Source organism: Urtica dioica, chromosome 1 (assembly GCF_054948205.1).
Source record: "Urtica dioica subsp. dioica isolate 48M chromosome 1, U.dioica_male_clone48M_v1_H2, whole genome shotgun sequence".
In the NCBI taxonomy this organism is placed as follows: Eukaryota; Viridiplantae; Streptophyta; class Magnoliopsida; order Rosales; family Urticaceae; genus Urtica; species Urtica dioica.
In genome coordinates this window covers 22,655,681-22,727,769 of record NC_142756.1, presented here as the reverse complement: position 1 = coordinate 22,727,769, position 72,089 = coordinate 22,655,681, and the positions used below count along the sequence as shown (strand labels likewise).

At 39.1% G+C, this 72,089-nt stretch overlaps 4 protein-coding genes across 5 annotated transcripts; 2 read left to right on the top strand and 2 right to left on the bottom strand.

The window, feature by feature from the left end:
* Window positions 1–28,533: 28,533 nt before the first annotated feature.
* On the bottom strand, window positions 28,534–29,055 carry LOC149407800 (uncharacterized). The gene has a single exon (XM_089622145.1). It carries the CDS (start codon window positions 29,053–29,055, stop codon window positions 28,534–28,536), a length of 522 nt encoding a protein of 173 aa, XP_089478271.1.
* Window positions 29,056–33,281: 4,226 nt separating this feature from the next.
* Window positions 33,282–44,309, bottom strand: HYP1 (hyperosmolality-gated Ca2+ permeable channel 2.3). 2 transcript variants are annotated; one of them, XM_089615477.1, is made up of 10 exons: window positions 43,659–44,309; window positions 43,432–43,584; window positions 43,269–43,332; window positions 42,968–43,177; window positions 37,324–37,509; window positions 35,676–35,977; window positions 34,839–35,115; window positions 34,227–34,502; window positions 33,699–33,932; window positions 33,282–33,617 (listed from the first exon to the last, which is right to left on the bottom strand). In XM_089615477.1, the coding sequence occupies exons 1-10, from the start codon at window positions 43,940–43,942 to the stop codon at window positions 33,456–33,458; spliced, it is 2,148 nt and encodes a 715-aa protein (XP_089471603.1). In that variant the 5' UTR covers window positions 43,943–44,309; the 3' UTR covers window positions 33,282–33,455. The 2 variants fall into 2 exon arrangements, with proteins under 2 accessions (XP_089471603.1, XP_089471610.1); XM_089615484.1 differs by having other exon boundaries at window positions 35,676–35,974.
* A 2,446-nt stretch (window positions 44,310–46,755) lies between these two features.
* Window positions 46,756–48,132, top strand: LOC149407798 (uncharacterized). The gene is made up of 3 exons (XM_089622139.1): window positions 46,756–46,966; window positions 47,049–47,366; window positions 47,462–48,132. The coding sequence occupies exons 1-3, from the start codon at window positions 46,756–46,758 to the stop codon at window positions 48,130–48,132; spliced, it is 1,200 nt and encodes a 399-aa protein (XP_089478265.1).
* Window positions 48,133–63,361: 15,229 nt separating this feature from the next.
* On the top strand, window positions 63,362–64,871 carry VTI13 (vesicle transport V-snare 13). The gene is made up of 6 exons (XM_089615464.1): window positions 63,362–63,498; window positions 63,612–63,726; window positions 63,909–63,967; window positions 64,060–64,248; window positions 64,423–64,593; window positions 64,665–64,871. The coding sequence occupies exons 2-6, from the start codon at window positions 63,633–63,635 to the stop codon at window positions 64,812–64,814; spliced, it is 663 nt and encodes a 220-aa protein (XP_089471590.1). The 5' UTR covers window positions 63,362–63,498; window positions 63,612–63,632; the 3' UTR covers window positions 64,815–64,871.
* Window positions 64,872–72,089: the final 7,218 nt, after the last annotated feature.

Genomic DNA, 72,089 nt, shown 5'->3' with positions numbered 1-72,089 from the left:
AATTAGTGTTTGGGCACTTTTAAACACTACGACATAAGAACAAGTCTCAAAGTCGAAGAGCTAAACTCGCTAGGTCAAATGAGGACCTAGGTGCCAAAACAAAAACGAAAAGAACTTAGAGAGAGAAGGAGAGAGGGGCGGCCAAGCTAGAGAGAGATGCTCTCAATCTCGAAAACTTGGGATGAATAAAATGAGAGGAATGAGGGCTCTATTTATAGGGGAGGGATTACCTTCAATAAGGTAGTTTCATCTTCTATAGAATATCACATATTCATGAGCAAAATATTGCCCATTTCCCTCTTGAGTCACACGGCCAACAAGGCTTCTAGAAGCCCTTGGATTTGTTTCCTCTTTTGTTCCTCTCTTGGTTGGCCGCCCAAATGAATTCCCTTCTAGAGGAAATTTGATTCCTCTATTTCTTTTGGCAAGTATCTTGATACATTAATGCACAAAATTGGTCTCTCTACTCTTGGGTTTGGGCGTGTAAGACTTTCTAGAAGCCTTCTAGATTTTTCTTCATTTGTTCATGACAACATAAGAAAAGCCCATTAAGAATTTTCAAATAAAATTCCATGAAATGAAATTAATCCAGAAAGCCCAATTAAATCAATTTTGGGCGAGTGGTCATAAGTCATCAAATGACCTTGTCAAAAAATTTATTGACATTCATTTCATCCTATGTCCAAAAGGACAAAAATAACCTTTTGACAATTTTCATAAAACTTGTCTCGTTCTTGTTTTGACTTAGCTTCTATTTTAACTATCCCTACTCGATGTGATTTGTGACAGTGACCTCATGGATCCAAATGAACAAAGCTTGAGCTAAACACTTGGACTCACAAGTTCACAAACTTTTTCCAAGTTTAGCTTAATGTCAACTGACTCCACTAAAGAGTTGACTCTGAAAATCTCTCGATTCAAATGAATTTATTTTCTACTCTAGAATTCAACCAAATTAGATGAGCGGATCCACTGAATATTATCTATGTTTACCCTTCATGAATATCATCAGCTAGTCGGGATTTACAAAATTACCATTTTACCCTTCTAGCTATTATTTCCTCAACTCCTTTGTCGCTTGTGAATAAGTTACAAACAATGTATTGACGAGGAGCTAACAAGTCACATTGTTTCATCCAAAAGAGTGACGACTCAATTTGGACAATAGCCAGTTCATTTATTCACATTCCAAGGAACAAAGCATGAGGTGATATACATTGCATTTCAACAATCTTGTACATGAATTCCATATCTATGAGAACTTCACAAAGTTACTCATGACATCTTCACAACTTAGTACTTCACTAATAGGTCTTGTTCAGAATCACATAGTGAGTCCAAACTCTGACTTTCTCAAATGAGAATACGTAAGCTGTGAAATGGCATGTCTCATTTCAGGATTAAGGTAAGCACGATGCAATTCATACGTAGTGACTTCGAGACATAAGAGGTTAAATGATTTGTTCTTATTTTGTCTCTAGAAGTGCACTGGTCAATTCACTACCTTCTGAAGTTACCTAGAAGAACTATAGAGTCTCCAACTCTCAATGCCCCATAACCAGACATCATAGATTCTCCTAACAATCGTACTGAGGTCAATAGTCCTTTGACCCTTAGATTGAGAATATATCGTTTTAAGCAAACTACAAAGAGTTTGTTCATGCAAATCTACATTTGTCTCTTCGTAAGTTGTTAAGTTTGTTTATGGACTAAAGACTAAGGTTTTATCATAAAGCTTCAAACAGACAAGGAAGAATGAATGAAAGTTTCAACTTTTTATTAATGAATAAGCAATTACAAGCAAGAGTCTTCGTGAGACTTTATTACATCAAATGTAGAAAATAAAGACTACAACTCTTCTTGTGGACACCATTGACAACAGACCATGAGTCACTCAAGTACTTGAAGGGACAGCAAAAGCTCAACAAACGGCATGCGCAATGGATGGAGTTCATCGAGCCGTTTTCGTATGTCATCAAATACAAACAAGGTAAGGAGAATGTGGTAGCCGACGCCCTTTCTCGAAGGTATGTTTTACTTTCCACTTTAGATGCTAAACTTTTTGGTTTTGAACATATTAAAGATATGTATCCAGATGACCGAGAGTTTAGTGAGATATTTAAGAAGTGTGAGAAGATGGCGTCGAGAGATTACTTTGGGCATGATGGATTTTTGTTCAGACTTGGTAGACTTTGTGTGCCTAGTTGTTCTCTTCGGGAGTTGTTAGTTAGGGAAGCTCATGGTGGAGGCTTTATGGGACATTTTGGAATAGCTAAAACTCTAGGAGTGATCCAAGAGCACTTTTATTGGCCTCGCATGAAACGTGATTTTGAGAGGATTTGTCGTAATTGTGTCATATGTAGGAAAGCTAAGTCGAAAGTTCAATCACACGGTATGTATACACCTTTGCCTATTCCTAGCTCACCTTGGGTAGATATATCTATGGATTTTGTGTTAGGTTTGCCTAGGACTAAGATAGGTCGTGATTTTGTTTTTGTAGTGGTTGATAGGTTTTCAAAGATGGCACATTTTATCCCTTGTCACTAAACTGATGATGCTTCTAATGTTGCTGATTTGTTCTTTCGAGAGATTGTTAGGTTGCTTGGCATGCCTAGGACGATTGTCTCGGATAGGGATACCAAGTTCTTAAGTTACTTTTGGAAGACCTTATGGGGTAAGTTGGGTACTACGTTGTTGTTTTCGACTGCTTGTCACCCCCAAACTGACGGTCAGACCGAAGTAGTTAATAGGACCTTGTCGACTTTGTTGAGGGCAATAATTAAGAAGAATATCAAGACTTGGGAAGATTGTTTACCACATGTTGAGTTTGCTTACAACCGCGCTATTCATTCATCTACTAAGTTCTCACCCTTTGAGATTGTCTATGGTTTTAACCCACTAACACCATTTGATTTATCTCCTATTCCTATGTCTGAGCATGTGAATTTAGATGGTGAAGAGAAAGCAAAGCTTGTTAAGCAGCTTCACGAGAGGGCACGACTCAACATTGAGCGGAGGACGGAGCAGTATGCGCAGCAAGCCAACAAGAGCCGCAAGAGAGTGATTTTCGAACCCGGTGATTGGGTTTGGCTACATATGCGCAAGGAGCATTTTCCGGAGCAACGCAAGTCCAAACTACAGCCGCGTGGCGATGGACCATTCCAAGTTATCTAGAGGATCAACTATAATGCCAACAAATTGGATCTTCCAGGTGAGTATAATGTTACTGCTACATTCAATGTGACTGACCTATCTCCTTTTGATGCAGATCATGATTTGAGGGCAAATCTTTTTCAAGACGAGGGGAATGATGAGGACATGTCCCACAAGGAGCCACAAGCAAAATACCAAGTGCCGGTAGGACCCGTGATGAGGGCTCGAGCGAGGAGATTCAAGGAGGAGCTTAACAATCTGATCATCAAGCTCCAAGATGAAGAAGGGGACAAGCTCGCAAAGGAGAGAATTCAAGGAAGCCAAGAAACACCAATGATGAATGTTATTTGGGCCGAATTGAATTAGACGGATTACTTACGTGTTGCTATTTAAGTTTGTATTTTTGGGCCAAGACATGTTATTTAAAAACCCATATGTGTTTGTATTGGGTTAGGCCTTTGTTTTTATGTCTATTAGTACTTAAATAAGGCTAAATGGGCTTATTAGGTTATGGGGCCCATGGAGCTACGAATTTGTCTTTGTAAAACTCTATAAATTAAGCCTTTAGGCTGAATGAAGGACACACAATTTGATTTCGAGTTAAACACTTTCTATGAGGATTGTCGTTCTCTCTTTGGTTCGTTTAGAACTATTCGAGTTTCTTACAAAGCGGTGCGTGTAAGAGTTCAAGACCGACTCATCAGACGTCCAATCGCATCCGTCTGTGGCGTCAATCGATCCACCTTCGTTCCTAAAATTGTAGACAATCCGTCGCTGTGCTATTGGGATATCGGGTCTCGGAGCTTAGTCGGCCGAGGTTCATATCAGACGATGTCGAGGTTACGTTTCGAATCTACGTAGTTTTCGTTTTCGAGTTTGTTCGAGGAAAAGATAGTTGAGAGATGGTTGCGAGACATGTTGCTTAATTACGTTGAAACAAGTTTATGATTAGTCTGTGGTTTAGGGTTTAAGTTTGTTTAAGTTTTTAAGATGAACAAGACATGAAAAATCCAAAGGTGTTATGAACGAAATGACACTTTACTCGTGCGAGGGAAGGCCGCAACGAGTCTCCTTTCAAAAGTAAACGACTCATCATTAATGCATAGCCAAGATGTCAATACATCAAATTTGACTAGCCACCTTATAAAAAAAAGTTTGATCACTCACATCCTTTCGCATGGCCTCGAGGGAGGATTACTAGGGATCGAGTCGAAGTGTGTAACCGACCACTTAGTCCAAAAGATCGACTTTGAAAAACAATCCACCGAGGGGAGGTCTTGTCTCATTGTCTCACTCTCAGACTTAGCTCATTGAGCGATGATCAGAGCAAAGCGCCGTTGAGTACTCTCATTTAAGAGATGGCCACGAGGGTGACTCTTAGTCTGGCGACAACTACTCTTTTCATTAGTGTTGGGGATCGTGGGTTGTAAACAACAAATATAACCCTCCCACTTAGTTTTTAGAAACGGCACATCGTCTCTTATAAGTTCGGAAACAGATTTTCTAGTTATAGAGCGATAGAGTGGACAACTAGAAGGGAATCCTAGATCTTCTTGTTCAGAGCAGTGTTAGTGCATAAAGGCACAAGGTACATACTCGGATCTTTTCCTATTTTCTATTCGGGAAAGTGCATGAGGGAAGTGTGAACTTCAACTCACTCGAACACTTGAAAGTTTGTGATTACACATCTTTTTATTTTTTAGCTTGTCTACGAAGAGACCTCCCACTTAAATTTTCAAGAGCATATAGATTTTGAACATATGTGATATAGATATAGTTTTGAAAACATTTTGAAAACTTATTTGATTTGGATAACAAAATATTTTCATGTTTGAAAACGAAAACGGTTTTTCAAAATTCAAACTAGTTTTGTAAAAATTCAATTTCAATTAAACTTTCAAAAATCAAAATATTTTAATATTTCACATTTTGTTTATAATCGTACAAAAAAAAAATTCTCAAGAAAAGTTTCTCATTAGAGTTCTATAACTCATGGTAGTGGGGCTGAAAATCCAGATTTCAAAAAAACTGGACTTTCAGAACAGCCGTGCACCTCGGAGTAAAATCGCCATAACTGGCGGCTCCGATGTCCTTTTGACCTAAAACCGGTGGTATTGGAAAGAAGACAAACATACCTTTAATTTGATTCAAGAATCAATAAAATTAAAATTCTGAGTAGAGAGTTATGTCACTTTTACTGCAGGTTTTACTCGAGCTCGAAGAAAGCAGAAATAATTAAAGTTCGGACTTTGAGTACGTAAAAAGAATCGGGTGGATTGAAACGTTTTAGGAAGTTGTTAAAGCTTTTATTTGTGTTTTATTAACATGGTATAAAAGAAATAACAACAAGCATAAAACGAATCAAGTAAATAAAAGAAACTAGGAAGACAAGAAAACCAGTCACAAAATTTACTCGAAATTTTCTCAAACTTAAAAACATGTTTTTCAATATAAAAAATTAAAAAAATTTAGAACTGATTCTAATGTGTTTTAATAACATCCCAAACTCATAGAAAATCAACATGATTTTTAATTTAAAGCAATGAATAATAAATTAAAAAAAAAATCTAAGAAAACAATTCTAACTTGTCACAAAATTAGTAAACTTTCGAAAACGATTTTCAAGCTCATAATTTTAATTACATGTACATGCATATCTTCGACCATAGCACTGATACCATTTGTCGGAATTGATCTAGGGTTTAAGAAAAAGTTTAACGCTTCGGGTAAGCGGCGGAATTTAAAAATTTTCTTTTGACAAGTAAAACGATTTTACTAACCTAGACAAAGAGCAAGTACGTGTAAATAAAAACTATTATGAGCATTAAAAATTTACTAACATTTTTAGAAGCTTGAACGTTATGAGCCTTTGGAAGGTTGAAAACGTTCGTCTCCCCACGCAGCACGTCTCTCTTCTTTCCTCGCCAACTAGAGCAACCACGAAAGTTTCTATCACTATAATCACTCGAGACAAAAGGAATTAGTGAGTGAGCACTTTTAAACACGACGACTAGAGAACAAGTCTCAAAGTCGAAGAGCTAAAATTTCTATGTCAAATGATGACCTAGGTTCCAAAACAAAAACGAAAGAAAACTAGAGAGAGAGAGAGAGAGAGAGAGAGAGGAGTTCGGCCACCACAAGGTCTAGAGAGAGAAGCTCCCAATCTCTAACTTATGTGGAATGAATGAAATGTGAAGAATGATGGTTCTATTTATAGGAGAGGTCTCACCTTCTATCACATATTCATGAGCCAAATCCTTATTTCCCATTCTCATTTTGGGCGTGTGGCATGTGTGTTCTAGAAGCAAGATTATTTCCTCTTTTGCTTGCCTACACCTTGCCTTGGCTGCCCAACAACTTTCCCCCCTTGGGGAAATTTGTTTCCTCTTTTTCTTTTGGCAAGTATCTACATACATTAATGCACAAAATAAACTCTCTTTTACGCTATGAGTCACACGAAATTCAGCCTCTCTTTTCCTTGGGTTGGACGAAAATAATGCTTCTAGAAAGGCCTTCTAGATTTTTCTTCATTTGTTCATGACAACATAAGAAAAGCCCATTAAGAATTTTCAAGTAAAATTCTATGAAATGAAATTAATCCTCAAGGCTCAAATTCTTTAATATGGCCGAGTGGTTTTTAAATCATTTGTCATCATATGATAATGTCAAAAAAAAATTATTGACATTCATTTCTTCCTATGTCCTAAAAGACAAAAATACCCTTTAGACAATTTTCGAAAAACTTTTCTCGTTCTTGTTTTGACTTAGCTTCTAGTTTAACTATTCCTACTCGATATGATTTGTGACAGTGACCTCATGGATCCAAATGAACAAAGCTTGAGCTAAATACTTGGACTCAAAAGTTCACAAACCTTTTCCAAGTTTAGCTTAATGTCAACTGACTCCACTAAAGAGTTGACACTGAAAATATCTCGGTTCAAATGAATTTATTTTCTACTCAAGAATTCAACCTAATTGTAATAAGTCGATCCACTGAATATTATCAATGTTTACCCTTCATGAATATCATAAGCTAGTCGGGATTTACAAAATTACCATTTTACTCTTCTAGTTGTTATTTCCTAAACTCCTTTGTCGCTTGTGAATAAGTTAGAAACAATGTATTGATGAGGAGCTAACAAGTCACATTGTTTCATCCAAAAGAGTTAAGACTCAATTTGGACACTGGCCAGTTCATTTATTCACATTCCAAGGAACAAAGCATGAGGTGATATATATTGTATTTTAGCAATCTTGTACATGAATTCCATATCAATGAGAACTTCACAAAGTTACTCATGACATCTTCACAACTTAGTACTTCACCAATAGGTCTTGTTCAGAATCACATAGTGAGTCCGAACTCTGACTTTCTCAAATGAGAATACGTAAGCTATGAAATGGCATTCTCATTTCAGGATTAAGGTAAGTATGATGCAATCATACGTAGTGACTTCGAGACATAAGAAGTTAAATGGTTTGTTCTTATCTTGTCTATAGAAGTGCACTGGTCAATTCAGTACCTTCGGAAGATACCTAGAAGAACTATAGAGTCTCCAACTCTCTATGTCCCATAACCAGACATCATAGATTCTCCTAACAATCGTACTGAGGTCAATAGTCCTTTGAGCCTTAGATTGCGAATATATCATTTTAAGAAAACTATGAAGAGTTTGTTCATGCAAATCTACATTTGTCTCTTCGTAAGTTGTTAAGTTTGTTTATGGACTAAACACCAAGGTTTTATCCTAAAGCTTCAAACAGACAAGGTAGAATGAATGAACGTTTCAACTTTTATTAATGAATAAGGAATTACAAGCAAGAGTCTTCGTGAGACTATATTACATCAAATGTACACAAATAGACACTACTACTCTTCTTGTGGGAACCAGTGACAACAACCCTTGCCATCCAAACATCTCATGGAGATTGTAGAGCATGTCAGCGGCTGTCTCAATGTCACGATATTGTTGTTTCAGTACCTTGTTCATAGATGCTAAGATATAGCACCTCACAATTTCATCGGAGTGGAGCCAGGCCGCCAAGGCGTCTTTGTCCTCTTGAGTCGAATAATTATTCGTTTGAGGAGGACACAGGGTGGTGAGTACCCATTTGTGCTTGTTAACGGTATGGATGATATTGAGGTTACGTAGTTTTCGGTTTCGAGTTTGTTTTGAGGAAATGATGGTTGAGAGATGGTTGGGAGCCATCTTGCTGAAGTTGAAACAAGTTTATGATTAGTCTTTTGGTTTAGGATTCAAGTTTGTTTAAGTTTTTAGGACGAACAAGACAGGAAAAATTCAAAGGTGTTATATACAAAATGACAATCTACTCCCTCAAGAGAAGGCCGCAAAAAGTCTCCTTTTATAAGTAAATGACACATCATTAATGCTTAGCCAAGATGTCAATACACCAATTTTGACTAGCCACCTTTTAAATTGGTTTGATCATTCACATCCTTTCGCAAAACCTCAAGAGAGGATTACTATGGATTGAGTCTAAGTGTGCAACCAACCACTTAGTCCAAAAGGTCAACTTTGAGAAACAATCCCCCAAGAGGAGGTCTTGCCTTCATCGTCTCACTCTCGGATGTATCTCATTGAGCAATGATCGAAGCAAAATGCCATATAGTACTTTCATTGAAGAGAGGGCCACAAGAGTGACTCTTAGTCAGACGTTTAGTTGCTCCTTTCATTAGTGTTGGGGATCGTGGGTTACAAACATCAAGTATGACTCCCCCACTTAGTTTTTAGAGTTGGCACATCGTCTCTTATAAGTTTGGAAACAAATTTCCTAGTTATAGAGCGATAGAGTAGACTTCTAGAAAGGAATCCTAGATATTCATGTTCAAGGAAGAGCAGTGTTAGTGCATAAAGGCACGAGGTACAAACTCGGACATTTTCCTATTTTTTCTATTCGGGAAAGTGCATGAGGGCAGTGTGAACTTCAACTCACTCGAACACTTGAAAGTTTTTAGAATACACATCTTTTATTTTTCGGCTCGTCTACGAGGAGACCTCCCACTCAAATTTTCAAGAGCATATAGATTTTGAACATATGTGATATACATATAGTTTTGAAAATATTTTGAAAACTTATTTGATTTGGATTACAAAATATTTTCAAGTTTGAAAGCGAAAACGGTTTTCAAAATTCAAACTAGTTTTGTAAAAATTCAATTTCAATTAAACTTTCAAAAATCAAAACATTTTAATCTTTCACATTATGTTTATTATATTATAAAAAAAAAATTGCTCAAGGAAATTTTCTCATTAGAGTTCTATAACTCATGGAGTGGGGTCCTAAATTCAAAATTCAATAATTCTAAAAAACTGGACATTTGGAACAGCCACGCACCTCGGAGTATAATCACCATAACTGGCAACTCCGACGTCCTTTTGACCTAAAACTACATTGGAAAGAGGACAAACAGACCTTTAATTTGATTCAAGAATCATCAAATTTCGAATTATGAGCAGAGAGTTATGCACTTTTACTGTAGGTTTTTCTCGAGCTCGAAGAAAACTTGAAATAATTAAAGTTCGGACTTGAGTGCGAAAAAAAATCGAGTGTAATTGAATGTTTTAGGGAGTTGTTAAAGCTGTTGTCAATGGTGCCCACAAGAAGAGTTGTAGTGTGTATTTATGTACATTTGATGTCATATAGTCTTATGAAGACTCTTGCTTGTAATTGCTTATTCATTAATAAAAAGTTGAAACGTTCATTCAGTCTTCCTTGTTTGAAGCTTTATGATAAAACCTTAGTCTTTAGTCCATAAACAAACTAAACAACTTACGAAGAGACAAATGTAGATTTGCATGAACAAACTCTTTGTAGTTTGCTTAAAACGATATATTCGCAATCTAGGGTCAAAGTACTATTGACCTCAGTATGATTGTTAGAAGAATCTATGATGTCTGGTTATGAGGCATTGAGAGTTGGGGACTCTATAGTTCTTCTAGGTATCTTCCGAAGATACTGAATTGACCAGTGCACTTCTAGAGACAATATAAGAACAAACCATTTAACCTCTTATGTCTCGAAATCACTATGTATGAATTGCATCATGCTTACCTTAATCCTGAAATGAGACATGCCATTTCACACCTTAGTATTCTCATTTGAGAAAGTCAAAGTTCGGACTCACTATGTGATTCCGAACAAGGCCTATTGGTGAAGTACTAAGTTGTGAGTCTGTCATGAGTAACTTTGTGAAGTTCTCATAGATATGGAATTCATGTACAAGATTGCTGAAATGCAATGTATGTCACCTCATGCTTTGTTCCTTGGAGTGTGAATAAATGAACTGGCCAGTGTCCAAATTGAGTCCTGACTCTTTTGGATGAAACAATGTGACTTGTTAGCTCCTCGTCAATACATTGTTTCTAACTTATTCACAAGCGACAAAGGAGTTGAGGAAATAACAGCTAGAAGGGTAAAATGGTAATTTAGTAAATCCCGACTAGCTGGTGACATTCATGAAGGGTAAACATAGATAATATTCAGTGGATCCGCTCATCGTAATTAAGTCGAATTCTTGAGTAGAAAATAAATTCATTTGAACCGAGAGATTTTCAGTGCCAGCTCTTTAGTGGAGTCAGTTGGCATTAAGCTAAACTTGGAAAAGGTTTGTGAACTTTTGAGTCCAAGTGTTTAGCTCAAGCTTTGTTCATTTGGGTCCATGAGGTCACTGTCACGAATTACATCGATAGGAATTGTTAAACTGGAAGCTAAGTCAAAACAAGAACGAAAATTGTCGAAAGGGTATTTTTGTCTTTTGAGACATAAGGATGAAATGGATGTCAATAAATTTTGACAAGTTCATTTGATGACTTAATGTCACTCGGCCATAATATGATTAATTGGGCCTTGTGAATTAATTTCATTTCATAAGAATTTTATTGAAAATTCTTAATGGGCCTTTCTCATGTTGTCATGAACAAATGAAGAAGCTTCTAGAAGCTCCTTCTAGAGAGACTTGGGCGCCTACCCTAATAGAGAAATAGGAGAGTTTATTTTGTGCATAAATGTATTTAGATACTTGCCAAAAGAAAAAGAGGAAACAAATTTCCTCCAAGAGGAAAGTGGGAATCGGCCAAGTGAGAGACAAGGCAAGGCCTTGAACAAAATAGGAAACAAATCAAGGCTTCTAGAAGCCTTGAGTTGGCCGAGTGTCTCAAAGGGAAAAAAAAGGAAATTGCTCATGAATATGTGATATTCTATAGAAGAGGAAACTACCTTATTGAAGGTGAGACCTCTCCTATAAATAGGAGCCTCATTTCCTCACAATTGATTCATCCAAAGTTTTAGAGATTGAGAGCTTCTCTCTCTAGACTTGGCCGCCCCTTCCTCTCTCTCTCTCTCTAGTTTGTATTTTCGATTTTTCTTGTCTTGGCACCTAGGTCCTCACTCGACCTAGTCTTTAGCTCTGCGACTTGAGACTCGTTCTTAAGTCGTAGTGTTTAAAAGTGCCCACTCACTGATTCCTTCTTTTCGAGTGATTTAGTGATAGAAACTTTCGTGGTTGCTCGAGGTGCCGAGGAAAGGAAGAGAGACGTGCTGCGAGGGGAGACGAGCGTTGCAACTTTCCAAAAGCTTCTACAAGGTTCAAGCTTCAAGAAAGGTTAGTAAACTTCATAGCTCATATTGGTTTTTAGTTACATGTACTTGCACTTGTCTAGGTTAGTAAAAACTGTTTTACTTGTAAAAGAAAATTTTTAAAATTCCGCCGCTTAACGAAGCGTTAATTATTTTCTCAAACCCTAGATCGATTCCAACAAATGATATGAGAGCTATGGTCAAAGATTAGCATGTACATGTTTTTAAAATTATGAGCTTGAAAATCGTTTTCGAAAGTTTACTAATTTTGTGACAAGTTAGAATTGTAATCTTAGATTTTTTTTTTAATTTAATGCTCTTGTCTTTAAATTAAAAAGCATGTTGTTTTTCTATGAGTTTGGGATGTTTTTAAAACACAATAGAATCAGTTCTAAAAGTTTTTAATTTTTTATATTGAAAAACGTGTTTTAAAGGTTTGAGAAATTTCGGTAAATTTTGTGACTAGTTACTTTGTCTTTCTAGTTTCTTTTATTTACCGTATTCGTTTTATGCTTGTTGTTATTTCCTTTATTCTATGTTATTACCCTGCTAATAAAACACAAATAAAAGCTTTAAACAACATCTTAAAACGTTCTGTTACACTTGATTCTTTTTCGCACCTAAATAGGACCAAGCTTTAATTTATTTCTTTTTCTTCGAGCTGGAGTAAACCCGCATTAAAAGTGGCATAACTCTCTGCTCAGAAATCTAAATTTAATGATTCTTGAATCAAATTAAAGCTCTGTCTGTCCTCTGTCCAATGCCACCGGTTTCGGCTCAAAAGGACATCGGAGCCGCGAGATATGGCGATTTTACTCCGAGGTATGCGGCTGTCTGAAACTCCAGTTTTTTTTTTAGAAATCCGGATTTTCAAACCCCACTACCATGAGTTATAGAACTCTAATGAGAAAACTTTCTTGAGCAAAAATGTTTTTCATATGATTATAAACATGATGTGTAAGATTAAAAGTTTTTATTTTTGAAAGATTAATTGAAATTGAATTTTTACAAAACTAGTTTGAATTTTGAAAAACCGTTTTCACTTTCAAACTTGAAAATATTTTGTCATCCAAATCAAATAAATTTTCAAAATGTTTTCAAAACTATATCTATATCACATATGTTCAAAATCTATATGCTCTTGAAAATTTGAGTGGGAGGTCTCCTTGTAGACAAGCCGAAAAAGAAAAAGATGTGTAATCTCAAACTTTCAAGTGTTCGAGTGAGTTGAAGTTCACACTTCCCTCACGCACTTTCCCGAAATAGAAAATAGGAAAAGATCGAGTATGTACCTTGTGCCTTTATGCACTAATACTGCTCTGAACATGTCGATCTAGGATTCTCTTCTAGTTGTCCGCTCTGTCGCTCTCTAACTAGGAAATTTGTTTCCGAACTTATAAGAGTCGATGAACCATCTCCAAAAACTAAGTGGGAGGGTTATATTCGTTGTTTGTAACCCACGATCCCCAACACTAATGAAAGATGCAATAACGTGGGACTAAGAGCCGCTCTTGCGACCCTCACTTAAATGTGAGTACTCCAAGGCGTTATTGCTTCGATCATTGCTCAATGAGCTACGTCCGAGAGTGATGCAATGATGGCAAGGCCTCCCCTTGGGGGATTGTTTTTCAAAGCTGATCTTTTGGACTAAGTGGTTGGTTGCACACTTAGGCTCAATCCCTAGTATCCTCCCTTGAGGCTCTGCGAAAGGATGTGAGTGATCAAACCAATTTAAAAGGTGGCTAGTCTAAATAGATGTATTGACATCTTGGCTTAGCATTAATGATGTGTCATTTACTTATAAATGGAGATTTTTTGCTGCCTTCTCTTGAGGGAGTAAATTATCGTTTGGTTTATAACACCTTTGGATTTTACAAAAGTCTTAATAAAACTTAAATCCTAAACCAAAGACTAATCATAAACTTGTTTCAACTTTTATAGGCAATATGTCTCTCAACCCTCTCTCTACAATTCTTTCCTCGAATAAACTCGAAGGCGACAATTACGTCGACTGGAAACGTAACCTCGACATAGTCCTTACTGTCGACAAGCACAAATGGGTTCTCACCACCCCCTGTCCTCAAACAAATGATGATTCGACGCAAGAGGAGAAAGACGTCCTGGCGGCCTGGCTTCGATCCGATGAGATTGCGAGATGCTACATTTTGGCATCGATGAACAATGTGTTGCAACAACAACATCGTGATTATGAAACTGCCACCGATATGCTCTACAATCTCCATGAGATGTTTGGAGGGCAAAGACGTCAAGCTAGGCAACAAGCGGTCCGACAATTCATGAACTGTCGTATGAAGGCTGGAACTCCCGTTAGAGATCATATGATGCTGATCATTAGCTATCTCAACGAGATGGATATTCTTGGATCTGAGATTGATGGGGAGACTAAAATAGATATGATCTTGGAAACTCTCCCCGAAACCTTTGATACCTTCAAGTTGAATTATTCCATGAACAAGCTAGAGTACACTGTTACCGAGCTCATGAAGGAACTTCAAACCGCTGAGGCACTCACTAAGAAAAAGAGGGCTCAAGGAGAAGTACATGCTACTGCCTCCACCTCTGGATCTAAGAAGAGACCTCGCAACGCCGAGAAGAAGAACCAACCTAAGGTTCAAACGAAGAAGAAGGCGCCAAAGGCTCCGAAGGTGGACAAGTCTAAAGACAAGTGCCACCACTGCAACGAGCCTGGTCACTGGCGTAGGAACTGTCCTGCCTACCTCAAAACCAAAGCAAAAGGTATTGTACTTGTTACTGAAGCCTGTTTAGTAGCTGATAATGTATCATCGTGGATTATTGACTACGCTGCTACTAACCATATTTGCTGCTCCTTGACTGGTTTTAGGAAAAGCAAAAGCTTAGAGGATGGCGACTTCTGCTTCAAGTGGGGTGATGAGAGCGTGGTGTCTGCGAAGGCTGTGGGATCCGTGATGCTATCTTTTGAAGATCGAACTTTAAATTTGAATAATGTTTATTATGTTCCTTCCTTTGGGAAAAACCTAGTATCTGTTGCTCAACTTTTCGAGCAAGATTATTATTTAAAGTTTATAAAGAATGGAATTCGTATTTCTTTTTCTGATTCTTTCGTATTGATGCATGTATAAAGAATGGTCTTTTTTACATCTATCCCACTCAACCTTCTCTTTTAGACACCGAAATAGATAACGATCTAATTAGGGAGCCAAAGAGGATCAAACTTTCTGAATCCTCCGATCTAACAAAATCAACATACCTCTGGCACTTAAGACTTGGTCATATCAGTCTAGATAGGATTAAGAGACTTGTGAGGGATGGTCCACTCCAAGCCTCTGCAATAGGCTCACTACCTACTTGTGAATCCTGTATAGAAGGAAAAATGACTAAGCGACCTTTCTCCGATAAGGGTCGAAGAGCCACTGAGTTGCTGGAACTAATACATTCTGATGTATGTGGTCCGCTCAACCAACAGGCACGTGAAGGATACGAATACTTCGTTACCTTCACTGATGATTACTCAAGATATGGGTTTGTCAATTTTCTTAAACACAAATCCGAGACCTTTAACGTATTTAAGGTCTTTAGGGCTTTAGTGGAAAAGCAAACTGGCAAAGTGATCAAAACCCTTCGATCTGATCGAGGTGGTGAGTATATATCTGGAGAGTTCGATGACTTTCTTAAAGAAGAAGGTATCGCTTCTCAACTTACCGCACCTGGCACACCTCAACAAAACGGAGTGTCAGAGAGAAGAAACCGAACTCTTATGGAGATGGTTAGATCAATGATGAGTTACTCATCACTCCCGCTTTCCTTTTGGGGATATGCCCTCGAAACAGCCGCCTACATTCTGAACCAAGTTCCGTCCAAAACGGTTCCTGGTACTCCTTATGAACGATGGACTGGCCGTAAAGTGAATCTTGGCCGCATCCGAATTTGGGGTTGCCCTGCACACGTGCTGAGGCAAAAGACTAGCAAGTTGGCTAGTAGGTCAGAATTGTGCCTGTTTGTAGGATATCCGAAGGAAACCAAAGGTTTTACTTTCTATAGTCCCGAGGACGATAAGACTTTCGTTAGCACGAATGGTCGTTTCCTTGAGGAGGACTTTATGAAGGATGCGAAACCTAGAAGCAAAATTGTGCTTGAAGAAAAGTTGGGTGAGGAAGCTTCTACCTCATCTGTAAGAACTGTTCTTACCCCAACTGAAACACAACCTAACTCATCAGAATCTCGTCAAGTAGTACTTAGACGTAGTGGGAGGGCTACTCAAAAGCCTGACAGGTACATGTCTTATGGAGACTCTCTTGTAGCCGTCTCCGACATGGATGACCCTGTTTCCTATAGCCAAGCGATGGCTTGTTCTGAATCAAACCTTTGGCTTGACGCCATGAAAGTTGAAATGCACTCGATGTATGTTAACAAAGTCTGGAAACTTGTAGACCTTCCTGAAGGGATTAAACCCGTAGGGTGTAAGTGGATATACAAAAAGAAAAGGGGTCCTGATGGGAACGTCGAGACGTTCAAAGCACGACTTGTGGCAAAGGGTTATACCCAACAAGAAGGGATTGACTATGAAGAAACCTTCTCGCCAGTCGCAATGCTTAAATCCATCCGCATACTCCTATCCATAGCTGCAGCTCTCGACTATGAGATCTGGCAAATGGATGTCAAGACAGCCTTTCTGAATGGCAATCTTGACGAGCGCATTTACATGGCTCAACCATACGGTTTCGTGGATAAAGGTCAAGAGACCAAGGTTTGTGAGTTGCTTAAATCCATTTATGGACTAAAGCAAGCATCTAGGTCATGGAATATTAGATTCGATGAAACTGTAAAGAGCTTTGGCTTTGAACAGTCAATAGATGAGCCTTGTGTTTACAAGTTAATACACGAAGGCAAAGTTGTGTTTCTGGTACTATATGTCGATGATATACTACTCATTGGTAATGACGTGGGTAAGTTATCTGAGGTTAAGGTCTGGCTAGCAAAGCAATTCGATATGAAGGATCTAGGAGAAGCCGCGTACATTCTGGGAATCCAAATCTTTCGAGATAGGATAAACCGGACCCTGTCGCTCTCTCAAGCATCTTATATTGATAAGGTGATGGATCGCTTCTCGATGCAATACTGCAAGAGGGGTCAAACACCCTTTAGGCATGGAGTTTCACTCTCTAAGGACCAGTTTCCCAAGACTGCACAAGAGATTGAAGACATGAGGAAGATTCCTTACGCCTCTGCCGTAGGAAGCCTCATGTATGCTATGCTTTGCACTAGACCTGATATATGTTTCGCCGTTGGCGTAGTTAGCCGTTTCCAATCCAACCCTGGACCCGAGCACTGGATTGATGTTAAGCATGTTCTTAAGTATCTTCGAAGAACTAGGAACTTGATGCTTACATACTCAGGTACTGACCTGACTATGACGGGATATACCGACTCCGATTTTCAAGCGGATAAGGATTCCAGGAAATCCACATCAGGATCTGTGTTCATCCTTAACGGTGGAGCTGTTGTGTGGAGAAGTATTAAGCAATCTTGCATTGCTGACTCCACAATGGAAGCAGAATATGTGGCTGCTTGTGAAGCATCCAAAGAGGCTGTATGGCTTAGAAAATTCCTTAAGTATTTGGAAGTAGTTCCAAATGTCGACGAGCCCATGACCCTTTATTGTGATAATAGTGGGGCTGTCGCTAACTCAAAGGAATCTCGAAGCCATAAGCACTCTGAGCATATTAAGAGGAAATACCATTTGATTAGAGAGTTCGTGCGGCGCGGAGACGTGGAGGTGAAGTAGATCTCTGGCAGATCCATTCACCAAGGCCCTAGCGAACAAGGTCTTCGACCAACATCGAGAGGGATTAGGCATGAACGACTACACACATCTTCTTTGAGTCAAGTGGGAGTTTGTTGTCAATGGTGCCCACAAGAAGAGTTGTAGTGTGTATTTATGTACATTTGATGTCATATAGTCTTATGAAGACTCTTGCTTGTAATTGCTTATTCATTGATAAAAAGTTGAAACGTTCATTCAGTCTTCCTTGTTTGAAGCTTTATGATAAAACCTTAGTCTTTAGTCCATAAACAAACTAAACAACTTACGAAGAGACAAATGCAGATTTGCATGAACAAACTCTTTGTAGTTTGCTTAAAACGATATATTCGCAATCTTAGGGTCAAAGGACTATTGACCTCAGTATGATTGTTAGAAGAATCTATGATGTCTGGTTATGAGGCATTGAGAGTTGGGGACTCTATAGTTCTTCTAGGTATCTTCCGAAGATACTGAATTGACCAGTGCACTTCTAGAGACAATATAAGAACAAACCATTTAACCTCTTATGTCTCGAAGTCACTATGTATGAATTGCATCATGCTTACCTTAATCCTGAAATGAGACATGCCATTTCACACCTTAGTATTCTCATTTGAGAAAGTCAAAGTTCGGACTCACTATGTGATTCCGAACAAGGCCTATTGGTGAAGTACTAAGTTGTGAGTCTGTCATGAGTAACTTTGTGAAGTTCTCATAGATATGGAATTCATGTACAAGATTGCTGAAATGCAATGTATGTCACCTCATGCTTTGTTCCTTGGAGTGTGAATAAATGAACTGGCCAGTGTCCAAATTGAGTCCTGACTCTTTTGGATGAAACAATGTGACTTGTTAGCTCCTCGTCAATACATTGTTTCTAACTTATTCACAAGCGACAAAGGAGTTGAGAAAATAACAGCTAGAAGGGTAAAATGGTAATTTAGTAAATCCCGACTAGCTGGTGACATTCATGAAGGGTAAACATAGATAATATTCAGTGGATCCGCTCATCGTAATTAAGTCGAATTCTTGAGTAGAAAATAAATTCATTTGAACCGAGAGATTTTCAGTGTCAGCTCTTTAGTGGAGTCAGTTGGCATTAAGCTAAACTTGGAAAAGGTTTGTGAACTTTTGAGTCCAAGTGTTTAGCTCAAGCTTTGTTCATTTGGGTCCATGAGGTCACTGTCACGAATCACATCGATAGGAATTGTTAAACTGGAAGCTAAGTCAAAACAAGAACGAAAATTGTCGAAAGGGTATTTTTGTCTTTTGAGACATAAGGATGAAATGGATGTCAATAAATTTTGACAAGTTCATTTGATGACTTAATGTCACTCGGCCATAATATGATTAATTGGGCCTTGTGAATTAATTTCATTTCATAAGAATTTTATTGAAAATTCTTAATGGGCCTTTCTCATGTTGTCATGAACAAATGAAGAAGCTTCTAGAAGCTCCTTCTAGAGAGACTTGGGCGCCTACCCTAATAGAGAAATAGGAGAGTTTATTTTGTGCATAAATGTATTTAGATACTTGCCAAAAGAAAAAGAGGAAACAAATTTCCTCCAAGAGGAAAGTGGGAATCGGCCAAGTGAGAGACAAGGCAAGGCCTTGAACAAAATAGGAAACAAATCAAGGCTTCTAGAAGCCTTGAGTTGGCCGAGTGTCTCAAAGGGAAAAAAAGAGGAAATTGCTCATGAATATGTGATATTCTATAGAAGAGGAAACTACCTTATTGAAGGTGAGACCTCTCCTATAAATAGGAGCCTCATTTCCTCACAATTGATTCATCCAAAGTTTTATAGATTGAGAGCTTCTCTCTCTAGACTTGGCCGCCCCTTCCTCTCTCTCTCTCTAGTTTGTATTTTCGATTTTTCTTGTCTTGGCACCTAGGTCCTCACTCGACCTAGTCTTTAGCTCTGCGACTTGAGACTCGTTCTTAAGTCGTAGTGTTTAAAAGTGCCCACTCACTGATTCCTTCTTTTCGAGTGATTTAGTGATAGAAACTTTCGTGGTTGCTCGAGGTGCCGAGGAAAGGAAGAGAGACGTGCTGCGAGGGGAGACGAGCGTTGCATCTTTCCAAAAGCTTCTACAAGGTTCAAGCTTCAAGAAAGGTTAGTAAACTTCATAGCTCATATTGGTTTTTAGTTACATGTACTTGCACTTGTCTAGGTTAGTAAAAACTGTTTTACTTGTAAAAGAAAATTTTTAAAATTCCGCCGCTTAACGAAGCGTTAATTATTTTCTCAAACCCTAGATCGATTCCAACAAAAGCTTTTATATTTGTTTTATTAACATGGTATAAAAGAAAATAACAACAATATAACTAATCACAAAACTACTCGAAATTTTCTCAAACTTTAAAAACACATTTTTCATTATTAAAAAAAAAAAAAAAACTTTTAGAACTGATTCTAATGTATTTTAATAACATCCCAAGGTTATAGAAAATCAACATGATTTTTAATTTAAAGGCAAGAGCAATAAATCAAAAAAAATCTAAGGTAACAATCCTAACTTGTCAATAAACGAGTAATCTTTCGAAAATGATTTTCAAGCTCATAGTTTTAATCACATGTACATGCATATCTTTAACCATAGCTCTGATACAATTTGTTGGAATTGATCTAGGGTTAAGAAAATATTTAACCCTTCGAGCAAGCGAGGGAATTTAAAAATTTTCTTTTAAACAAGTAAAACGATTTTACTAACCTAGACAAAGAGCAAGTACATATAAATTAAAACTATTAAAGAGCATTATTTGTTTACTAACCTTTGTGAAGCTTGAACTTGAGAAGCCTTAGGAAGGTTGAAACGTTCGTCTCCCCACGCAGCTCTTTTTTCTTCTTTCTTTGGGAAACTCGAGCAACCACAAAAGTTTCTATCACAAGAATCACTCGAGAAAGGAAGGAATTAGTGTGTGGACACTTTTAAACACGACGACTTAAGAACAAGTCTAAGAGTTGAAGAGCTAAACACTAGGTCAAATGTGGACCTAGGTGGCAAAACAAAAATGAAAGAAAACTAGAGAGAGAAAGGGAAGGGAGCGACCAAGTCTAGAGAGAGAAGCTCTCAATCTCTAAAACTTTGGAATGAGAAAACAATGAGAACGAGGGACCCATTAATAGGAGAGAAATTTCTTTCAATAAGATAGTTTCCTCTTCTATAGAATATCACTATTCATAAGCAAAATTTTCCCTTATTCCCTTCATTTGGACATGCAATATAAGGTATGCAAGTCCTTGGATTTGTTTCCTCTTTTATCTTGCTTCTCTCTTGCCTTGAATTGCCGCCCACCTTGCTTTCCATGTAGAGGAAATTTGTTTCCTCTTTTTCTTTTGGCAGGTATCTTCATACATCAATGCACAAAATAATCTCCCGTTTCTCTCTTGAGTTGAACGGCCAACATGCTTCTAGAAGGGGCTTCTAGATGTTTCTTCATTTGTTCATGACAACATAAGAAAGACCCATTAAAAATTTTCATGTAAAATTCCATGAAATGAAATTAATCCTCAAGGCCCAAAATCTTATTATGGCCGAGTGAAATTTGTCATCATATAACAAGGACAAAAATACTCTGTAGACAATTTTCATAAAACTTGTCTCGTTCTTGTTTTGACTTAGCTTCTAGTTTAACTAATCCTACTCGATATGATTTGTGACAGTGACCTCATGGATCCAAATGAACAAAGCTTGAGCTAACATACTTGGACTCAAAAGCTCAAAAACCTTTTCCAAGTTTAGCTTAATGTCAACTGACTCCACTAAAGAGTTGACATTGAGAATCTCTCGGTTCAAATGAATTTATTTTCTACTCAAGAATTAAACTTAATTGAGATGAGTGGATCCACTGAATATTATCTATGTTTACCCTTCATGAATATCATCAGCTAGTCGGGATTTAAAAAATTATCATTTTACCCTTCTAACTGTTATTACCTCAACTCCTTTGTCGCTTGTGAATAATTAGAAACAATGTATTGATGAGGAGCTAAAAAGTCACATTGATTCATCCAAAAGAGTCATGAATAAATTTGGACACTGGCCAGTTCATTTATTCACATTCCAAGGAACAAAGCATGAGTTGATATACATTGCATTTCAGCAATCTTGTACATGAATTCTGTATCTATGAGAACTTCACAAAGTTACTCATGACATCTTCATAACTTAGTACTTCCCCAATAGGTCATGTTCAGAATCACATAGTGAGTCCGAACTCTGACTTTCTCAAATGAGAATACGTAAGCTATTAAATGGCATGTCTCATTTCAGGATTTATGTAAGCATGATGCTATTCATATGTAGTGACTTCGAGACATAAGAGGTTAAATGGTTTGTTCTTATCTTGACTCTAGAAGTGCACTGTTCAATTCAGTACATTCAGAAGATACCTAGAAGAACTATAGAGTCTCCTACTCTCAATGTCCCATAACCAGACATGATAGATTCTCCTAACAATCGTACTGGGATCAATAGTTCTTTGATCCTTAGATTGCGAATATATTGTTTTTAAGCAAACCATGAAGAGTTTGTTCATGCAAATCTACATTTGTCTCTTCATATGTTGTTAGGTTTGTTTATGGACTAAAGACTAAGGTTTTATCATAAAGCTTCAAACAAGCAAGGAAGAATGAATGAACGTTTCAACTTTTATTAATAAATAAGCAGTTACAAGCAAGAGTCTCCGTAAGATTATATTACATCAAATGTACATAAATAGAGACTACAACTCTTCTTGTGGGCACCATTGACAACAATCCACTCATCACAAAGTATATTCATTTGAACCGAGAGGTTTTCAGTGTCAACTCTATAGTGGAGTCAATTGACATTAAGCTAGAACTTAGAAAAGTTTGTGAACTTTTGTGTCCAAGTATGCTAGCTCCAGCTTTGTTCATTTGGTTCCATGAGGTCACTACCACAAGTCATTAGAGTAGGATTTGTTAAACTAGTAGCTAAGTCAAAACAAGTTCGAGTGTTGAACTAGACGAATTTTACGAAAATTGTATAAATGTCAAATTATGATTTTGGACATTATCATATGATGACAATGTGAATTAACCCACACAAACAAGATTGGATTTGGGCCTTGAGGATTGAATTTTATTTTATGGATTTTTATGTGAAAATTCTACATGGGCTGATCTTGAATTGTCTTGAACAAGTAAAGAAAAATCTAGAAGCTTGTTCTAGATGAAAAACTCGTGGACACCATCAAGAGAAAAAGGGAAATTATTTTGTGCGTTGATGTATGAAGATACTTGCCAAAAAGGAAAAGAGGAAATAAATAAATAGCATATAGCTATTAAGTCACACGGCCAACATAGAAAAAAGGGAAACAAATTTCCAGCCTTGGTATTATTATGATAGGAATGGGAAACAAATATCGTGATCATGAATATGTGTTATTTAACCATAATAGAAAAGAGGAAATTCCCTCTTCAATGCAATATCTTCTCCTATAAATACCACGTTGTCAATGGTGCCCACAAGAAGAGTTGTAGTCTTTACTTTTGTACATTTGATGTAATAAAGTCTCACGAAGACTATTTCTTGTAATTGCTTATTCATTAATAAAAAGTTGAAACGTTCATTCATTATTCCTTGTGTGGAGCTATATGATAAAACATTAGTCTTTAGTCCATAAACAAACCTAACAACACATGAAAAGACAAATATAGATTTGCATGAACAAACTCTTCATGGTTTGCTTAAAACGATATATTCGCAATCTAAGGGTCAAAGGACTATTGACCTCAGTACGATTGTTAGGAGAATCTATGATGTCTGGTTATGGGACATTGAGAGTTGGAGACTCTATAGTTCTTCTAGGTATCTTCTGAACGTACCGAATTGAACAGTGCACTTCTAGAGTCAAGATAAGAACAAACCATTTAACCTCTTATGTCTCGAAGTCACTACGTATGAATTGCATCGTGCTTACCTTAATCCTGAAATGAGACATACCATTTCACAGCTTACGTATTCTCATTTGAGAAAGTCAGAGTTCGGACTCACTATGTGATTCTGAACAGGACCTATTGGTGAAGTACTAAGTTGTGAAGATGTCATGAGTAACTTTGTGAAGTTCTCATAGATATGGAATTCATGTACAAGATTGCTGAAATGCAATGTATATAACCTCATGCTTTGTTCCTTGGAATGTGAATAAATGAACTGGCCAGTGTCCAAATTGAGTCTTGACTCTTTTGGATGAAACAATGTGACTTGTTAGCTCCTTGTCAATACATTGTTTCTAACTTATTCACAAGCGACAAATGAGTTGAGGAAATAACATCTAGAAGGGTAAAATGGTAATTTTGTAAATCCCGACTAGCTGATGATATTCAGAAGGGTAGACATAGATAATATTCAGTGGATCCACTCATTACAATTAGGTTGAATTCTTGAGTAGAAAACAAATTCATTTGAACCGAGAGATTTTCAGTGTCAACTCTTTAGTGGAGTCAGTTGACATTAAGCTAAACTTGAAAAAGGTTTGTGAACTTTTGAGTCCAAGTATTTGAGCTCAAGATTTGTTCATTCGGATCCATGGTGTCACTGTCACAAATCATATCAAGTAGGAATAGTTAAATTTGAAGCCAAGTCAAAACAAGAACGAGACAAGTTTTACGAAAATTGTCAAAATGGTATTTTTTTCTTTTTTGGATATAGTATGAAATGAATGTCAATAAATTTTATGACATGGTCATATGATGGCTAAAACCACTCAGCCAATATTAAATATTTGGGCCTTGTGGAGTCATTTCATTTCATAGGATTTTATTGAAAATTCTTAATGGGCTTTTCTTATGTTGTCATGAACAAATGAAGAAAAATCTAGAAGCCCCTTCTAGATGTGGTGCACGCCCAACCCTAGTGTGAAAGAGAGTTTATTTTGTGCATTAATGTATGAAGATACTTACCAACAGAAAAAGAAGAAACAAATTTCCTCCAAGAGGAAAGTATAGGGGGCGACCAACTAGAGTCAAGGGAGAAGCAAAACAAAAGAGGAAACAAATCCAAGGCTTCTAGAAGCCCCCTCTTGGCCGTGTGACTTGTGTGGAATAAAGACAATAGTTTCTCATGAATATGTGATATTCTATAGAAGAGGAAACTACCTTATTGAAGGTAAAACCTCTCCTATAAATAGAGTACTCATTCTTCACATTTCATTCATCCCACATAAGTTAGATATTGAGAGCTTCTCTCTCTAGAACTTGTGGTTGCCGCCCCTTCCCTCTCTCTCTCTCTAGTTTTCTTTTCGTTTTTGTTTTGGCACCTAGGTCCACAATTGACCTAGTGTTTGACTCTTAGACTTGTTCTCGAGTCGTCGTGTCTAAAAGTGCCCACTCACTAATTCCTTTCTTTCTCGAGTGATTCTTACGATAGAAACTTTCGTGGTAGCTCGAGTTCCCGAGGAAAGAAGAGAGACGTGTTGCGAGGGGAGACGAATGTTTCAACCTTCCGAAGGCTTCTCAACGTTCAAGCTTCTAAAAGGTTAGTAAATTTATAATGCTCATTGATGTTTTAAATTATATGTACTGGCTCTTTGTCTAGGTTAGTAAAATTGTTTTACTTGTTTTAAAGAAAATTTTTAAATTCCGCCGCTTGCTCGAAGCGTTAAACTTTTTCTTGACCCTAGATCAATTCCAACATACCACACTATATTCACAATGTTGAAACAAGTTTTTGTGAGCCTTTCTCTCTCTAGTTGGCCGTGTATCCTCTCTCTCCCTCTCTTCTTCTTGCTCTTTTATTTTGGCACCTAGGTCATCATTAGACCTAGCATTTTGTATTAGCTCTTTGGCTCTAAGACTAGTTCTTGAGTCATTGTGTTTAATAGTGCCTACACACTAAATCATTTCTAAACTCGAAGACTCTAGTGGTAGAAACTATCGTGGTTACTCAAATTTAAGAAGACACGAAGAAGACAAGCTAAGTGGGGAGACGAGAGATTCAACCAATCCAAAAGCTTCTTAACGCTCAAGCTTCAAGCAAGGTTGGTAACGAGTGAAAACTCATTATAGTTTTATTTTAGATTATATGTTCATGCACTTTGTCTAGGTATTAAAATGGTTTTACATGCTTTAAAGAATTTTTTATATTATGCCGCTTACTAGAAGCGATAAATTATTCTTAATACTAGATCTATTCCAACATCTCCTCGGATTAGAACACAACAAAACCATCAATGAAAAATACCTCTACATGGTTGAGGACTTTCCGTTCTTCTATTCTCTACCGTGGGGGAACATCACGTGCGCTAAGACTCTGTCATCCCTGTCTGTGAATTTATCGTGCTACTATGACCGATTTCAGGAGAAATGCGTGAAAGAGAATGTTTTCCAGAAAGAGGCGCAGTATTCCTTGTCGGGAAATTTGCACGTCGTGCAATACTGGGCATACGAGGCTATCTCGGAGATTGGTCACCAATTCGGCGAAAATGCCGATGTCCGAGTACCGAGGATACATTCATGGTCCAACACCCGAGTTGTCGCCCGCAAGGACGTCAAGAAGATTTTGGTAAAAACAACAGTACTTACTTTGAGCATAAATAACTTTACGTCTCTAATTTTCAAATATTTATAACTGTTTGTTTTCTTGTAGGTTGGCGTTCTTCAAATGTTGAGACCACGGACCGGAGAGCGCCAATTTTTTGAGCTACTAGAGACGCAACTCAGTCAATCGATGTATCCAATAGAAGGCGAAGATGTGGCTGAGCCATGTAATATTGAGGAAGAGATTAACTTACTGGCGAAAGAAGCGGGCGTACTCAGACAAGTCGAAGAGGACGAAGAGGAGAATTTGTGGGGTGAGGAAGACAATGATGAAGAACATGTTCAGATACTCCGCGAGTACCTCGTCAGGTAAATGTTATTAATTAACTATGAGTTTAGTTACTAAAGAATTAGTAGTTTATTTATTTATTAGTTATTAATTTATTCATCAATCATTTTAGTTTGAACATCCTGCTCATCCCGCTTCGCGAGCTTTGACAGAAGATATGTAGAATCAAATGGTACATTCTCAAGCGACCGTCTTGAGAGCTCTGGGTATGAGCAGTCACAGACTAGAGAGAATGAGGCAAGATCAGGTTAGTTTTTATAAATTAAGTTCTAAATCAGTCATTTTTATAAATGATTAGTTTCTTATTAAAATATTTGGTGTCATCAACTTACAGCTTGCCATGTTTAAGATCAACCTCGTGTTCGAGGACGTGACAGGTTTACCTCCGGAGCCGTTACCAACTACACAAGCTGGTGTATGTAGTCCACATCGATCGCGTAGTCCTCCTCCTAGTCCTCCTCATCCTAATCCTCCTCCTCCTTCAAAGGCGTCCTCTTCGCCAAAGCCAGCCTCTTCGACGAAGCCGCCCTCTTCGATGAAGCGGCCGTCTTCTACAAAGTCATCATATTCTTCGAGTAGGAAACATTCCCGGCATGAAGATGTATCAAAGAAGTTGCTCCCGCTTTCAACCCTAGCAAGGAAGAAACTGGAAAGAGACTCGGTACGGGTGCCATCTCAAAAGCGTCACCAAAAAAATACATTCCCCTCCGATTTCACGGACCCGACGCGGCCGAAGTACTACTCGGAAGTGCGGGTTCAAAGCCTTGAAGGAACCAATAACTTCCTCTTTGACCTGCACTTTAAAATATGAAGGGAAATTGTTAGAGAGAGTTTACGTGAAGACTGCTGAGGTGTCTACCGAGTTCTTCAAGATCCTATTGGAGAACGGAAAATGGCTAACAAATACGGTACGTTGAATTACATTACTTTTAATACGTATTTAAATAAAAAAAAAGTTTATTATGTTTTTTAATTCGTACACGTTCACACCATGTTGATGTTATTATGCATATGCTTCGGAGACGCCAACGATAGTTTGCCGAGTATCGTCAAGACGTCCGTATCATGGATACTCGATGGGTCCAAAACATATACGGTCGTTATACGAAGCAAGAGGAGAAAAAGAAGATAGCCACTGAACAAGGCACATAGGTGAATGTCGTAGAATGGGATGCGAGAAGCGTGTTGATCCCGATGACTGGCTACAAAGATTCACAAGTCTTACCACAGACTGGTCCGCAAGAGATTTTGTTTTTCGTCAACTTCAAGAACATGCATTGGTTTACGTTCCGAGTCGATCTCCAAGAGTGGACCATAACCATCTAGGATTGTCAAAAAGACCTTGTCCAGTTGAAAGCATATTCAGAAGATTTCACTACGATGATGAAGGTTAGTAAAATTTGAAGATTAAAGTACTCTAGTGAACCCGATATTTTTAATATTATATTTATTCAATAATGTAGAATTGGGCTCAAACGTTACCAACGGTTATGGAAGCGTCAGAATTGTTCAGTGAGCATCCGAGGGCGGAGCGAGAGCTAGATGGCGGCATAATTCGACTTCCACCGTTCCTATGGCTAGTCGACCAAAACGTGCCGCAATGTGTAGCGCCGGGTATGCAAATTGTATAATTAATTGTTTAGCGTATTTTGTTTATAGCATGTTATGTTTTTGTCTTTCAGTGATGCTTGCGGGATGTTCGTAGTCAAGTATGTGGAGTACATCCTTGTCGACTTGGAGTTTGATACACTTCAAAGCGACAACATAAGAACGTTCCAGAAGAAACGGTCGACTGACTTATTTTTCCAGACAGAACTGCGATGATATGTTTTATTTTATATTTTTTTTGCTTTGAAAATGTTTGGGATATGTGGAACTTTTTTTATATGTCATTAAATTTTTGGATATGTTATGTTATTAAAGTTTTGGATACGTTATGTCATTAAAGTTTTGGATATGTGATGTCACTAAATTTTTCAAAAACATGTTATGTCATAAACATACACATAAACATAAAAATAAACTTCAAATGTTCTACATTTAAAAACCAAAAGTTGTAAACATAAAAATACAAACGTCTTAATTTCATAACAAAATCAAAGATAGAAGAGCAAAAAACAAAGTTTTCAATCCCTCCAAGTGCATGTCTTCCTGTTATGGCCTATACCACTACATTTGCCACATTCGCGGTGAATAACAACTTTTTCGCCTTGAGAGGGGTATTGATTGACACTTTGCCTTCCTTGTTTACTTTTTTTCGATTGATCGGCTTGTTTCTTTTCAACTGGTTCTGCAACCTTCATGTTTTTTATCTCATCCGGAACGTTCCACTGGTCTTCATTCCCAACAGGATATATGGATTCCTTGTACAGCTCAATCCATGTGTCCTTCAAATAGAAAGGACTGCGCAAAGAATAAATGTCGACACTCCGATGTTGTGTATATGCGATGGCATGCTCACACGGGATTTCAAGTAGTTGTGGTAGTTCGCAAGTGCATGTCTTTTCCAACAAATCTACATCAAAGTTACCTCTCATGTCTTTGACATGACATTCATACAGACCGAGTCTGTACGCCTTGACGAATGGTGCCTTTTCTTTTAGATGGGCAAGATTCTCTTGAAACTTCATGGATAGTTTGTATCGCATTTCCTAGCCATTTCTTCTCGATCGAAAAATCACGTTTGAAGTGTGAATCGAATGAACTCAAGCAACGTGGTAATAGGTTACGTTCTAGCATTCCTCATCATATTGTTGAAGCTTTCTGCATTATTGCTTGTCATTATATCGTACCTGGTAAATACAAAACAATAACGTATTAACAACGTTGTACAATTATTTAAACACTTGTAATGACAAAAGGAAGAGTTTTAGTTTTACCGTTTCCCAGGAAAAAAATGCTCTGGCCCACCGATCAAAACCGACTTCCTCGAGATACTTTGCCATCTCGACATGTTTCCGTCTCAATTGCTGAAAATGAGCTTCGAAAGCTGTCTTATTGAATGCAAATGCGGCGACATTCAGTTCAATGCCACAATGATCGTTCTTGATTTTTTGTTGGACATTTCGTTTTAGATGATGGTAACATGCTCCGTGAGGGATACCGGGGAACACTACTTCGACACCATGTATGATGCTAACACGTCGATCGGATATGAACGCCAACTCTCGTACGTCTTCACCGATAACTTCTCTCAAATTTCTCAAAAACCAAATCCACGAAGCATGACACTCGCTGTCTACGACCCATAATACAAGAGGATATAACTGCGAATTAGCATCCATCGCAATTGTGCAAAGAAATTGTTCACCATATTTTGTCTTAAAAAATGAACCATCCAATGATATGACCGGTCGACATGACTTGAACCCTCTACGACACGCCCAAATAGAAAAGAACGCTTACTTGAATTTGTCACCATCTTTCACAAGCTCAGTCAAAGTCCCAAGAATCTTCTGCTCCAACATGTATAGCCAAGATGGTAACTTCTAATAAGATTCTTTTGGCGTACCCCTTACATATGAAATTGTCCTCAATAACCCAAGGTGCAGCTCCTCTATGGCCTTTTGTTCAAACCACATGCGAGCAAGAGTGTCTACTCTCGTAAGACGTAATCTGCCACATATCAGATCACTGCACAACACCCTTTAGCTTCCAAGTGCACATATTGGTTTTGCGTATGATATACCATCTCCTTTTCGAAGAAGATTTCACTCTAAATTCAAAATTATTTTTTAGAGCATAAATGTGAATCTCTAGCTTCATTTGTTTCTTGGACTCAAACTTCTTCCCAAGATATATATCTTACGTGCTACCTATTACATTCAACGGTCATAATACATATAACGTAACATTTTTCATTTAAGAATTTAAGTACATCTCATTTATATTACTTGTGGAAGAAGCTGGATACAGACTTTGACCTTCACTATGTTCTTCCATGACAACATCATCGGTTGTGAAATCGGGGCCTTTACCTAAGTAAGGTATGCAATTCGTTGGTGATACTACTTTACGAGGCTCACGTGATGGTTCACAGTGTTCCGAAGGTAGTAAAATGTTCAACAAAATCTTCATATTCGTGAGGGTTTGCGAATTCTTCAAATTCTTCATCTTTGTCTCTATTGTGTCCATCATCTTCGTCCCCGTTGTCTTCATCACCTCTGTCACTATTTAGTTCATCATCTCGGTCGTTGTTGTGGTAATCATCTCGGTCACACATGTTTACTTTATCACCCTTATACAACTCATCATCTTTGATACCATTGTGTGATGGATCATAGGGAACATCTGCTCGATCGTTGAACACAGGAACATCTTGTCGGTTGTTGATGATAGGAACATTGTGTCGACTGTTGATGATCAGATTATTTCGTCCCTTGTTGAGTTCAACGCGAGGCAATTCTTCATTCATCACATTTTTTTCCTTTATCAACTCCTCGATTTGCACTTAACGTTATGATTTCTTTCGATACAAAGCTTACACAAAGTGAAAAACTTCTACGACTTTTGTACTTCGTACCCACTGCATATGGAACGTCAAATTTAAGTCATACTTGAATCTATCTATATCGATTCTCTTGTACACCTTATCGACTAACTCCATGTAGTTCATCTCTTTCGAAACTTCGATCGAAAATGTTCTCACATTATTGAACACCCATAAGCGTTCGTTTCTCTCTCACGTGTAGTTAAATATCACTAAAACTGCAAGAAATACCACAAAAATATATTAAATTACATTAAAAGAAAACCAATCGGAGATCATCGGACATTTACAAAAGTCATCGGATTTTTTGCAAAACTCATCGGATTTGGTCTAAATATGTCAGATCCGGACGAAATATGTCGAATTTCATGTAGCTATTGGATCCTATCGATTTTTTACCTAATATAACCTTGAATTTCATCGGAAAAATTAGTTGAATTTCATCCGAAACTATCTGATTTCATCGAAAATAACGTAAAACTCCGGAAACTTTGACCTAAATCTACCTACTTTTTTATTTTCCTCAAACTATATCACTAAGTCTATAAAAGATTAATTAAGAAGCAAACTTACCAATTTTTGACCGAATTCAAGCAACTGTATACTCGAAAATGAGAGAGAATGAGAGATTTGAGAAGAGATGAGAATGAATTTTTGAGATAAGGGTTATATGGACTTTCAGTGGCATTTTTGTCCGAAAAGTGTCCAAAACTCCAATTTCGGATATTATTGGATGAATGGGTCTAACTAAGATATTTTGATAATTTTGGGATCTACAAAAATAAGTGGTAACTGTAAATTAAATAAAACTCAGTGCGTGCTGTTTCTTTTTTGCAAAACTAATATTGTATATAAAATAGCCTAATTTTTAATTGTTATATAAAATAGCCTAATATTGTATGTTTGCCGCGAAATATTAAGAATATGTATTTAAATATATGTTTATGAAAATATTAAATATTTATGGCGCTATTTTCTCATGTATGTATTAGCTCAAACCGTTTTTTGAGTGAAAGGTAGATTACTTTGGTATTATATAAAACAAAAAATTGGCTACGTAAGCCACATAAACTATAGGAATTGTAAATTAGTCAACCTTTGGTAAATACTTTGTAAATAGCCAATTTGCATACGTAGCAACCTATTAACTACCTTTTTTACATGTTTGGCTGAGTTAAATAAGTCTTTTATTAATCTGTTAATAAGTTAACTTGGCTATTTACAAGAAATTAACCAAAAGTGGGTTATATCCCAATTCACTATAATCGTGTGGCTATATAACTTAACAACCCTATATAAAAAGTACAAAATTAATATTAATATATAAACATTAATCATTACTCTTTTATAGGATGAATAATAATAATTTCTCTCATTATACCAAATCAACTTTTGAGAAAATTGTAATCCATTTCAAAAACCTAAATCTTTTTTGTTATACAAAATTATAATGATATTTTATATATGCAACACCCATATTAAATAAATTCTTTCATAGATAAGTTAGAAGGGGTGGACAGAAGTTTATTTTACAAATCTAGCCACAGACTTTAATATAACAAGGATTGAAATTCCGTAGATTTCGGTCAGAACTCAGACCGAAATCCATTTTTCTTAGAGTCTCGGTAACGACATGTACGAAACCGGAATTTTTTTTGGATTCCGAGGAAACTGTTCAAGTTTTCAACATTTTCCGGGGAATCCTTCCATTTTCCGGTTGTCTTTAAGTAAATTTACCGGTTGTCACGCATTCCAACATAAACTTACCGGTAAGTGATCAAATACCGACAATTATTAAAATATGATAATATTTAGTGTTCTTCACGAAATTTGTCGTTATTTTTTTGATGATTTAGTTCAAATTCTTAGTTTTTAACTTAATTATTGTGTTAAATTGGAGTTTGTATCCAAAAAAAATTTCAATTTTTTTGTTACATCGGAAAATAGGATTTGGATTTGAATATGTTTTTTAGTGTTTTTATTTTTTGTTAAATTAGTTGTAGAATATGAAATTTATGTATAGTCACTTGATTTTTAACATGAGTATTAACATTATTTTGATTTTGTACTTTGTATTGAACTATGTCATTAAATTTGTGTTGGATTTTTGTTGAACTATTATTGTAAACTTTTTTCCATTTTTATTCTGTGTTATGTATGATTTTTTTTTTAAAATATTTATTTACTACATTCATCTCGATGAGTACGGTACTTGACGGTATTCATCGAAGGTAGATATTTTCAACGGTACGGTTTTCCGTTTTCTTTTCTTTTTCTGAATTCCACGATATTCCTCTGACTTACCTTCGAATACCAGTAAAATTTGAGTCCTGGAACGTTACCGTAACGGTATTTCGATCTTACAAAGACCTTTGAAGTACACAATTAAACTTAAGCCATTCACACTAGCTATGGAAAAAAAACTAGCCACAGAAATTGAGAAAACTTATTATTCAAAACATACAACAAACTTATATTTTATCAAAACAACTTTCAAGCAAAACATTAAATTAAATCACGAACAAAAAAAATAAAAATAAAAACTTAGTCTCGCGTATCTCATATCTCGGAAGCTCGTAGCAGAGGAGTATTTTGATCATCACCAGCTCTTGAAAATCGATTCGACACCAGAGCCGGATCTCTGTACGCAGTTACTAGTTTCTCGTAAAACTCGGCCATGGCAGGGTTATTTTGGTCAACTCGATCTTTCTTTCCCAGGCACTGCATCAAACATAAAAACTCTGTCACCTTGTGGAGCGAAAAAACCAATAACAGCCAACTTCAATATCTTTTTTGACGTACCTCGATGGGAAAAGCTACGAATATCGGCAGAAACCTTTTTCGGCAGTACTCGTTGAAGAGAAGGGTCAGAATTGGAAGAGGAACGGTCAAGCTTGAAGCGAAGGGAAGCTTCTTGAGGCCGAATAAACCGATTGCTATCACGTGCATTAGTACCAGAGAGAATATGGTCGATGTGTGCACGATCGGCCAGAACTTTCCGCCCGTTTCGTACTTGGGAGAGTACACATTTAATAGCTGCCAAAATTAATAATAAATAAATAAACAAGGTTCAAATAAATCAAGCTTAAGCATTCAGAGATAGTGAGAGAGGGTTACAGGTTTATGCTCATGACCTTTTTGCTGAAGGGAAAACAAACAACAGTTTAACCGGACATTCATTTTGTGTAGTAGGTCGTTACATTAATCAACACTAGGTAAATGTATACCCTTTGTTCATGCAATTTCTTTTCTTCACGTTTCCATTTTTTTTCTTTATTTTACCAAGCATCATTACACCAAATGCACGAATACTATATTTTCTTGACTAACCTGATTGCGATAGATGATGTACCCCAAACAGAAGTAAACCAAAATGAAGGGTAGAATAAGAGGAGCCAGGAAAAAGTAGGTCACACCAAGAAGTCCGAAGAAGAGAATCGTGGGAATTTGACTGTAATAAGGGGCCGATGGAACCTCGAGCTCGACACTTTCATTTCCAGAAAATACTCTATTCACGTAAGAGAAAAATAGTGGAGTCAGTCGACAAAGCTCCGATGATAGGCTGGTCCATCCTGATGTCACCACGTATGCAATGAAGAACGGCGCCTGAACCCACATCAACAAAACTAAGTGAGACTCTAACATCAAAGTATCAAGAATAACTTATGTATGCAAATTGTATCCAGTTAGAAAAACTTGAAACCAAAAAGAACGAATAACTTCACAAAATCTGGAGAGCTGTAAAGCTGTATTACGATACGCAACTTTCATAATCCCAAGGAATTTCTTCCTTCCTCTATTCTCTTGTACAATTTTCATAACCCCTCTTATTTATAGACTAGTATAACGTTTAGCAATTTTATAATTGACCCATAAGTATATGCTAATTACTTATACTCCCTTATAGCTAAGGTACTCAATGGAGATGAGTCTTGCTCTCACCTGTGCCGGAACTGCTTCAGCAAGTAGGCTGGGGATTTTCTTGGGCTCAAAAAGGAGGTCAACCTTATAGAGAGCTGTTCCTGAAAGTACATTCGCAAAGAAAATGTTCCACACAGTGAACCATAACACTTTGTAGCACGCACTTTTCTCGATCTGACTATGCGAGATGTATCCTTGAATGGAAGAGAACACTATCATGACAGGTGGCACGAGAGACAAGAAAAACTGAAGAATGAGACTTGGCAGGTATCCCGTTATGACTTGACTAACAACCGCCCTGATATAGTTGAGGATTTTATAAGTTTTAGTATCAAGGAAATTAGTTCTTCAAATAAGAAATTCAAGTCAATATATGAGAAATGTCACAAAATAGCTGTTTACGAAAAACCTTTTAGCAAAATAGCCAATGTTTCTCAATTTATAGTGAACTAGCCATCAAGTGTGTCAATTGAATTCTTTTAGAAGAAACTCAATAGCTTAAAAAGAAAGATAAAGAAATCTTCAAAAAGCTGAAGCAAAATACAAAACAAAGAGTGATTTGCCAATCAGGGGAAAAGAGCCGAGATCCATAGGGCCATGCTTCTAATTGTTCTTCCCCAGGTGGACTCGGGAAAATAAAACTTGGTGGTCGAAGATCGGAAAAACTTTCCTTCTTAAGTTTTGGTAATTGTATAACAAACGTGAAACTTTAGGAAATTTTAAAAACTAAAATTTAAATATAATACTAAAAAAAATTAATGGGTTTACGTGCGCCTAAATATTACTATTTGTCCTCTAAAAAATTACTACTACTCTTTGAATAGCTTAGGTTTCACAAGCATAAATTATGTCACTTACAATTTGAGTACGCCTTTTAGGAAAGGAAACCAGGTCTCTAACTGGTCGAGGTGGGTAAGACCTTGGACAAACACCACCGGAATGAGGAATATAACTGTGAGACCAACACACGCAATGACCACAGTGAGTTTGCAGATCCATCTCTTGAGGAACGATGTGGAGAAGAAGGGCCAGTGGACATCTTGCGGTTCGGGAGCTCTCTCAGTTACCCACTCAGTCGGATTCACTCCTTGTTGGATATGCAATGCCATCGCAGCTCCGAGCCGTGTCTTGAATGAAACAAACGCAGCTGGAACTTCCTGCTGGATATTAAATTAGTAACCACAGAGACAACGAGCAAGGAATAGTATTGGATAATGGATCACAATAAAAAGGAATGAAAAAGGAAGATATCTTTGCAAGTTCGTATGCATGAATGTTACGGTACATGATACACAAGGACTTCCTTCAATGTACCTTTGACGATGTACATACATTGATATCAATACCGAGCTAAAAACAATAAAACTAAGTCAGCCTATAGTGATAACGGATCGTAGGAAATTTTTTAATGGAATGCGAAATGAAGATAGTGTTGCAAGGTCATACGCCTAAATGTACTAGATACATCATGACTTCCTCTGATATACCTTTTATATGAGACATCCATTGATATCAATCCCAAGATTGAGTTGAGATCATTAGTATCTTCAACTAACAGAGTTATTATAGGATCTCCAGAGTTGGGGAATGGTAATAATCAGGCATTAGTTAATGGTTTTAGAGTTATCGATGTTTCTAAGTCTATAAATAGATAGAATTATAGTGAATTAAAGCATGAAAATTGTACGAGTGAGAAGAAATTCCTTAGGTAGAGGTTGGAGTGTAATCGGATTGGGTTAGTCGGTTTTTTCATGTGCTATCAACCCGAACCGCTACAACTAATTTTTCAGTTTTAAAATCCAAACCAACCCGATTGAAATGTAAAACCAAACCAAACCAACCCGAAAATAATCGGGTTGGTTTGGGTTGGTTTTTTCGGATTATAATTCTCGACAAATGACTTTATAACTCAAATGAAAATCATATACGTATATTATATCTAAAAAGTTTTGTCAAATAAAATCAAAATTTTACTTATCTTTAGAAAATTTACATATTAAAATAAAATTTACACATTTTTAACTACCCAATTTTTATGTAGTCGCAAATAATAAAGTATAATACTGGGTATTTTTTATTTAATTATAATATTATTAGAAAAATGATATTTTTTTAACAATAGTACATATAAAATATTTTCAATCTTGAAAAAATTAAAGAATTAATACTTTGGTTTGGTTCAACCTAATCTCATGACTATAAAAAACCAAACCAACCCGAAATAATTGCGGTTTGGGTTGGTTACAACCCAAATTTCATCGGGTTTTAATGAGGCGGTTTAAAAAAGAGTGCGGTTTGGTTTGGATGATCGGGTTGTTCGATTTGGCGGTTTTGATGAACACCCTAGGCAGAGGCAGTGAACTCTAGAACAACTGACATTTACCATCGTATTTCCTTCCGTTTATATTTTCATTTTTCAAAATAAAAATATACCAGTTCTTACAGTTATCGTCCAAGTTATCATAAATATTTGAAAGAAGAAAAAAAAAAAGATGAGCAATCCAACCTTTCCGCCTGCCGAAGCCTCCATTCTTACATTATCCTCCAAGTCTTCCAACTTCCTTTCATACTGATCTACAATATCGACTTTACGTCCAAATAGCCCTAAAAAGCCATCACGCTTGAATTTTTTCTCAGACTGGGATGTGAATTTCAGATGCGCAATCTTTTTGTACATCTTCTCCGTGTCACTCTACAAACAAACAAAAATGAGTGCAAAATGGCTACTATTTGGCTTAATTATATACATGTAACAACGAGAAATTACATCTTCAAAATCTAGTGAGAGAAAATCCCTTTTCTCTCCGTACAAGTGCTCTTTTTGAGTGTTAGGAGTCTTTTTTTCTTTTTGTCTTTTCTGCAAGTCTGTCTTGTTCGCTGGGGTTTGAGTTCTTTTTTCAAGTTCCTTTTAGCTTTTTCTATCGCACAGCTCAGGTTAGTTTAAAGGGAAACAGTTTGAGTGTTAGAGAGAGAACTCCTTTTTCGGCAGTTCTGAGAGGGGAAACACCGGTTAGAGAGCATGGATTCACAGGAAGTTCAAGAGGACGAGATAGTTCAAACCACGTTCTTCTTGGCAAAAAAACTTGTGATAACTGAGAAACTTGACGGAGATGGGAAAATGTCAGAAGCTTCTTTTCTGGGAGGGAAGATTATTTCTATGGTGTCTTTTGGAGCTCGTCGTGTGAAGGACATTTTTAATGGAGTATGGAAATGCAAAAAGCCGTGGACTGTTAGAGAGATTAAACCGGGCCTTTTTCAGTTCAAATTCGATGACAGAGATGACATGATGCGGGTCTTGGGAGGTAGACCTTGGACCTTGAAGGGGTTTCAGCTCATTCTAAATCAGTTGGCCGGCTCACCTTAATGTGGAAGAACTTGACTTTTCCTCGTCCCCTTTTTGGGTTAGACTATGCGGACTCCCTCCTGGGTTCCACAACATCGCGAGCGCCAGAGAACTCGCAGCGATGATGGGGACCTTCATGGGATACTCGGGGCGGCCCGGAAATGACCTCAAGATGAGGGTTGACATTAACGTGGTCAAACCTGTTTTCGCTGGATTTTTCCTAGACAGGGAGGGATGTCTTCCAATCTGGATTCAGTGCAAATTCGAGAATCTGGGAAGAATATGCTTCAAATGTGGTCGACTGGAACATTCGACGGAATCGTGCCGACGCAGGGAATCGGTGAAAGTTGTGAGCCACTCACCGGAGGTTGACATGTTTCGGGCCTGGATCCACGACGAGTCCAGTTCCAAGTCGTGCTTCAACGGTCTTGAGAGCTTTGTAGGTCGCGGAAAATTTCCTGAAGCGGTTGCCTGGTTGAAGGTCCCTGAAAATGACGGTGCCATTCCGGTGCCGATGGCCAATCGCTGGCTGAAGTCCTTGGAAATTTGCGATGTGGAGAGAGTCTGTCAGCCCAATGGTCCAATCGACCCACCCCCTGTCTTCTCTGAACATCTTGGGAACTGGTGAAAAGCTGAAGTTTGCTGCTTTACCCAGTGGGAGTAAGGGGTTTTCTGAGCCGCGAGTTAGTCATGGGCGTGGATTCAACAGGATGGACTCAAAAGAAGGCGAGGGAATTAGGGATGGCATTAATGAGAGAGAAGTCGGGGTGGAGATCCAATCTCAGGAAGTCTCGGCCGTGATTTCTAGAGAGAAAAAGAAAGAGAGGTACTATGTCAGGAAACAGAATGATGTTTTAAAAAAGAAGATTTTAGAGATTGGGCCTGAGAGTGGAAAAGCCCAATCCTACCCTAAAACTCTTGGGAATGGGCTGGAACCGATTTTTTCTCCTCTGGAATGTGATGGGCCACTCAATGTGGAAAATGATGTAGCTTTACTGATGTCCCAAGAGGATCTTGAATTGCTGGACAATTTAGCCAGCCGGTTCCAGGACAAGGGGTCAAGGCTGCTCAAGAAAGGGATGTAGAGAGTGTTTTTGAGGATTTCTCAACTTTGGCTTCGAAGTTCAAATTGGCGTTCGAACCGGGCAGCAAAACCGTAGGGATATTGCCCTCTAAGGAAGGGAAGTCTAAGAACATAACCGGGAAAAATGAGGAGGGTTGCTCTAACTCGAAGGATAAGAAGAAAAATCCTAGGAAATTCAGGAGAGGGATCTTCGTTGCTACTAGCTTCAAGGCCGAGGAGGCGGGTCATCCCATTCCCCCACCCCCCCCAATGTTAGTTCAATCGTGGAATACGGCTAGGCTCAAGTTGGAGGATTGTGAGAGGGAGTTTATTCGTATTCAAAAACTCCCTTCCACTGATTTCCTAGTGTTCCGCGAGCTAGAGCTTCAACGGGACATCCTCAAAATTCAAGGTATCGAAGAACAACATTGGCGGCAAAAGTCTAGAGAGTTATGGCTAAAACACGGAGACGCCAATTCCCGTTTTTTCCACATGTCTACGATGGTGAGAAGGAAAATGAATTTCATTGGTCGGATAACGAAGGAGGATGGCGAGGTCATTGAATCCCGGGTCCTCATTGGGAATTATGTGGAAGAAAAATTTGAAAGCCTTTTCAAATCCATCGACCCGGTCTTTCCGGTGGATCTTGAGGGCCTAGTTCTGCCTATTCTTAATGCCCAGGAGAACGAGTCGCTAGTGAGCGTGCCTTCCGGCATAGAGATCAAGAACCCAGTGTGGGGAATGCAATGACCTCAAAGCGCCGGGCCCGGACGGTCTCCAATGAGTCTTTTACAAAACATATTGGGATATCGTGGGAGGCTCACTTATAGAGCTCATAAAGGAGTTCTTTCGCTCTAAAAGTCTCGACCCGGCCCTCACTTATGCTCACGTCGTGCTCATCCCGAAGAAAGGTAATTCTGATTCCTTTGATAATTTGAGACCTATTAGCTTTTGTAACTTTTGTTTTAAGGTTATAACGAGGATCATCACCCAATAGACTCCGGCCTTTCCTTGATCGCATGGTTTCACCCTTCCAATCGGCTTTTGTCCCTGGGCGGTGGATTGCTGAAAATACCATTTTGGCCCAGGAAGTTGTGGACTAAATGAAGAGGAAGAGAGGCATGACCGGGCTTATGGCCATTAAAATCGACATGAGTAAAGCTTACGATAGAATGGAATGGTCGTTTCTCATTCAGGCTCTTCGATGCTATGGCTTCTCGGATCATTTCGTGGGGCTCGTGGAACAATGTGTGTGCTCTGCGTCTAGCTCGATTCTCCTCAATGGAGCTCCGCTAAAGAGGCTACATCTTAAGCGCGGTCTTAGACAAGGAGATCCGCTCTCTCCGTACCTTTTCATTCTTGCCTCCAAGGTTCTTAGTCGGCTTTTATTGAGGGAGGAAAACGTGGGCTCGATCCACGGGATTGCCATCGGGAGGGGAGTTCCTACCATCTCTCACTTGATGTTCGCGGATGACACCATTATTTTTTGCCGGGCCAAGGAATCCGAAGTCGAGGCGGTGTGGAGGTGTCTCGATAAATATAAAAAATGGTCGGGCCAAGTGGTGAATATTACCAAGTCCGGGGCTTTTTTCTCCAAGAATTGCAACGACGAGATCAAATCTAGTCTCTTGGAGAAGCTTCATATGAACGAGTGCGGGTCCGACCTTCACTACCTTGGTAACCCTCTCTTTCTCGGTAAAAATGGAGCTAAAACCTTTGAATTTATTAAAGATAAAATTCAAGGTCGACGGGAGGGTTTGATGGCCAAGAGCATCTCCAAAGCGGGCCGTTCCACGCTCGTTAAAGCCGTGATTCAAAACATCCCTATGTATGCTATGTCTACCTTCTTGCTGCCTAAGACCTTTTGTCTCTCTATGGATAAACTTTCTCGGTCCTTTTGGTGACGGGGGAGCAACGGGGTAGGCAAGTATTTGGCCCTCATCGTGTGGGATAAAATCTGCCAACCCATTAAGCATGGGGGGCTGGGGATGGCATTTAGCGGCCAAGACTAACCTCTTTTGGGTGGACTTGTTGAATAAGAAGTATTGTAAGCATCATAACTTCTTCGACACCCCGGAGAGACAGAGTAACTCTTCGGCATGGAAGGATATCTTGGCGACCCGAGCTCTTATCCTCGATCATTCTAGATATGTCGTGGGAGGCGGGGAGGAGGTTAGAGTCTTCAGCGACCGGTGGTGCGCGAGAGATCTGGTATTGCCTGTGCCGGGGCTAGTTGGTTCATCTTCATTGATGGTTCGCGATCTCTTCATTCCTGGCAGCCGTGAGTGGGACCCCGACAGGATTCTAGAGGTATGTGACGCTGCTACCTTGGGCAATATTCTTCAGACGAGACCGCTTCGCTATCCCCGGGCCGACACTTTTATGGACTGGGACGGAGAATGGCGTTTTCTCAGTCAAGTCAGCCGCGAGGATCCTGGGAAGCAGTGGCTTCGACTCCGATGACGATATCTGGAACAGAATTTGGAAATGCAAAGTGCATTACAGGTCCAAATTTTTCATGTGGCGGCTTGAGAGAAATGGTTTTCCTCTGGCGACGGTTCTAATTGGGAGAGGTCTGGGAGTTGATTCCTTGTGCCGACTTTGCGGTCTCGACGAGGAAACGGCGGGACACCTGTTCCTGCACTGTCAATTCGCTGCTAGATTATGGTTCCGAGTGGCGCACGGGAGACGTTGGAGTGATAATCTTCTTCATCATGGGCAATCGGCGGTGGAGGCCATTCTTGACGCCAACGACGACTGGAACAAGAACTCCAGCTCCACCGACGAGTTCCTTACCAGGGCTATTTTCATCGTCGAAGAACTCTGGTTCTCTAGGAATCAGAAATGGGCTAATGGTACGGAGTTCGCTTTCGATGACGCGGTTATCAGAATTTTGGTGAAGTGCAACGAGCTTCTCACCTGTGTAGAGGGGACGCCGGGGAGTACTGACGGAATCAAAGAGAAGCCTCGAGATGGGTGGTTCCCTCCGAAGCCTGGCGTTATCAAGCTAAATTCGGACGCCTCTTTCAAGAACGACCTCGCCGTGGTTAGCGTGGTTGCCCGGGACAACAGCGGCACGGTTCTTTGGGCGGGGACAGACAGCTGCCTCGCCTCCTCGGCGGCTGAGGCGGAACTGTTCGGCATCCTGACGGCTAGTACCATGGCTAGAGCTCGGCATCACGCAAAAATTATCTTCGAAGGCGACAATCAAGGCGTGATGAGAAGCTTGAAGACGGCCAGCAGCTCCCTTCACTGGAGTACGTTTAGTTTATTTTACATTGTTTTAGATTCCATGTTGTGTTTTTATTCTGTTGATTTCATTTGGATTCCGAGGAAATCGAATGTCGCTGCCCATACTCTTTGTCAATGGGCGGCTCAATCCCGAGTTTCCGGAGTCTTGGATTTTGGGGAACTCCCGCCCCTTGTGCGGGAGAAGTGTGGTGGGTACCACAGTTTTAATGAGATGTAGTAGGGTTCTTTTTCCTTGCCGTCGCACCTACTGGGGGCGGTAAGGTTTTTTCAGAACCCTTTTCCCCTTCAAAAAAAAAAAAAAAAAAACAGCGAGAAATTACATGTTTGATCTCAGTCTACAAACGTTAATAAACAATTAATTGACCATTTAACTTGGGTTTGTCACTAGCCCCGTCCGTGGAAGAGCAAACAAGGATCAAAGCTCACAAATTCATCCCAACAAGCTGTATATGGAACATAAATCTAAGAGTTAAAAGTATTGAAAGTGCTTACTATGAGACCTTGAAGTTTGCTATCACGACGGACTACCGTGTGAGAAAGATAAGTAGAGCTGTGAAACTCCGTAAAGAACCTCTCGACGGTTTCACTGCAATTACTTTCAGATGAGATTGGTATTCCCCGAACTAATACCGAGTATTGGTGAGGTTTCGGCGCGGCCGAGTAGAAGTACTCAACTCTTTTCGATGATATGTAATAATACTCCTGTGAAAACAAAATACTTACATCACATCAGTCTGATTTTTCTTTCTATGCTATGAGCTCGAAAATCATAATGAGATGGAGTTTCACTTACGAGGTACAGAAAGAAGCAGACAACGGCAGTGAAAACATAAGCAGCACAAAAATGAACCCATAACCTTGGGAAAAAGAAGAAAATAAAATCAGCCAGAAAAGCTATGCTTCGTCTAAGGCGAGAAAAAGGTATTACAGAGACATAGTGATGAAACAGTACTCACCAGTTTGAGCCATCGTTGACGTTTGAAATACTGAAGGATTCCAAAGACTTGTTTGGCAAGTCAAAGAAATCTACGCTAAGCTGGTTTCCGAGATAATTGATCGGCAGAAGGACGAAGATCCCGATCAAACAACCAACGGAAAACACTCGCAGGCTGAAAACAATACGATTCAAATTTTAAATTCGATATTATTTCGAAATGGACTTCTTCGGCGAAAAAAGCCTAACCTAAAGACGAAAATGCGCGTGAAGACTAAGGCGTCCAGACCTAGCGTCGTCGCGAGATCTTCGTCTGATGGCTGCCACGCTCGCCGGACCCAACCGGCCGTCGGCAAAAGCCTCTCGAAGTGGAATTCGTCACCGCCGCTCCGAGAATCGCCTCCGGCGACCAAGCGCGGCGCGTAGACGGAGGCGTTCCATGGCTGTTTACGGAGGACTGAATAGAGAGCGAAGAAAAGGAAGCAGAGGCCGAGATTGATTCCGACTGAGGTCAGTAAAGCCGAGAGAATCATCACCGCCGATCAGGTGTTCGACGAAAAGTTCAGAGAGAGAGAGAGAGAATAAGTGTGTGTGTGAGTGTGTCTGTGGGACTAAGTTCTTCAGTTAATTACATTGAAAAGAAAAAGAAAGTGAAATAAAGGTTCGCTCTTTCTTTTCTGTTTTCTTTTCTAATTATTTGATTATTTTCGTCGTAGTGAAGCAAGCGACTTTTGTGGTGGCGGTCGGTGATGATCGGAACCCCTGGTCACGGTGGGTTCGCTCCGCCTTTTTTATGCCTCCGGTGGGACCCATTTTTAACTGGTCTGATCGGAACATGAAGATCCGATTATATCGTCACACACTTTACTGGTCTATTATTCCCACGTTTGCTTGCGTAATCTTTCCCCTCTTTACTTTTAGAGAAAGCAAAACGACAAATTTAAGCAAAACGACAACTTTAAGCAAAACGACAATAAAATAAAATAAAAGTAGGGCACTAATAGATCATTTTCGAAAAAGTTGACATAATAATCTTTTTAATTAATGATACCTTTTCATTGTGCCTTCTATAGGAGAATGTGGCCGGAAATCGGCCCGCTGCATGTAATACAGGTTTGCCTCTCGATCCTTAATAGCTCGATTTTTGTTCGCAACTTCAACCAAACAACGTTTGTGTTTATTCTTAAGGTAAAAATTCTAAGAAAACTATTGAGTTTTGGCTGATTAACCTATGCAAGGTGTTGTACAAAATTATTATTAAAGCATTGACTAATCGACTTAAAGAACACTCGATCAAATCATTTATCAAAATCGACCGAGGAAAGAAAGAAGAATGTACCAAAATGCAGGTGTTGCACCATACAGATGGTTGTTACATCGCCGTCTTTGGAGTTTTGAAAAATTCAAACATCATAGACATCTTTTTAAGAACCAAAAATATTTGTTTTCTTTCCCAGATCAGTTGATCACATATAATATCGTTGTCATTTTCGAGCTTATACACTCAATAACTCGGGATACTTAGGGTCGGAAGGGTCTCACAAGCCTGATACTCGATATGAACAAAGCGTACGATCGAGTAGAGTGGGGGTTCGTAAAGTTATACTTCAACATATGGGCTTCCCGGAAAAATTGAAGACACCATTGATGTTCATTGAAACGCTTGGTGAACATCCTAAAAGAATAATTTTGTGTGATATTTTCTCAAATACTTGGGAGGTATTTTTAGTGATGCCCAATAAAAAAAATCGTAATTTTTTTTTTTTGTCTGTTGTTCCTTATATCTTCCTTCAAAAGGTCTCTCCGTCCTCCTCACCGAATAAGCTAGAGAATGGGATATTACGGGCTTCCACTGCAACAATCGGGGACCTCTGATAAGTCACATATCCCAGTCGACATGGAGAGTAATACGCACTAGTGATCAAGATAATCAATGACGAGCCATCTCCTATCACCATAAAATAGATCATTCTTAATATTTGGGGCTTTGTCTTGATGCTCGGAGGATGTTAGTGTTGTTTTGTACTCGCGAGGTGTATAAAGGACTCATTTCCCTAGCACGCGAAGCGAAACTCTTTTGTGTCATACTAACTTTAGTTAGATTCTCGATTGTCATTGTGTATTATCCATTGAAATTTGTGGATTCTAAGCAAATCCTAATGAGAAACATTATTTTTGTTTTAATAAAAACATGCATTTCCTAATATTTTCTTTTTTTTAGAAATAAATTAGTTGCATCTTTTTTAGAAAAAGAAAACCTTAGCATGTATTTAAACCAAGGATTTAAATTCCGGGGGAACCGGTCCGGTTCCCCCTTTTTTGAAGACCCCAGCACCGGAACCACCAAAACCGGAAGTTTCCGGTGATTCCGGGGGAACCGGACCGGGATCCGGGCAGGAACCCGGTTCTCACATCCCGGTCTGGTTCGCTTAAAAAAAACGGGTATTTAAACCCGGATTCCCCCAATTTTTTTTCATTTGCGTCGGTAAGCTCTCCTCCAAATTCCGCCGTGTCCACGTTGAATTCTTCCAAGATCCCGGCCGGATCCCGCCGTGCCTCCAACTTCCCGACGCGACGCTGTTGATTTCTTCCCAGATCCCCTCGGTTTCAAACCTTTCCAGTGAGCTTCCCGACCCGGATTTTTTTTTGATGATTTTGAGTTTAATTTTTCAAATTTCTTGATAATTCTTGAAGATTAAGTATAAATTGATAGTTGTGAACTTAAATGTAGTGTTTATTTAAGGTTTGTGTTCATGATTCTAATTTTTGTAATTAATCCGAATTATTTGGTAATTTTTTTATTATTTAGTGATAATTAAGGTTATGATGAACTTGTTTATTGATTTATGAAGAAATTGTTGTGACTTGTTTTTAATTTTAGAGTTTGTGTTCATGATTCTATTTTTTTGTAATTAATCCGAATTATTTGGTAATTTTTTGATTAGTTAGTGATAATTAAGGTTATGAGGAACTTGTTTATTGATTTATGACGAAATTGTTGTGACTTGTTTTTAATTTTAGAGTTTGTATTCATGATTCTAATTTTTTTGTAATTAATCCGAATTATGTTGTAATTTTTTGATTAGTTAGTGATTATTAAGGTTATGTTGAACCTGTTTATTGATTTATGAAGAATTTGTTATGAATTGTTTTTAATTTTAGAGTTGTGTTCATGTTTATGATTTTTTTGTAATGATTATGGTTATGTTAAACTTTGTTATGAACTTTTTTAAATTTTCATTTAGATCTGGGAACCCTTTAGAGTTTGTGAATACGATTCATGATTGTTAGTGTAATTTAATTTGCTAAAGGTGATTTGTTAATTTGTAGATTACAACTTCCAAGAATGTCGGCCCCCGACCCTGCTAGGAGGTACTGTACACCCGTTCCCGGAAAAAGTAGCGCACACCAATGTATATTTTGCGAGCACATTATGGGAGGTGACGGCATCACGAGAGTGAAAAACCACCTAGCCCATGTAGACCCAACGAGGAGTGTTAAATTCTGTGAGAAAGTCCCTCCTGAAGTGAAAACAGAGATGCAAGCTTTACTTCAAGGCAATGTCGTAAAAAAAGAAGAACAAATAGTCGTTGGATTCTACGCTTCGCAAGACATTGACTAAAAATGTTGGCGTGGAAGAATCAGACGAAGAAGACTACGAAGCGCAATTACGAGCAGTTATGAAGAGGTCAAGACAAGAGGCGGCTAAGACGGAATGGGAGGCTCGGATGATGTCGGGGCCCGGCAGTGGTTCTACGGCAAAATCTCCACCAGCTGCTCCGTCATTATATAAATCAGCGAGTGCGAAGCAAACAAAAATTGATGAGATGATAGAGCCGAAGAAGAGAACGTGGCTCGGAAGGCACATAACAAAATTCTTTGTTCACCAACATGTGTCGGCGAGTAAGGCCGCCTCGCATGAGTTCAAAAACATGATAGCGTCCGCTCAAGATCTAGGTAATCCTCAATTCGTGATAAGTAATTGTATTTTCATATTGTCGAATCGCATGTGTTCTTGAAACGTTAACATGATGTATATTGGCATATTGCAGGTCCAGGCGTTCCTATACCAACTCCGTATGAAATTCATAACAAGTACCTCGATATGGAGGTTGCAGACGTGGAGAACTACCTTGAAGAACAAAAGAAGCGGTGGGTAAAATACGGATGCACCATACTCACTGATGGTTGGACGGGGCCGACCAGACTGAGCATCATAAACATTATGGTTTATTGTGTTGGTGCAACGGTGTTCTTAAAGTCCGTTGATGCGTCAAAGCATACGAAAACAGGGGAGTACATCTACGGAATATTGAGGTTAGTGCTCAAAGAAATCAGAAAACACAATGTCGTCCAAGTTGTGACCGACAACGGTTGGAACTACAGGAGTGCCGGGTTGAAATTACAACGTAAGTACCATGTGTATTGGACACCTTGCGCCGCACATTGTCTAGATCTAATGTTTGAAGATATTGGGAAGAGAGATAGTGTTAAGCATACTATCAAATCTGCGAGGGATGCGACTAAGTTCATCTACAACCACAACACTGTGTTGTCCAAGTTACGGGAGACATCCCCAGGTGAAATCCACCGTCCCGGCGCAACAAGATTTTCCACGAACTATCTAGCTCCCAGAAGTCTCCGAGAGAAGAGAGCTGCGTTGAGGACGATGTTCAGTAGTCAATGGTGGGATGATTCAATTGAGTGCAACTCCTACAGATAGATCCGTATCCGAGACTTGTTTAAATCCCAGATTCTGGCATTCGGTGGACGAAGTGTGTGCCATATTCGAGCCGATGTACACCACTCTTCGATTAGTGGACATTGAGGGGCATCCCACGATGGGATTACTATACTACGTCTTCCACGAGATGAAAAAGAAGTTGGAAGCGATGAGTGGGAAGAAATGGGTTGTCGAAATCGTGAACCACAGATGGAGTACTCAAATGGAACATCCACTACACATTGCAGCTTTCTTCCTAAATCCAAAGTTGCTGTTTGTTGGAATTGATTTAGGGTTTAAGAAAAAATTTAACGCTTCGGTAAGCGGCGGAATTTTAAAAATTTTCTTTTAACTAGTAAAACGATTTTACTAACCTAGACAAAGAGCAAGCACATGTAAATAAAAACTAATATGAGTATTAAAGATTACTAACCTTTTTAGAAGCTTGAACGTTGAGAAGCTTGTGGAAAAGGTTGCAACGTTCGTCTCCCCTCGCAGCACGTCTCTCTTCCTTCCTCGGCAACTCGAGCAACCACGAAAGTTTCTATCACTAAATCACTCGAGAGAAAGAGGAATTAGTGTGTGGGCACTTTTAAACACTACGACTTAAGAACAAGTCTTGAAGTCGAACAGCTAAAACACTAGGTCAAATGAGGACCTAGGTGCCAAAACCAAAAAGAAATTGAATAGAGAGAGAGAGAGGAGTCGGCCAAGTCTAGAGAGAGAAGCTCTCAAATCTCTAAAACTTGGATGAATGAAATGTGAGGAAATGAGGCTCCTATTTATAGGAGATGTCTCACCTTCAATAAGGTAGTTTCCTCTTCTATAGAATATCACATATTCATGAGCCAATTTCCCTTTTCCTTCATAGAGTCACACGGCCAAGACTTGCCAAGCAAGTCCTTGGATTTGTTTCCTCTTTTATTTGCTTCACCCTTGACCCTTATGGCCGAATTTCCCTTATGCCATTCATAGGAAATTTGTTTCCTCTTTTTCTTTTGGCAAGTATCTTGATACATTTATGCACAAAATATTCTCTCTTTGCCTTGGGTAGTTGGCGCCCATATTCACTCTAGAATGGGCTTCTAGAAGAGGAAATGAGGAAATGAGGCTCCTATTTATAGGAGAGGTCTCACCTTCAATAAGGTAGTTTCCTCTTCTATAGAATATCACATATTCATGAGCCAATTTCCCTTTTCCTTCATAGAGTCACAAGGCCAAGACTTGCCAAGCAAGTCCTTGGATTTGTTTCCTCTTTTATTTGCTTCACCCTTGACCCTTATGGCCGAATTTCCCTTATGCCATGCATAGGAAATTTGTTTCCTCTTTTTTCTTTTGGCAAGTATCTTGATACATTTATGCACAAAATATTCTCTCTTTCCCTTGGGTAGTTGGCGCCCATAGTCACTCTAGAAGGGGCTTCTAGAAGCTCCTTCATTTGTTCATGACAACATGAAAAAGGCCCATTAAGAATTTTCAATAAAATTCTTATGAAATGAAATTAATCCACAAGGCCCAATAAAACTAATATTGGCCGAGTGATGTATGTCATCAAATGACCATGTCAAAAAATTTATTGACATTCATTTCATCCTATGTCTCAAAAGACAAAAATACCCTTTTAACTATTCCTACTCGATGTGATTCGTGACAGTGACCTCATGGACCCAAATGAACAAAGCTTGAGCTAAACACTTGGACTCAAAAGTTCACAAACCTTTTCCAAGTTTAGCTTAATGTCAACTGACTCCACTAAAGAGTTGACACTGAAAATCTCTCGGTTCAAATGAATTTATTTTCTACTCAAGAATTCAACCAAATTATGATGAGCGGATCCACTGAATATTATCTATGTTTACCCTTCATGAATATCATCAGCTAGTCGGGATTTACAAAATAACCATTTTACCCTTCTAGCTGTAATTTCCTCAACTCCTTTGTCGCTTGTGAATAAGTTAGAAACAATGTATTGACGAGGAGCTAACAAGTCACATTGTTTCATCCAAAAGAGTCAAGACTCAATTTGGACACTGGCAAGTTCATTTATTCACACTCCAAGGAACAAAGCATGAGGTGATATACATTGCATTTCAGCAATCTTGTACATGAATTCCATATGTATGAGAACTTCACAAAGTTACTCATGACATTCTCACAACTTAGTACTTCACCAATAGGTCCTGTTCGGAATCACATAGTGAATCCGAACTCTGACTTTCTCAAATGAGAATACATAAGCTGTGAAATGGCATGTCTCATTTCAGGGTTAAGGTAAGTACGATGCAATTCATGTGTAGTGACTTCGAGACATAAGAGGTTAAATGGTTTGTTCTTATTTTGTCTCTAGAAGTGCACTGGTCAATTCAGTACCTTCAGAAGATACCTAGAAGAACTATAGAGTCTCCAACTCTCAATGCCTCATAACCAAACATCATAGATTTTTCTAACAATCTTACTGAGGTCAATAGTCCTTTGACCCATAGATTGCGAATATATCGTTTTAAGCAAACTACGAAGAGTTTGTTTATGCAAAGCTACATTTGTCTCTTCGTAAGTTGTTAAGTTTGTTTATGGAGTAAAGACTAATGTTTTATCATAAAGCTTCAAACAGACAAGGAAGAATGAATGAACGTTTCAACTTTTTATTAATGAATAAGCAATTACAAGCAAAAGTCTTCATGAGACTTTATTACATCAAATGTACATAAATAGACACTACTACTCTTCTTGTGGGCACCATTGACAACAAACTCCCACTTGACTCAAAGAAGATGTGAGTAGTCCTACATGCCTAATCCCTCTCGAAGTTGGTCGAAGACCTTGTTCGCTAGGGCCTTCGTGAATAGATCTGCCAGAGATCTACTTCACCTCCATGTCTCTGCGTTGCGCGATCTCTCGAATCAAATTGTATTTACTCTCAATATGTTTGGAGCGCTTATGGCTTCGAGGTTTCTTTGAGTTAGCGACAGCCCCACTTTTATCACAATAAAGGGTCATGGGCTCGTCGACGTTTGGAACAACTTCCAAATACTTAAGGAATTTTCTAAGCCATAGATCCTCTTTAGATGCTTCATAAGCAGCCACATATTCTGCTTCCGTTGTGGAGTCAGCAATGCAAGATTGCTTAATGCTCCTCCACACAACAGCTCCACCATTAAGGATGAACACGGATCCCGAAGTGGATTTCCTGGAATCCTTATCCGCTTGAAAATCGGAGTCGGTATATCCCGTCATAGTCAGGTCAGTACCTGAGTATGTAAGCATCAAGTTCCTAGTTCTTCGAAGATACTTAAGAACATGCTTAACAGCAATCCAGTGCTCGGGTCCAGGGTTGGATTGGAAACGGCTAACTACGCCAACGGCGAAACATATGTCAGGTCAAGTGCAAAGCATAGCATACATGAGGCTTCCTACGGCAGAGGCGTAAGGAATTTTCCTCATATTTTCAATCTCTTGTGCAGTCTTGGGAGACTGGTCCATAGAGAGTGAGACTCCATGCCTAAAGGGTGTTTGGCCCTTCTTGGAGTCTTGGATCGAGAAGCGATCCATCACCTTATCAATATAAGATGCTTGAGAGAGCGACAGGGTTCGGTTTTTCCTATCTCGAAAGATTTGGATCTCCAGAATGTACGCGGCTTCTCCTAGATCCTTCATGTCGAATTGTTTTGCTAGCCAGACCTTAACCTCGGATAATTTACCCATATCGTTACCTATGAGTAATATATCATCGACATATAGTACCAGGAACACAACTTTGCATTCCTGTATTAGCTTGTAAACACAAGGCTCATCTATTGATTGTTCAAAGCCGAAGCTTTTCAGAGTTTCATCGAATCTAATATTCCATGACCTAGATGCTTGCTTTAGTCCATAAATGGACTTAAGTAACTCACAAAGCTTGGTCTCTTGACCTTTATCCACGAAACTGTCTGGTTGAGCCATATAAATGCACTCGTCAAGATTGCCATTCAGGAAGGCGGTCTTGACATCCATTTGCCAGATCTCATAGTCGAGAGCTGCAGCAATGGATAGGAGTATGCGGATGGATTTAAGCATCGCGACTGGCGAGAAGGTTTCTTCATATTCAATCCCTTCTTGTTGGGTATAACCCTTCGCCACAAGTCGTGCTTTGAACGTCTCGACGTTCCCATCCGGACCCCTTTTTTTCTTGTATATCCACTTACACCCTACGGGTTTAATCCCTTCAGGAAGGTCTACAAGTTTCCAGACTTTGTTGACACACATCGAGTGCATCTCAACTTTCATGGCGTCAAGCCAAAGGTTTGATTCAGAACAAGCCATCGCTTGGCTATAGGAAACAGGATCATCCATGTCTGAGACGGCTACGAGAGAGTCTCCATAGGACATGTACCTATCAGGCTTTTGAGTAGCCCTCCCACTACGTCGAAGTACTACTTGACGAGATTCTGATGAGTTAGGTTGTGTTTCAGTTGGGGTAAGAACAGTTCTTACAGATGAGGTAGAAGCTTCCTCACCCAACTTTTCTTCAAGCACAATTTGCTTCTAGGTTTTGCATCCTTCATAAAGTCCTCCTCAAGGAAACGAGCATTCATGCTAACGAAAGTCTTATCGTCCTTGGGACTATAGAGGGTAAATCCTTTGGTTTCCTTCGGATATCCAACGAACAGACACAATTCTGACCTACTAGCCAACTTGCTAGTCTTTTGCCTTAGCACGTGTGCGGGGCAACCCCAAATTCGGATGTGGCCAAGATTCACTTTACGGCCAGTCCATCGTTCATAAGGAGTACCAGGAACCATTTTGGACGGAACTTGGTTCAGAATGTAAGCGGCTGTTTCGACAGCATATCCCGAAAAGGAAAGAGGGAGTGACGAGTAACTCATCATTGATCTAACCATCTCCATAAGAGTTCGATTTCTTTTCTCTGACACCCCGTTTTGTTGAGGTGTGCCAGGTGCGGTAAGCTGAGAAGCGATACCTTCTTCTTGAAGAAAGTCATTGAACTCTCCAGACATATACTCACCACCTCGATCGGATCGAAGGGTTTTGACCTGTTTACCAGTTTGCTTTTCCACTAAAGCCCTAAAAACCTTAAATACGTTAAAGGTCTCAGATTTGTGTTTGAGCAAATAGACAAAACCATATCTTGAGTAATCATCGGTGAAGGTAACGAAGTATTCGTATCCACCACGTGCATGTTGACTGAGCGGACCACATACATCAGAATGTACTAGTTCCAGCAACTCAGTGGCTCTTTGACCCTTATCGGAGAAAGGTCGCTTAGTCATTTTTCCTTCTATGCAAGATTCACAAGTAGGTAGTGAACCTATTGCAGAGGCTTGGAGTAGACCGTCCCTCACAAGTCTCTTAATCCTGTCTAGACTGATATGACCAAGTCTTAAGTGCCAGAGATATGTTGATTTTATTAGATCAGAGGATTCAGATAGTTTAATCCTCTTTGGCTCCCTAACTAGATCATTATCTATTTCGGTGTCTAATAGAGAAGGTTGAGTGGGATAGATGTAGAAAAGAGCATTCTTCATACATGCATCAGTTACAAAAGAATTATTAGGAAACGAAATACGAATTCCATACTTAATGAACTTTAAACAATAATCTTGCTCAAGAAGACGAGCAACGGATATTAAGTTCTTCCCAAAGGTAGGAACAAAATAAACATTATTCAAGTTTAAAGTGCGGTCTTCAAAAGACAGCGTCACGGATCCCATAGCCTTCGCAGACACCAGGCTCCCATCACCCCATTTGAAACAGAACTCGCCTTCCTCTAAGCTTTTGGTTTTCTTGAAACCAGTCAAGGAACAACAAATATGGTTAGTAGCAGCGGAGTCAAGAATCCACGTTGATACATTATCAGCTACTAAGCATGCTTCGGTAACTAGTACAATACTATTTTCCTTTGCTTTGAGAGAGGCAGGACAGCTTTTCTTTTTATCGGCCTTATGAGGTCATTTCTTAGATCCAGAGGCGGAGGGTTTGTGCTCAGTAGCATGTGCCTCTCCTTGATTCCTCTTTCTCTTGGTGAGACCTTCAGCAGTGTGAATTTCCTTCATAAGCTCGGTAATAGTGTACTCTAGCTTGTTCATGGAGTGGTTCAGCTTGAAGGTATCGAAAGAGTCGGGGAGAGTTTCCAAGATCATATCTATTTTGATCTCCTCGTCAATCTCAGATCCTAGGATTTCCATATCATTCAGGTAACTAACTGTCACGACCCACGAGCCTTAGCTCGTCCGCGAGCCGCAGCAGAGGACTTCCGTATCTTACTTAACATAAAATAAAATTCATAAAAGCTTTGGTGGAAGCGCTTCCAGAAAACATTTTCTAAAAAAAAATTTTAAAATATTTACATAAGCGTCTAAAAAATATGGGCGAATTTTTCGTTTTTCCTATAACATACTATTTTAAACTTTACAAAGAAAAAGACTCGTCTTTTTAAAAACAAAATAGACTAATTCGCCCTTGACTTAGCCACAGGTCGGCAGCCGTACATACACACGCCTACTTACTTACCAGGTTTTGCTGATGATCTGCTTAATCTTCTTTAGCTTTGTCTTTATCTACAATATCAAGATAATAACTGTGAGTCGAAAGACTCAGTAAGCGGATATCTATATAACTAATGCATCGTGCACATAACACATAAGCAATACATAACATAAAGGTTCATATCTTATCATAACTTGCGGAAGTATCGGCTTAGGTCCCGATAAATCCACCTTACTTAAGAATCAATCGGCTTAGGTCCCGATAGATTCATCTTACTTAAGAATCAATCGGCTTAGGTCCCGATAGATTCATCTTACTTAGGAATCACTCAGCTTAGGTCCCGAGAGATTCCTCTTACTTAAGAATTCACCAGCTTAGGTCCCGGTGATTCACATCATAACATACTTTCATCATAATCTATGGAATTACCAACTTAGGTCCCGATAACTCCTCTTACTTGAGAATATGCCAGCTTAGGTCCCGGCAATTCCCATCATACAATACATTTCTTGCTCGGGATCCCTTAATGATACCCGCACGACACATGTCTTATTGGCGCCAGACAGGAGGGTGCACAGTCTCTTGCCTAATCCCCATGTGGTACCAGCACGAAGCATAATAGGTACCTGCTAACATGGGGTATATGTCGGAGGCGGTACCATTCCATGTTTTCTCTTTAATTAACCTAACATGAGAGACTGTTTAGTTCGGGTTCAATCCCGATCTTACATATATTCTTTTCGCTTATTAATTCATGACTTATAAGATCTCAGGATGTGACTCCCAGAGATCCTATCATAATATACTCGCTTTTGAATACGAGTCTTAACTAGAGTCTCTCATAACCCAGTTTACTAAGACTGGATCTCTTGGAAGGAAAACTAACTAAACACATAACAAAGGCTCGGGTTCCTAAATCCTCTAGCCATTTTTGTTAGCCAGACTAATTCCGTTTTCCAATTCGTTAGTGGCTTAAAGCCCTTAATCTTTATAGTGACTTATCTTTTGGCTTATCTTAATCTTGCTTACTAGAAAACACATAAAAAAAATACATGCACAGTATATGTATATATATATATAGAGATATATATAATATTTCTTGATATTGTAGGTGCCTATAATCCACTTACCTGGATAACGATTCTCACGAATCCTGAAATCTTCTCTTCCAAACAAAAGGGTTCTTCTTAACTTCACATAACCCAGTCCACGTAAGCTCTTTCTGCTCGTTGCTAATCCTTATAGCAATATGAACTTATCTATGGAAGAGAAAGATCGAACGTCGAGCGTACTTAGTATCTTATCCCTCGATACCGTACATACTTCTACTGGAAGAAAGCTCATAAGGAACGTATTCAAAACGTCCTTCTAGTCACGCTACTCAGAGCATCTAAAAAATGAGCATCAGAGAACATACAAGATAGAACAGAGACACAGAAAAGAATCGACGCCTAAAAATAAGGCCTTGACATCGCTTTTCTAATCTAAGCTAAGGAACGTTCTACACTATTCGACCCCCTATTCTTCTGACTGGGCAAAGCCCACTGCTTGGAATAGGTTCCCGACGGTCGAACTTAAAGAAAAAAGAACGTATAAAGAAACTCCTACTAAAAATCTATAGCATACGTAAGTTATACGAAAATAACTCAAAACAACATTTCTCAAATGTATTTTAGAAAATATTTTTGACTTGTCTCTTTTTATTGACAAGTTATAACATTTGAGAACATAAATAAATAAATATAACCTTTTCATTTAAAATAAACTAAATCGTTTATTTTAAATGTCTAACCATATTGTACATAATTTTGAGTTCGATTTAATAAAACATTTACGAAATAATCGAACCCTCGGTTCGTAGTCGAACTTTTCTTTTTTTTTTTCTTAAGTAAATAAAACATTTCTCGTTGATATTCTTTACCCAAATTAAAAGAGTCGAGCTTATAGCCGAACTCGGTTTTTAATACATAATTAAATAAGGATATTAAGTAATTAATTGAATAATCAACGAGAATAATAATAATATAACATAATACTTTATTTTTCGTTACGACTTATATCAAAACAAACTTGACTATAAAACATAATAACATATTAATTAAAGATTCGTAACTAGCACGAGTCAAGACTCGGGACAAACCCCGACTCGCCCTAACTAATCGGAGACGTCTCAAGTCCCCGAGCCGAGGCCCGAACCTTCCAAGTCCGCGCTGCCTCGCCATCCAGTGCCACTGCCCCGAGCCCTGTTCAACCCACTTAAAAACCAAGCCTAACTCTCGACAACAACTCGCATACAAAATAAAGCTTACCGACCAAATTAACGAATCCAAACAACAACATCAAAACAGCCTTACACGCACACGGCCAACAACAAAATTCAAACCCAACCTTCTCAGATTCTTGATTTCAATATCACGGCCATATCAACCAAGGAAATCAAATTCGTTCAACAATCAATCAAACCCAAACTCGTCCAAAGAAATCCAAGACAAACAATCTCAATCACACGGCAGGAACAATTTCAAATCCAACTTCATCCAAAATCATCTCATAAATCCCGAAATTAAGTAACGATTCTTCAATTATAACTTGAATTCAAGACCCACAAATCAATTTTGGAGTTAAACTTCAATCCATGTAAAACCCCCAAATCAAAACCCTAGATTCGGATTCAAAATTGGGGAAACCGAATCCTTACCTTGATTCACAAAATCAGGTCTCCTCGGCGTCGTCTCCCTCTTTTCCCGGCGTCCTCGGCAGCTTGCGGCGGCACTCGCTCCTTCTCAGCCCGCGCGCGCGTCCCGTGGCTTTGGGTCTCGGTCCTGGTGGCTGTCAGCCGAGCGTCCCCTTCACGAGCTCACCCTCTCGCTCTCTTCCTCTCTCTCGGTCTCTCGGCCTTTCTCTCTCCCTCGATTTCTCTTTCTCTCCCTCTCGGCGTTCTCCTCTTCTTCTTCCTTCCTTTCTTTTCTTTCTTTCTCTTTTCTTTCTTCTTTTCTTCCTTCTCTTTTCTTCTTTTTTTTTTCGCGTGGGCTGGTGTGTTTGGCCGCCCAAGTGATATATATCACTTTAAAGAAGATTCTAGTCATAGATGACGTGGCAAGCTCAACCTTATCCTTTTAATTACAAACAAACCTCTTTTCCTTGTTCTTTTTTCAAATGGGTCCTTTAAAAATTGTTACAACCACGTCCTTTAATATAATTATTTAATTAAATCCATAACCGAACGGATTATAATTATATGATTTGAACTGAGAATTTTCTCGTTCGTTCTCGATTAATTAAAATATATTTAAGGTTTCTCGGAATTAATTCTCGTTCTTGAGAATTTATTTCTTAAATTAATTTCTGGGATATTTCCTCAGAAATAATTTATTAATCGAGATAAACTCGATAATTCCTTTATTTATTCCGAGATTTCTCATAACCTTAACATATTTAAAATTAATTCGATAAATCCATTGAAGTATAATTCACTCGAGAATTTAGTTGTAACAACGGAAACTCATTAATTAATTCTAAATCTCCAAATACAAGTGACGCAAAAGCTCGTCCTTACACTAACGATCAGTATCGTATGGTCCCTGACAGGAGTCCTAGCCTTCATGCGATGCTTGTTGCCTTGTTTGACGTCCTTGCCCTCCAAACATCTCATGGAGATTGTAGAGCATATCGATGGCAGTCTCGAAGTCACGATGTTGTTGTTGCAACACATTGTTCATTGATGCTAAAATATAGCACCTCGCAATCTCATCAGATCAAAGCTAGGCCGCTAAGGCATCATTGTCCTCTTGAGTCGAATCGTCATTCGTCAGAGGAGGACATGGGGTGGTGAGTACCCATTTGTGCTTGTCGACAGTAAGGACTATGTCGAGGTTACGTTTCCAGTCGACGTAATTGTCGCCTTCGAGTTTATTCGAGGAAAGAATGATTGAGAGATGGTTGAGAGACATGTTTCTTAATTAAGTTGAAACAAGTTTATGATTTAGTCTTTTGTTTAGGATTTAAGTTTGTTTAAGACTTGATAAAATCCAAAGGTGTTATAAACCAAACGATAATTTACTCAAGAGAAGGCCGCAAAAAATCTCCATTTATAAGTAAATGACACATCATTAATGCTTAGCCAAGATGTCAATACACCAATTTTGACTAGCCACATTGAAAATTGGTTTGATCACTCACATCCTTTCGCAGAGCCTCAAGGGAGGATTACTAGGGATTGAGCCTAAGTGTGCAACCAACCACTTAGTCCAAAAGGTCAACTTTGAAAAATAATCCCCCAATGGGAGGCCTTGTCATCATTGTCTCACTCTCGGACGTAGCTCATTGAGCAATGATCGAAGCAAAAACGCCTTAGATTACTCCCATTTAAGAGAGGGTCGCAAGAGTGGCTCTTAGTCTCACATTAATTGCTTCTTTCATTAGTGTTGGGGATCGTGGGTTACAAACAACAAGTATAACCCTCCCACTTAGTTTTTGGAGTTGGTACATCGACTCTTATAAGTTCGGAAACGGTTTTCCTAGTTATAGAGCGATAGAGCGGACAACTAGAAAAGAATCATAGATCTTCATGTTCAGAGCAGTGTTAGTGCATAAAGGCACAAGGGACATACTCGGATCTTTTCCTATTTTCTATTTCGGAAAAGTGCATAAGGGAAATGTGAACTTCAACTCACTCGAACACTTGAAAGTTTGAGATTACACATCTTTTTATTTTTCGGCTTGTCTACAACGAGACCTCCCACTTAAATTTTAAAGAGTATATAGATTTTGAACATATGTGATATAGATATAGTTTTGAAATTTTTTTGAAAACTTATTTGATTTGGATGACAAAATATTTTCAAGTTTGAAAGCGAAAACGGTTTTTCAAAATTCAAACTAGTTTTGTAAAAATTCAATTTCAATTAAACTTTCAAAAATCAAAATATTTTAATCTTTCACATCATATTTATAATCTTATGAAAAACATTTTTGCTCAAGAAAATTTTCTCATTAGAGTTCTATAACTCATGGTAGTGGGGCTGAAAATTCGGATTTCTGAAAAACTGGACTTTCGGAACAGCCGCGCACCTCGGAGTAAAATCGCCATAACTGGTGGCTCCGATGTTCTTTTGACCCAAAACCTGTGGCATTGGAAAGAGGACAGACAGACCTTTAATTATATTCAAGAATCATTATATTTCAATTTCTGAGCAGAGAGTTATGCCACTTTTATTGCAGATTTTACTCCAGCTCGAAGAAAAAGAAATAATTAAAGTTGGTCTTTTTAGGTGCGAAAAAGAATCGAGTGTAACGGAACGTTTTAGAAAGTTGTTAAGGCTTTTATTTGTGTTTTATTAACATGGTAATAATAGGATATAAAAGTAATAACAACAAGCATAAAACGATTCAAGTAAATAAAAGAAACTAGCAAGACAATATAACTAGTCACAAAATTTACTCGAAATTTTCTCAAACTTAAAAACACGTTTTTTCAATATAAAAAATTAAAAAATTTTAGAACTGATTCTAATGTGTTTTAATAACATCCCAAACTCATAGAAAATCAACATGATTTTTAATTTAAAGGCAATAGCAATAAATTAAAAAAAAAATCTAAGAAAACAATTCTAACTTGTCACAACATTAGTAAACTTTCGAAAACGATTTTCAAGATCATAATTTTAAATACATGTACATGCATATCTTTGACCATAGCTCTGATACCATTTGTTGGAATTGATCTAGGGTTTAAGAAAAAGTTTAACGCTTCGGTAAGCGGCGGAATTTTAGTATGTTTCTTTTAACTAGTAAAACGATTTTACTAACCTAGACAAAGAGCAAGCACATGTAAATAAAAACTAATATGAGCATTAAAGATTACTAACCTTTTTAGAAGCTTGAACGTTAAGAAGCTTGTGGAAAAGACTGCAACGTTCGTCTCCCCTCACATCACGTCTCTCTTCCTTCCTCGGCAACTCGAGCAACCACGAAAGTTTCTATCACTAAATCACTTGAGAGAAAGAGGAATTAGTGTGTGGGCACTTTTAAACACTACAACTTAAGAACAAGTCTTGAAGTCGAAGAGCTAAAACACTAGGCCAAATGAGGACATAGGTGCCAAAACAAAAAACGAAATTGAATAGAGAGAGAGAGAGAGAGAGGAGTCGGCCAAGTCTAGAGAGAGAAGCTCTCAAATCTCTAAAACTTGGATGAATGAAATGTGAGGAAATGAGGCTCCTATTTATAGGAGAGGTCTCACCTTCAATAAGGTAGTTTCCTCTTCTATAGAATATCACATATTCATGAGCCAATTTTCCTTTTCCTTCATAGAGTCACAAGGCCAAGACTTGCCAAGCAAGTCCTTGGATTTGTTTCTTCTTATATTGCTTCTCCCTTGACCCTTATGGCCGAATTTCCCTTATGTCATGCATAGAAAATTTGTTTCCTCTTTTTCTTTTGGCAAGTATCTTGATACATTTACGCACAAAATATTCTCTCTTTCCCTTGGGTAGTTGGCGCCCATATTCACTCTAGAAGGAGCTTCTAGAAGCTCCTTCATTTGTTCATGACAACATGAAAAAGACTCATTAAGAATTTTCAATAAAATTCTTATGAAATGAAATTAATCCACAAGGCCCAATAAAACTAATATTGGCAGAGTGATGTATGTCATCAAATGAACATGTCAAAAAATTTATTGACATTCATTTCATCCTATGTCTAAAAAGACAAAAATACCCTTTTGACAATTTTTTGACAATTTTCGTAAAACTTGTCTCGTTTTTTGTTTTTTACTTAGCTTCTAGTTTAACTATTCCTACTCGATGTGATTCGTGACAGTGACCTCATGGACCCAAATGAGCAAAGCTTGAGCTAAACAGTTGGACTCAAAAGTTCACAAACCTTTTTCAAGTTTAGTTTAATGTCAACTGACTCCACTAAAGAGTTGACACTGAATATCTCTCGGTTCAAATGAATTTATTTTCTATTCAAGAATTCAACCAAATTATGATGAGCGGATCCACTGAATATTATCTATGTTTACCCTTCATGAATATCATCAGCTAGTCGGGATTTACAAAATAACCATTTTACCCTTCTAGCTGTTATTTCCTCAACTCCTTTGTCGCTTGAGAATAAGATAGAAACAATGTATTGACGAGGAGCTAACAAGTCACATTGTTTCATCCAAAAGAGTCAAGACTCAATTTGGACACTGGTCAGTTCATTTATTCACACTCCAAGGAACAAAGCATGAGGTGATATACATTGTATTTCAGCAATCTTGTACATGAATTCCATATCTATGAGAACTTCACAAAGTTACTCATGACATTCTCACAACTTAGTACTTCACCAATAGGCCCCGTTCGGAATCACATAGTGAGTCCGAACTCTGACTTTCTCAAATGAGAATACGTAAGCTGTGAAATGGCATGTCTCATTTCAGGATTAAGGTAAGCACGATGCAATTCATGCGTAGTGACTTCGAGACATAAGAGGTTAAATGGTTTGTTCTTATTTTGTCTCTAGAAGTGCACTGGTCAATTCAGTACCTTCAGAAAATACCTAGAAGAACTATAGAGTCTCCAACTCTCAATGCCTCATAACCAGACATCATAGATTCTTCTAACAATCATACTGAGGCCAATAGTCCTTTGACCCTTAGATTGCAAATATATCGTTTTAAGCAAACTACGAAGAGTTTGTTCATGCAAATCTATATTTGTCTCTTCGTAAGTTGTTAAGTTTGTTTATGGACTAAAGACTAATGTTTTATCATAAAGCTTCAAACAGACAAGCTTCAAACAAACAGACTAAAGACTAATGTTTTATCATAAAGACTAATGTTTTATCATAAAGTTTGTTCATGCAGGTCAGGGCGGAGGTATGAATGATGCCATGTCATTTACGCCTAGCAATGACGTTGATGACTTGTCCTACAACTTCGGATCGGTATCAATTGGTCCTCAAGGCACAGAGTCATCTTATGATGACGGATCTTCCAGTTACAACAACCAGTACTCCTATGCATCAACTTACGCTCCCGAAATGGTGCAACCAGTTCCAGGTTATCCCCTCCACTCCATGTCTGTTGCTTCATCTCAGTATGAGTACGACTATCAGTTGGACATGTACTTTCATGCATGTTCTCATTATATGACTTGGTATGATTACTGTATGACCGCTGCATACGGTCGCTTTGAGTAGTCATTTGTATCCCTCCTATGTTGAATTTGTTGAACAATAGTATTTGGTGGATTGTGTTGAACTTTATCATTTTGGTTATTAAACTTACTTTTTGTTGTGTTTGTAATTTGGTATTGTGTTGAAACATTCTACACTATTTTTAATTTTATGAATTTTATCCTACGTACTTTGTATGTTTTTTTGTATATTTCTTTTCTGAATTCCCCTCGGTAAATACGGTATTTGACGATATTCCTCTACGGTAACGGTAAGTTCACCGGTACCGGTTTCCTTTTTTTTTTCTCGCTTCCCCCGGTATTTCTTTACGGTACGGGGGGTTACCAGTAAATTCGAAAGCTCGGAACGGTAACGGTAACGGTATTTCGATCATTGATTTAAACCGTTAAAGGCACAGATAAAGGTGCACAGAAAATTAGCGCAACTGTCACGCCGGTACCGACAGCTGTCACTGGTATTCATATTTCAACGCGTGACTCTATCGTTCTTTTTATTTATATTTTATTCTTTTATTTATCGCGCACCACGAGAAAGATAAAATGAAAATTAAATAAATAATTTTTGTGTTTCTATTTTTTACTCCCAACGTCGCGTCAAGTTCTAACATCCGAATTGGAAGAACACAACTCAACCGATACATTCCAGCGATCGCCAAAGACTCTCGAGGCATACTTTTCCGATCTTACGAGGTACGTTTCATATCGAAGCCCGATTTGAAGTTCTAAATTGGTTGATCGGTAATCGGATTAGGGTTTCATTAGATTGGCGATGAAATTGGTTTATTCTCTTTCCCGATGAACATGAAACAAACAAATTAGGGAAAGATGAGCGAAGTTTTCGAGGGTTACGAGCGACAGTACTGCGAGACCTCGGCCAATCTCTCGAAGAAATGCACGGCGATCATTTCTCTCGATGGAGGTGACTATTCTATTTTCGCCTTTTTCTTAAGACCATATTCAATTGTGAATACTTTCCGAAAATTGGATAATTCTGAGAAGTGGATTGGTTGTCTTGTTGTTTGTTCTCTTCATAAAAATTGCTTTGAATTGGGCGTGATTTGATTGATACCGAAAATTCCGTGGACATGTCTTTCTCTGCAGAAAGAAAGAAGCAAAAAATCTCGGAAGTCAAGACCGGCATAGATGAAGCTGAAGCCTTGGTACATAATCAAGCTCTTGATTTGACTGTTAAGCCTCTTTTTATTTCTTCACAATTGGTGCTGATAATTTTTCGCTCTGGATTGGTTTTAAGATTCGTAAAATGGATTCGGAGGCTCGGAGTTTACCACCCAATGTCAAATCCATTCTTCTTATCAAGCTGAGGGAATACAAATCGGATCTCAACAACTTGAAAAGCGAGGTCAAAAGAATTGTGTCGGGAAGCTTAAACGCGAGCAATCGGGATGAGCTTTTGGAGTCGGGCATGGCTGATACTTTGACGGTATAGTTTTAGTGATTTCAAATATTTAGGGTTTAGACCATTGAGTTTGGATATATATATTTACTTGCTCATCTCTATCACTGTTTGCTCTTGGGAAACATCACGTTATGACTGATTTTGGAGTTTTCCTTTTATTGGTATAATTCCGAATTCATGTGTGATACCATACAACAGGCAACAGCTGATCAGAGAGCGAGACTTATGCACTCGACCGATAGACTAAACAAGACTAGCGATAGAATCAAGGAAGGAAGAAAAACCATGCTCGAAACTGAAGACCTCGGAGTTTCTATTCTCCACGATCTTCATTCGCAGCGACAGTCTCTTCTACACGCCCATAACACAGTAATTATATAACTGAGCATGTAGTCCTGTGTTTGGTCTGAGAGCTGAAATAGGTCAGTGATTTGTTTCAGCTTCACGGAGTGGACGACAATCTAGGAAGGAGCAAGAAGGTGTTGACTGCCATGTCTAGAAGGATGGACAAGAACAAGTGGATTATTATCTCGATCATCGCGGTTCTCGTCCTCGCTATCGCTATGATCTTATACTTCAAACTCACATGATTTATCGGTCTATAGTCTCGTTGTTGTCTGTTCTCTCAAGGTCGTGCTTGTTATTGTTTGTTGTGTACCATTATTCTTTTTTTTCTTCTTCTTTTTTCTGCTTTTTACCTATTGGTGTCGCTGGATCATGAGTTTCGAATTTAAGTGCTAAAGTGTGATTAATAACGGGCAACATTATTATTGCATATACATACTTGATGATCCGTGATCATCTTGAAATATTCATGAAAATACTGGTCGTTTGGAATTTCTGAGATTTCGTTTGATTTTTCATGAATATTTGTTTTTATGGGAATAATTTATAAGTAAAAAAAATCACTGGAAAATTGCTTATTTTCTTTCCTTTTTTCGCGCAGTTTCCACAAGGAGAAGAAATAAAGAGCATTTCTGATGACAAATACTGGCAATTTACGATGGTGTTAAGTTCTGATCACAAGGAAATATGTTAATACTAGTTTTAGCGGCGCGCTAAATGATTTTACAATAATAACTTTGTTTTTTTTTTTTTACAATATTAACTGTTAATAAGCTCCTAAAACATTAGGTATTTTACAATAATAACTTTTTTTTTTTTTTAACAATATTAAGTGTTATTAAGCTCCTAAAACAATAGGTCGTAAAAAAACTAACTACTAAGAGAAATCCCTTCTTTTTATAAGTAAATAAATAAAATTCAAAATATTTATTTTGTAACATTGGTTAAGACTAAAATGACCTACTTAACTCATGGAAAAAAAAATAATGATATCTGAGACTGTCCATATGAGATTGACGGTTAAAGAAAAAGGTAATAATGTATGTAGAATCCAAGGTAAGTAGATTGCTACGGTCGAATGAAATAACAGAGTCTGACAGATTCTTGTTGGCACTATCTTGGGTGTCTAACGGACAGTCGACCTTCTGCATAAGCTATCAGACGAGGTGGTTGTGATCTAGTGCAACTCTGACGGCTTTGTCAGCGGTAAGTTTGAATAGCCAGACAGGTCTCCTCTCCTCTCTACGTTCAGCAAACATACACAGTGCTGATAAAGATCATAATTATAACCCAAATATACATAGATGTTCAAACTTCAAACAAAAAACTAATCAGACAGGTTTGTGAAATATAAAATGAATAATTATTTATCTTAATGTGAAAGAGAATATGTAATGTAATGCACCTTTGAGCCGATATCGACAAGATGGCCATCATAGTGTTTAAGTGTTTTCTCGAATCAAACAAGTGCTTGAACCTGGAATTGAAGAATACCAACTTTGATTCATTAAATAAGAAATGCATAACCATTGAATTGAATAATTCCAAAGTGTTAAACAAGAATAAAACTACTTACTGGATAATGAACGAAAAATGGAAACCATTATAGCGACTTCGAATTATCGTACATTCAGATAATACTTTTCTGGATTCCTCTAACAAAGTAAACGGACTTTGCTACTCATTTGTCTTTGGCTTCCTCTAGAGAAAAATCTCGTTCCGCAACAAATAATATCCCACAAGTACTCTCTAAACTCGAAAACACTTAGTCTGAACTTCATAATCTACTAAACAGTGAAAAAAAAACATACACAAACTCACACAAAATATGCAAAAACAACTCCTAAAGACACACAATGCACATTCTCGCACCTAAGAAAAAATCTTAGCAACCCCTTCCAACAAAATCTATACTTTGCCCTCAATACTAATAGAATAAAGTTCAATTCATGTTTCTACTAAAGATGTAAAAAAACTGATAGTGAACAAAGGTATCTTGTGTTTTGTTGAAGAGAGTTAAAAATTAAAAATGTCATGATATTCAAGATGCAAGTTCAAATCAAAGACATTCTATTGAATTGAAAGATAATAGCATCAAGAAAATTTATTTTGATTAAAAAAAAAAAGACCAACTAGTCCTATGGAGTAAAATGGAATATAACTAACTTTACTTGTCTTATATTCTCTCCTTCTCTCTATCCACCTTTCTCCATCTAAAATATAATATCACCAAAAAAAAAAAAAACAGTGATATTATAGCATCAGACCCAAACTTACACAACTCTGAAGCAAAATTTATCAGTAAAATTGATCGACATACCTGGTCTTAGCGATAAAAATGATCGACGATTCTTCTAGCCTTCGAATCGTCCACTTGAAAATTTTCTTGAATTTACAATATTACTGAATATTGCAAACACAAGACCCAAAGTTGGTATTCTTCAATTCCAGGTTCAAGCACTTGTTTGATTCGAGAAAACACTTAAACACTATGATGGCCATCTTGTCGATATCGGCTCAAAGGTGCATTACATTACATATTCTCTTTCACATTAAGATAAATAATTATTCATTTTATATTTCACAAATTATAATCTAAAACCTAAATTTGAATTTTTAGAGTAAGTATTCTGTTTTAAAATTGGCTTTTAGAATTATATACAACTGATTTAAGTATAAGATAATATTAAAGACGTTTAGGTGATTTCATCAAAAAGTTTAATAATTCTATAATAAAATGCTATAATTTAATTATATTGCGGTCCATTCCTACTACTCGCCAAATAATTTAGGGACTATATCCACACACACACGCACGCATGCACGCAAAATAAAAATAAATAAATTATACCAATGGCTGATGATGTGGTGATAGCCAGAGCCATTGACGGTGGCATAAGCCTTGCCCATTTGCCAAAGTGAGCCGTTGATGTCGGTTTTCCCAGGAATAGAGTCTTCGGGGGCAGTGAAAACCTTGCTTGCTTACGTAACCGCGGGAGCGTCCTTGAGGACTTGGCAAACTCAGCTCGATCGCCACGAACTTGAGCGTCCTGTTATCTTGGAGAACGAGGAGAGTCCTTGTCGTGTATGTCTTTGTCCCGATCGTGTATAGCCGACTAAGATACGGCATGATCATATCGTGATGGTCCAAAATGAACTCAATTGCCTGTACGACAAGTCTCAAGTTATTTGAGTTCAATTTCACTAATAAATAAATAAAATTATGGAAGTTAAATGAGAGAAAGATTAGTACTTCAATGCGTTCTTCTCTTTTTGAGCTATTTTGGTTCCCATACATTTTAATGTATAGTTTGCTGACTGTGGAGTCGAGATTTGCGGAAACTGAATGAGGGAATCTCAATCTAACAGAATGTGAGAGAAGGATAGAGATTTGTGTATCTGTTTTTCTCATTAATGACTAACTTCAGTTACATGGTTTATATACATCACGTGTTTGATAAGTAACCTGAGTTACATTTCTAACTCTAACTGTAATCTGACTTGACTCGGGCTAACTGACTAACTGACTATCACACACGCTGAGCTCTAACTTGCACACAGCTGGTGCTGACGTGGTTGCCACCTGAGCTTTTGATTCTGACGTGGCATAGTCAGCCTTAACATCCCCCTCAAGTGGAACGGTTAGGCTTTCACCTGCAGCTTGTCTTTGAGCTTGAGGAATGCTGCTATAGATAGACCTATCGTCAAGTCATCTGCTATCTAATCGTAGATAGGAACACACCTAACTTCAATATCTTTTTGTAGTACCATATCTCGAACAAAGTGAGTATTTATCTCAATATGCTTTGTTCGCGCATGGTATACTAGATTTGTAGCTATTGCAGCTGCACTCAAATTTTCACACCAAATTACTGGTGTAGTTGTCGTTTGGACCTTGAGTTCACTCAACAGAGATTTGATCCAGGTGATTTCTGCTACAGTGTTCGCAAGAGCCCTATATTCAGTTTATGTACTTGACCGTGCAACCACATTCTACTTCCTTGAGCTCCAAGAAATCAGGCATCCACCTAGATACACACAAAAGGCTGTTGTGGATCTTCTGTCATCAGGGCAACTCGCCCAGTCTGCATCAGTGAACCCTGTGAGCTGTATATTTGATGCTGGTTTGAGGCTGATTCTGTGTGTTGTTGTTCCTTTCAGATATCTGAGCACTTGTTTACATGCTAGCCAGTGTGTATCAGTTAGTCTCTATAAGAACTAGCTTAGCTTGTTAACGTTGTAGGCAGTGTCAGGTCTTGTGATGCCTAATTACTGTAAGGCTCCAATTACATTCTGTACTCTGAGGGATTCATCATTTCTTCACCATCAAGATTTGACAGAGTTTGATCAGGCACGCATGGACTTGAACAGGCTTTTGCTCCAATATATTCTTGGTTCTAGCATCCAGTGTTGTCGGTCGTTTTCGGAAAACCCGAGACACCAAGAAGGCACGTCGCTCAAAGGGCGGATGGTCAGGCCGGAGGTCCTGAAGAGCGGCAAGTCTTCAAGCCCTCGCCCAAACTCTTGACTCCTTGAGTCGAGCCTAGCCCCTCGAGTCGAGACTTGAGTCGGCTCCCCGAGTTGAGCCTCGCTCCTCGAGTTGAGACTTCATTCAGTCTCCTCGAGTCGAGCTTCGCTCTTCGAGTTGAGCCTTGAGTCAGTCTCCTCGAGTCGAGCTTCGCTCCTCGAGTCGAGCCTTGAGTCAGTCTCTTCGAGTCGAGCTTCGCTCCTCGAGTCGAGTCACTCTCGTCAAGTGGAAACCTTCATATTTCACGTGGCAAGAATGGTATTCGAAGACCCCTAAAGGCCCACAAGAGTCCGGCAAGACGAGCCATTCGCCGCGCGCACAGCACGCCACATCGGCCAACCATGCAGCAAGCCGCGCGCCGCGCCAGGAAGGCAGCGCGCCGCGCCAAGACGCGCCCGTGCCGCGCGCTCCATGCGCCGCGCATCCTGCGCCGCGTCCAGTGACCCGCGCGCCGCGCCAGACGACCCACGCGCCGCGCCTCCTGTGCCGCGTGCCGCGCGTTTTGCGCCGCGCGCGCCGTGCGCCTCCAGTTGACGGCGCGCGCGTTCCTAGTCCCACATGGACGAAAAAGAAGCCTTCTAAGGCCCTCAAACACCTATAAATACCCCCTCTCATTGAGGGGAAAGCAATCCCATTCATTCTCAAGGAACTTGAGACTTCTCTCTGCTTCTCTAGATGCCATCCTTGGCCTGAAGCGGATTCTCCTTGATTTCTCGTTCTCAGAGATTCTGAAGCGCTTTCCGGGGACTCCCGAGTGCCGCCTCTCTTGATCGAACGATTAATCTTGAGCCCACGAGCGCTCTAACGGTTTTCGACTAAAAATTGCCTACGCGTCTAGCACCCTAGATGCGTCCACCATTTCCGACAAGAAATCGCCTACGCGTCCGGCATTTCCAACTAGGAATCGTCTACGCGTCCGGAATCTCCGCCACAACAAGGAACTCTTGACTTAGAGTCTTCCACGTCTCCAAAAGAGAGAAAACACACATTCTCTCTCGCATACGCGATCTCCGAAGTTCTGAGACGTTGCCGAGGACTCCTCCGCGCCTCGTCTCCTTCGTTGAGCACGCCTCTCCACCAAGGCTCCGCGCCTCACACTGCGTCACATACGCTTGAACTACGTTCTGACCTGATCCCACGCACGGGTACGTAGGCAGCCGATAACCAAGGCACGGTCACTCCTCCTCCTCACCCCCTACCTCTCCCGAAAGGCGGGTTGATCGGAGAAAACCCTAGCTCGAGACTATCGAGTTCACACTCTTGGCCCGGGTGCGATCACTTGGTCCGGCCTTGGATCGAACCGCCCGAGGTTTTAAATAGTTGTTCATTTTCGTGCGACAACATTTTGGCGCTAGAAGGAGGGGACTTCCCGACCTGTTCAGCCCGAAATCCCTTCTGTTCATCTTCTTCTTTTCTTCTACAAACTCAACTTTCTCGAACTTGAGAAACGATGAGTAGCCAACCACCCGTACGTTCTGAGGGCGCAAACAACCCCGAAAACGTCATTGGGACCAAAAAATATTTCTTGCGCTCTAACGCGCATGGTGACGAAGAGTCGCTCCACGAAGAGAGCTCGACCCGCTCACCATCTCCATCTCCTGATAGCAGGGACAACCGCATCATGGAGTTGGAGGAGAATATCCGCCAACTAAAGGCGAAGAACGCGAGGTACCGCAGCCGACTGGCTGCGAAGCAACCCGCGCATGACACAATGACCCCCAACGGGGATCCTGAAAACCTCAACGAGGAAAGCCGCGACCGCGACCCTGACTACGAGGGTACTGTCGATTCGGAGGGTATCGAGACTTCTCTCACGAAGGACGGGGGACTCCCCGCCGTGTTCGAAGCTGGTCCTTCAAATCCCCTACCCCGGGTAGGAGACACGCTGACTGCTTCTCAAGAGGGAAATTCCCGACGTTCGGCCCTCGACCGACTAGGTCACAGGGAGAATGTTGCGGAAAGTCAGGGCACGCGGAGAGCGCGCCGTCGCAGACGAAGCCTGCGCCTCCGTACCAGCCCTGATCTTAGGGACCGCCTCACCGCCCAACGCATTGAGCGTGGCGATGACCTAAGAGAGCGACTGAGCTCTCGGCCAAACATCCCCGTAGCAGCCCCAACTAACGGGAACCGCCGCACGGGTCAAGGGTCAAATGAAAGACGACAGGTGACTCCTCCCGAATAGGGAGTTACTCCGACTACCAGTCACGATGTGATCACAATGATCCACAATCTTCGAAATGAAGTACGAGATCTCCGAGAACATGAAATAGGCGGAAGTGCCTATGGGGTCGTTGAGGAGAAGTCCTCGCCTTTCACGGCTCAGATATTGGCCGAGGCATGCACGGGAAATTTCAAACTCCCGAACCTCTCTCCCTATGATGGGAAAGCGGATCCCGCTTACCATATCCAGCACTATGAAACCTGGATGACGATGCAGGGTGTCGCTCCCGGCGCCATGTGCCAAGCTTTTAGTCTTACCCTCGCCGGACCCGGCTTCGAGTGGTTCAAGAACTTAAGGCCGGGAAGCATCCGATCGTTCAAAGACCTGAAGGACATGTTCCTAGCACGCTTCGCTACATCTATGGTCCAAAAGAAGACCAAGATGTACTTGTGGTCAATCAGGCAAGAGAATGGCGAGTCTCTTAGACGATACCTCGCCCGATTCACCGAAGAATCGAACAAGGTCGACCGCTTTGACGACAAAGACGCAATCACTGCCATCACAGAAGGCTTGCGCACAAGTGACTTCCTTAAGTCCATCGTTGGCCGTGTCCCTTCTACTATGGCCGAGTTAATGACTCGAGCCAAGACCTTCATGGAAGTCGAAGATTACCTCGATGGCCGCAAGGGCAATATTCAAAGCCCTCACCGTCGAGACGAGCCTAGCAACGAGCAAGGCCACTCCCATAAAAGACGAAACAGAGGAGGTCAGACTTTTAATCGCCGACCTCCGATGCCCCAGAAGCCGCGACTTGTGGAAGACTTTAAGGGC

Coding starts and splice junctions, on each gene's coding strand:
- LOC149407800 (XM_089622145.1), bottom strand. CDS start 29,055: ATGCGATACAAACTATCCATGAAGTTTCAAGAGAATCTTGCCCATCTA.
- HYP1 (XM_089615477.1), bottom strand. CDS start 43,942: ATGATTCTCTCGGCTTTACTGACCTCAGTCGGAATCAATCTCGGCCTC. Junction 35,978..37,323: donor AGGCTTCGGCAGGCGGAAAG/GTTGGATTGCTC, acceptor TTTAATATCCAG/CAGGAAGTTCCAGCTGCGTT. Junction 33,933..34,226: donor ACATCATCTATCGCAATCAG/GTTAGTCAAGAA, acceptor TAATTTTGGCAG/CTATTAAATGTGTACTCTCC.
- LOC149407798 (XM_089622139.1), top strand. CDS start 46,756: ATGTCGGCCCCCGACCCTGCTAGGAGGTACTGTACACCCGTTCCCGGA. Junction 46,967..47,048: donor GATGCAAGCTTTACTTCAAG/GCAATGTCGTAA, acceptor TTGGCGTGGAAG/AATCAGACGAAGAAGACTAC. Junction 47,367..47,461: donor AGCGTCCGCTCAAGATCTAG/GTAATCCTCAAT, acceptor GGCATATTGCAG/GTCCAGGCGTTCCTATACCA.
- VTI13 (XM_089615464.1), top strand. CDS start 63,633: ATGAGCGAAGTTTTCGAGGGTTACGAGCGACAGTACTGCGAGACCTCG. Junction 63,968..64,059: donor TAGATGAAGCTGAAGCCTTG/GTACATAATCAA, acceptor ATTGGTTTTAAG/ATTCGTAAAATGGATTCGGA. Junction 64,594..64,664: donor TTCTACACGCCCATAACACA/GTAATTATATAA, acceptor GATTTGTTTCAG/CTTCACGGAGTGGACGACAA.